At 43.7% G+C, this 72,089-nt stretch overlaps 1 long non-coding RNA gene across 1 annotated transcript; it reads left to right on the forward strand.

Moving 5' to 3' along the window:
• Positions 1-1,340: 1,340 nt before the first annotated feature.
• LOC110308610 (uncharacterized) lies at positions 1,341-43,781 on the forward strand. The gene is made up of 6 exons (XR_002379578.2): positions 1,341-1,571; positions 2,674-2,748; positions 24,292-24,552; positions 25,170-25,276; positions 25,366-25,509; positions 43,603-43,781. It is a non-coding gene; the product is annotated as an uncharacterized LOC110308610 (long non-coding RNA).
• Positions 43,782-72,089: the final 28,308 nt, after the last annotated feature.

A 72,089-nucleotide genomic window follows, 5' to 3' on the forward strand; every position in this document is an offset into this window, starting at 1 on the left:
TCTTAGGCAAATGGATAGATCTGGAGGAAATCATCCTGAGTGAGGTAACCCAATCACAAAAGAACACACATGATATGCACTCACTGATAAGTGGATATCAGCCCAGAAGGTCTGAAGACCCAAGAATACAATTCATAAATCACATGAAACTCAAGAAGAAGGAAGACCAATGTGTGGATATTTCCATCCTTTTTAGAAGGGGGAACAAAATATCCATGGAAGGAGTTACAAAGTATGGAGCAGAGACTGAAGAAATGACCATCTAGAGATTCTATCTGAGGATCCATCCCATATATAATCACCAAACCCAGACACTATTGTGGATGCCAATAAGTGCTTACTGACAGGAGCCTGATATAGCTATCTCCTGAGAGGCTCTGCCAGTGCCTGACAAATACAGAAGTGGATGCTCACAGCCATCCATGGGACTGAGCACAGGGTCCCCAATGAAGGAGATAGAGAAAGGACACAAGGAGTTGAGTGGGCTTGCAGCCCCATAGGAGGAACAACAATATGAACTAACCAGTACCCCCAGAGTTCCCAGGGACTAAACAACCAACCAAAGAGTACACATGGTAGGACTCATGACTCCAGGTGCGTATGTACAGAGGATGGTCTAGTCAGACATCAATGGGAGAAGAGGCCCTTGGTCCTGTGAAGGCTCGATGCCCTAGTGTAGGGGAATGCCAGGGCCAGGAAGCAGAAGTTGGTGGATTGGTGAGCTGGGGGTGGGGGTGGGAGTACGGGGGTGGGGAAGGGGGAGGGGATTTCAGAGGGGAAACCAGGAAAGGGGATAACAATTGAAATGTATATAATGAAAATATCCAATAAAGTCAGAGAGAGAGAGAGAGAGAGAGAGAGAGAGAATAAGGGAAGTAATTCCAAATGTCTAGTGGTAGCAGGAGTTACTAGACAGTGATAGGAGCAGATGCCAGGAGGTCCCTACACAGAGTCAAGAAAAAAAAACAATTAATCCCACAGTGCATTCAAAACTCTTCCATTATCTGAATCAGCAGCTGTGGGGGAATTGCAGGCTGGTATTCAGTTCCAGTTGAGCTGAGGTCTGAACCTTGATGGTCATAATTCACCTATATGACATGGTAGGCATTCCCTCATGCTCCTGGAACTCTAGCCCCTTCCTAAGTTACACCCCTCCCCCACAGCCCCCACAAGAGAAGCATGGTCAGTAGTCATGTAGACAATCACCCAAGCTTCTGACCTTCAGGCTAAACTCCTCCCCAGTTACCTAGCAACAGTAAAGATCATAAAAGGGGCTGTTAGGCTCCCCACCTCGCTCCCTCACTCACTCCTTTGTTCTCTTACCTCTCACTTCTCTCACTTCTCTCTCCTCCCTTTCTCTTTGTCTTCTCCTCTTTCCTTTCTCTTTGTCCTCTCCTCTCCTCTCTCCCTCTTACTCTCTTTCTCTCTAGCCCTCTCTCTCTCTCTCTCTCTCTCTCTCTCTCTCTCTCTCCCTCTCTCTCTATCCCTTCCCTCTTTCTCCCTGCATTTCTATAATAAAGCTCTTAAACCATAGAGAGTCTCTGCTCCATCAAGATCCGCTGGGCATTCTGGTCAGTTTTGGGAACCTCTTCCCTCCTCCCTCTCTCCTATAACCCTGGGGCTAAAGGGTGTGGCCCTGGGGACCCCAGGTCTGGGACTGCCCCTTGTCCACCCCCACTGAGTGGGTCAGAGGCTTGGATGCCCACCCGGGACTGAGTGGAAAGTGTCCGACAGCCCTCCCACGCCTGTGTCTGCCTGCCCAGAGCACAGGAACTCTGGCGGGACATGGGCCATATCCTCCCCTTCCCCCACTTCCCCAGGGCCCCCTCTATTTTGTTCCCAACAAGCAGCCTGCTGTGGTATGGATATGGTTCACTCCTTTAAGCTCTGGTGCTTCTAAGCAGCTTGGTCCCCTGCATGATAGTAAGGGAGATGGGGGATCTTTAAGAGGGGAGGCCTAATGGAAGGCAACTAGGTCTCAGAACATGCCTTTTCCAGAAGAGACTGATGTTCTCTTCTGAGAGTGAATCAAGTCTCTTGGTCCTGGATCAGTTCTCTGAAGAACAAGTTGTGGAGTGGTTTACCTATCTTAGCTATCTGTCACACATCTGTGATCCTCCCACACACTCTTAATCAGCTCCCATGTAATGGTGCATCAAGGGGAACCTATTGAGATGTTCTGACCACACTGGCTGGATTTTTCAACCACTATAATTTTGAGCCACATAATTATTTTCTTTATGAAATACCCAGCCTCACATTTTGTTGTTGCTATAACAAGACAAAATGTACTAATATGGGAACCTTATCCTTAACCATATGTGGCATATTTACAATGTCACTTCATAAGCCTGGAAGTACATGTTTGCCTAAAGACCAACATCAGAGAAAGAATTTGGAACACCGCAAGGTTAGACAAAAAGATAAATTAGTGACTTGTAGTCTCGAGGGCTAGCTGTCCAGACCATCTTTTCATGGGCCCTGGCTGGCAACTTGGTCTACAGACTTGATGTTAGCACATCCCAAATTAAGTCAGCACACTTATTAGAGTCGGGAAAATTGCTGAGACTATATATAGAGAATACTATCACATTAGCAATTTGAGGAAGACACAGGCACCAGGTGACTGTCCTCTTATATCCAAGCCTTCAAGTGCTCTGCCTTCTGTCTTAGGTTTGCTTCCGAAAGTCTTCACCCAGGTGAGGAGGCGGAGCATGCACTTGCATGGCAACACACATCAAAAAGCAGGTACCTGTCCAAATCTTCACACTCTAGAATCCCTATGTCGCTTTCTCTCCCCTTTACATGTGGAGCTAGTCAGTTCTTTTCTGACCCTAGCCTTTCTTGTAGGATTGTGTCAAGAAGGAAAATGGCAGTATGCTGTCATCACTACAGATGGCCTGGCTCCCTTATTGTCCAGAAACATTCTCTATTCCTTTGGGCAATTTCCTGCCTTGAGACTTTGTGTGATAACAAGGTCAACACATGTTTGCCACCATATAACACGGAAAAGCACTGGTCTAGACTCTTTCTTGTATTAATTATCTTATTGCTTGTCATCTGGCCCAGCAGCTAGAGCTGTGTAATTTTTGTATTTTCTTGGGCATTAAAGTTTTCTGTCATAACAATACACACACAAAAAATTATCCAATTTCTCTATTGCTCTGTGACCTGCTGGGAACATTTTTCTCTATGGCTAACAATGGATTCAGGTCAGGTGCTTATCCCTGTGGCTGAGCTATAAGCAATTTTCCTTGGCTTACTCTGTTTCAAGTATTTAATACCATGTTTCTTTAGATTTTTCAGTGTCATGTACATCCTTGTAGCAGACGAAACTGCTAGTTTTGCAGGAGCCCGTAAGCACATGTCAGACCTGATCTGCTGAGTCTTGTTGCCTCAAGTATAGGCTTGGAACCAAAGATGGCATAGGGGTTTTCTCTCATCTTAATTATAGTAATTTCTATTAAAAGTCAGGGGTTTTGCCTCCTAAGAATTTTGACGTGTATCGTCTCACTGTACCTCAAGATGTAACAAAGGAGAAAGCTTGGCCACTTGGAAGACAGGATAATGAGCACTGTGGTCTCATGGGAACCCAAGCTGTGGTCACAAGGATGCAAGGTCAGACAGAATGAATATGGAAAAGGCAAGCCTGCCCTGTGCTGTGTTCTCTCTATGGACCCGCTTTTCCTGGACAGCAAACTGTACAGGGCTCTCCATCACTACATTGACAGTGGAAGGGGAGGAAGGAAGCTTCGCTAATTTAAATTAGATAATTTACCTACCTTTAAGCATCTAGATCTGAATCAATACCTTCCTAGCTACTCAGTGACCGAGTCTGTGGGGACAGCTGAGCATTTCACCTTCGCAGACTTAGGGTCAAATTATTTCCAGATATGGTGAGGAGACTCCCATTCACACAAGCTTGTGTAGATGTGAGCTATTGGAAAAATCAGAAGGAAAAATTGGCTTTTCATGAGTAAAATTATGTTAGGAATAAACTCATAAACTTTGGTTTCCAAGTTAAGTAATTCCAGCCACGCTTATGCAGAGTCCTAAGCAGGAAGCTGGCTACAGGGGCAATTGTTGCTGCAGTGTGGTGATCATCCCAGCACAAAGATAGCCACAGTTTAATTCACGTTATTCACAGAAACCAGTCTCAGCAGAAAGTCTTTCTTGTGCGATAGTTTGTCACACTGAGGAAGGCTGACCTCCTAGAACTTTGTAATCCACAGGGCAACTCAAGCTGCAATACTTAAACTCAGCATATTTTTTGAGATCCAACTTTATTGATTCACTAAGATCTAGATTTCTTATTTCAATGGTTATAATGGTTTTGCCATGTAATTAGATTGAACTTGTAAGTTCTTTTCTCTAAGGAGTGAAATTATGCTGATGACATTTTAAAAAAAATGTTATGATGGTTACAGATTCTCTTAGAAGAGTTTAATGAAAATCTTTTGCCTAAAACTCCCTCCTCTTACCTAGTACTTCCTCCTTAGACTCAGTACTTCCTCCTTAGACCCAGCACTTCCTTATCATACCCAGCATTTCCTCCTTAGACCCAGCACTTTCTCACCATACCCAGTACTTCCTGATCATACCTAACATTTCCTCCTATTACTTAGTACTTCCTTTTTACACACACAGTACTTCCTCCTTAGACCCAGCACTTCCTCCTTAGACCCAGCATTTCATTATTTTTCAATAGCTACATTATAATGGGTGCCCTTTTCACACAGTTATATACAGTGGTATGGGAAGACATTGCAGCCAGCCTGATCTCAAGATCAGGTCTGCTACCTGGGCTCAGCTTGAAAGAACACCATGCTGCAAGCTCACAGGAAGCCTAAATGAATGAGTTCATCAGTATTTGTTAAATGAAAAGGAGTGTGTTGAACTTGAGGTACCAGTCCAGGTGGGTCATCAGAGAGTTCAAAGGTGGAGGTCAATAGAGACCTTGAAGTTTTCCCAAGTTGCAACTATTATGGCCACAGTGTCATGAGAACACACATCAGGGTACCACCAGGAACTTTAAGATCAGGACTCTCATACTGGACCAGTTTTCAAACAGGACAAAACCTTGGGTGTGGTTCCTGGTACTGATAAAAAAAAAGAAACCCAGCTAAGATAACAAGGATTTAACCCAAAATGAATTCTGCAGCATGGGGAGGGGTGTGTGATTTAAGGAGAATGCTCTGATGGCCAAGGTCTTTGGCACAATGTACAGGAATAGAGAGGGCAGATTGAGAGTGTTGGAGTGTGATGGTATAGGGTGCAATACAGCCGGTCGTTCCTGGTGGATCACTGCACTGGCACCATTGAACAATGAAAAGAGTCTTCCTCCTGGAGTAGGTTAGACAATGAGCTCAAACTTGGTTTTGCCATTTCTCTCCTTTTCCTCTCTGTCTGTTATGAGCAACTGAGTTGTCTGTCCCTGCTGCCTGTTCACAACAAAACCCCTTGCTCCATGTTTGTTGAATGACACTGAAAACAAGGTGTGGGAAAGGAGGGAGAGACAACTTTCACAGAAACCTTTAACAGTTTTACAAGGGAAGAAGTTGCATTGCTGACTCCCAACTGATCCAGAACATCAATATGACTCTTTGCGGTTAAGAAAAAAATAACATGTGTGCCACTCAGTTGCACAGGTAAGTCCTCACTGGGCCACTGAGTATGAACTTGCTTTGGTTTTGCAGATGTAGAAGCCATGATCATTTGGGGAACTTTCACTTTGAATCTGGCTGTAGATATTGGGGCTCCAGCCACTCTCAGCCACCGGACCATAGGGGAATAAGTGTCTATTCCATGGTTTGTGTTGCCAACCTGGGAGGGCTCACAGACCTGTGCATTCAGAGATTTCTCAACTTACTGTGTGGCAATAGTCCATGCCAGGAAACTTGGTAGGGTTCAGTGGATTCAGAAACCCCCAAACCCTCAGGCCTGAAGATGGTAGGCATTTCACCTACTCGGGAGTAGGTCCCTGTCACATAATCATGGCCCCACATGGAGAAGAGCATGGCGATCAGTCACATAGGGGCAGCACCTGAAGCCCCTTCACATACAGAGAAGGCATCATCCCTAGTATCTCAGACCAAGCTAATAGAAAGCATCTGTTCTTAGACTCCAACCCATCCCAAAATGTATATAAGATTCTGTCCCCAAGGAATAAAGGTGTGGAAATTGGTTCACCAAAGCTCTTCTGGGAGCATCTAGCATATAAGAGCTGTAACACTCTTGGGAAGAGAGTTCTCTCCCAAAAAATTTGTGGCTGGAAGCTGCCTGGGCCTACACCTTGGCAACTAACTGAGTTCTCCTCTAACCTCCAATGGCACTTCCCTCCCTTCTCGAGCTGGCCTGCCAGCTGGGTAGGAGCATCTTGGTGTTCTGGAGCAGCAGCTGTGGAAAAGAGAGTGCAACTCCCTGGATGGTCCAGCCAGGCCAGAGCCCCGCAGATCTCCAGATAATGTCCTCAGTATACAGACTGGTGGCAACTTACAACATTGCTAACCTTCAGCAGGATTTCAGGACACAGCTCCATCAAAAGTTATGTCAATATGTATAATGAATTTGGGATGCACTCCGGAAAGGAGAGGGAGAGGGAGAGAGAGAGAGAGAGAGAGAGAGAGAGAGAGAGAGAGAGAGAGAGAGAGAGAGAGAGAGAGAGAAACATGGCTGTCGGGGAGGGAGTGGGAGACTGGTTTAATGAAAACAAATTGTGTCACATCTGAATTCTCAAAGAATTCATAAAATGTATGTTTAAGAAGAAGAGGAGCAATGAACAGGAAGTGGCTTGTGACTGAAAAGTTTCTTGGGTGGGGCTTACAGTAGGAGCCTTCAGAGGTGCCGGGTCAGAGCATCACAGTAAGAGAAAGGCAGGACAGTCGCCCTTGGAAGCACAGACGGCAGATGGACATTGTGACTTCCAATGACTCGGAACTGTCTGGGATCACGCTGTTCAGATGGGAGCCTTCTATTTATGCAGCAAATAATCATATTATCAGCATGAATTTAATCCTCTAATTTGTGTATTTAATCCCTTAATGGATTCTTTTGAGTTAATTTTTAATACTCGGTGTGCAGATTACCAGTCTTTTGGGGTTTGCCATTTTTTAACTTGCTAGAAGCTTTAACACACTTTTTTTTTAACCTCCAATGCCCTTTGCTTTTGTTTTGATGAAATCAGATGCAGATCTAGGCCCATGTGCAGAAAATATGTGTGAAACATATCCAAGCCCTTACCATCCCCCTTGCCTGTTCACAGAATGTTCTGTGTAAGTCTGTCCCAGATGTGCAGTGGAGCTTGTCCACCAGTCCTTTATCTCTGTCAGGATGATTTCTTCCTCTGTTCCCTCTGAGTCCAGCACGCTGGACCCACCAGCTCAGCTTTTTAGTTCTCTGGTTCTTTCTAATGTATGTAATCTGTTATTATTTTTTCCTCTTTTCTACTAGGCTTTCTTTTCAAACTGCTTGCTTGATGGTTTAATTACTGATCGTGGTTCTGGGGCCTTCTTACTCTGGATGTATCCTCCATGGAACACATGATCTATGAAGTGAACTTGTCCTTCAGCAAACTTCAGACTTTCATGGTCAATGACACCTTTTCTAGTGCACTTTGGAATTTCAGATCTCATGTTTGCCACAAGCAGGCAAACAGTGTGTATATATATACACACACACTGCATGTATGGTCTGTTGTTCCTCTGTGTGTGTGTGTATGTGTGTGTGAGAAAGAGAGAGAGAGAGAGAGAGAGAGAGAGAGAGAGAGAGAGAAAGAGGAGGGAGAGGGAGGAGGGAGAGGGAGGAGAAGGAGAGGGAGAGGAAAAGGGAGAGGGGGAGAGGGGGAGAGGAAGAGGGAAAGGGGGGAGAGGGAGAGAGGGGGGAGAGAGGGGGAGAGAGAGGGAGAGAGAGGGGGGAGAGAGGGGGAGAGAGAGGGAGAGAGAGGGGGAGAGAGAGGGAGGAGAGAGAGAGGAAGAGGGAAAGGGGGGAGAGGGAGAGAGGGGGGAGAGAGGGGGAGAGAGAGGGAGAGAGAGAGGGAGAGAGAGGGGGGAGAGAGAGAGGGAGAGAGAGAGGGAGAGAGAGAGAGGGAGAGAGAGAGGGGAAGGGGGGACAGGGGGAGGGGGGAGTGAGAGGGAGAGAGGGAGAGATGGAGAGAGAGGGGGAGAGAGAGAGGGAGAGAGAGAGGGAGAGAGAGGGGGGAGAGAGAGAGGGAGGGGGAGAGGGGAAGGGGGGACAGGGGGAGGGGGGAGTGAGAGGGAGAGAGGGAGAGGTGGAGAGAGAGGGGGAGAGAGAGAGGGAGAGAGAGGGAGAGAGAGGGGGGAGAGAGAGAGGGAGTGAGGAAAGAGGGAGGGAGGGAGGGAGGGAGGGAGAGAGGGGGGACAGGGGGACAGGGGGACAGAGGGAGAGGGAGGTGGTATATGTATGCCCTATGTATATGTGTGGTGTGTATGTATATATATTCTATGAGTGTATGTGGTGTTTATGTATATGTACTGTGAATGGTATAGTATGGCTGTGTTGTAGTATATCATGTGGTGTGTGTATGTGTGTGTGTGTGTGATATCTCTGGTATGTGGTACAGTGTTTGTTCATATGTGGTGGAGTGTTTATATGTGGTATATGTGTGCCTGTGTCAGTATGTGCATGTGCGTTGTGTGTGTGTGTTAATCCTCTCCCTAATTGCACACTGATGCTGCCGCTCTGGTAAACACTGCCTTTTTCTCCTTCTGAGAATTAAGTCCCTGTTAGCAGCTCAGCTCTTGATGCAGCGGGGACAGTAGTGGTGACTGAGTATCCCACTGGTCCGTGCATAGGAAGGACTCTTGAGTCTGCTGCTCAGTAGGTCCGTGCCTTGTCTCTACGGAACAGTTCATCTCTGTGGAATAGTTCATCTGGTCCCTCTTCTGCCTCAGCTCCGTTGCACAGGAATGCTAAATTCATTTTGCATGAGGTTATGATCTTTGGATGATTTCTTTTCTGACCTTACTGTTATTATTCTCTGGAAGCAGTTGACATAGAGTGTGGTAAGGAAAGATACTGAAGCCCTGTGTCTGTCCCTTTCTGCTCAGGCACCTCAGCTCTTTGGTGATGATAATGTGTGTCCTGAACACTCTTCCCTTAGCATTAAGCTACTGGAGGCCATGACTGGAAAAACTAACTTTCCTCTTAGAAGGAGCATTTTAGAGAGAGGGCAAGAGGCATCACAAACTCCGGAAAAGCCTGCCATCTCTGCCTTAAAGCTGGTTCACCGGAGAGTAGTAAGCATAGCGAATTAAAGGACCCTGGGATAGTTACAGAGGTTTGCATTCACCAGAGACATCGAAATTGTGAAATAGATATACTTTCTGCTCACTTTATAGACCACACTTCCTTGCTGAGCTAGTCTCTGCTGTTGCACACTCCTTTGTTCTTTTCAAGCTGTCATTGGACCCATTAGAAACGGTATTTAGATGAAATCACAGGGCTCTGTGCTGACTGCCGCAACTTCAATCACTTCAGACCAATCAGCCTGCCCACCTGTCACTTCTGTCATCATGGTTTTCCTTTTGCTTTGTTAGCAGCCAACTGTTTGATTAGAGGACACGTTATCTTCAGTCATTATGGAGAAGGCCTTGGGCACATGAGGAGGATTCTGCCTGTATAAGTGTGGGCTCTGTCCAGGTGAGGCAGGGTCTGTGTTTGTGATTGGGGGATCTGTGGATTTGAGGGTGGGCTGTGCACATGTGAGCACTGGTTCTGGTCTGAGTTCTTGGCTTGTCTTGGTCAGCCTTCTCAGCTTTCCTCAAAAGCTCTATAGTGAAAAGTGTGACCTGGCTTCAAACCAGGAGGAGTGCTACTTCCTGGTTTGCTGTCTGCAGCTTGTTCAGCCTATCTATGCTCTTATACCACCCAGGGCCACCTGTAGAAGGGTGGCATTTGCAGTGCAGGCTGGGCCCTCCCTCTCACATCCTCACTGATCAAGAAAATGCCCCCACAGACTTGCCTACAGACCAATCTGATGGGGACGTTTTCTTAACCTTCACTTCCTCTTCCCTGATGACCACAGTTTGTGTCAAGATGACAAAAACCAACCAGCACAGTGAGGTTAGATGAGATGTTGATGTCATTAGTTTGTCATTTCTGAGACTTGGAATTTGGGACCTAATGGCTAGTTACAGAAATGTATGTATGTTAATGCAGCATTAAATGGCACACAGCTAGAAGTACTATAGACATTCTGCCATTTTCCTTATTGCCATGCCCATGACTGTCATGATGAGTCTGGACACAGTTACTTTGACGGTGACTTCTTGAGGTTTTATTCTTCCATCATCTGCATGACTTTACCCTTTATCTTTCACAAAAATAAATTGTACTTCTTTCCTCTGCACATTTGCCAAGTCTGCTGTTTTTCAGCAATTTTACTATAACTGGGAAGCAAACTTCCTAGGGTGAGGCTTCCTAAGATTTCAACCTAATGTGTTCTTTTTATGACAGCAACTACAGATGAATGTAATACTTACATGAGTATATTGGCAAATTATGTTTATTGGTAAGTGAGGTCTCTGCCTGTGTTTTAGGTCTATGACAATAAAACAGATGTGTTCAGATCTGTGCATGGCTCGTTTGTGCCTTTGCCTCTCTTGTCTGGTAATTCTCATTCAGAAGCATTGAGTCTTGAGTCAGTATTGAGATTTGGTCTGTGTGCACTTCCCCTTAGAAATAGGAAACCGATCCCATTTGCTGCCTGTTTTAAACTTGTTTCTTTCTTTCTTTCTTTTTTTTTATTTAAAGACGGCACAATTTTAAGCTAATTTAAATGGAATTCAAATTTGTGTTTTAATATTACAACTGCTTGCAACATTTGTAATGTCCTCTTGCAACATTTTGTATTGTGTATTGTATTTTGTATTGTGTGTATGTGTGTGTGTGTGTGTGTGTGTGTGTGTGAGAGAGAGAGAGAGAGAGAGAGAGAGAGAGAGAGAGAGAGAGAGAGGTGGACAGACTTTTCACAGCATCTTTAATTAGCCAGTTCCTATTAAATGGCTTCTATAACACAAACCTGTCTTCAGAAACTATGTGTAAATAAGCTACGGGAAGCAGGAAGGATTAGAATACCTCATGAAGCACAACCCCGTGGTTACTGTGGGATTTCAAGAAGCCAGAGTTTTAAAGCTGCCCTCACAGTATGTCACCAGGCAGTGGCAGCCTTGAATATGAGCCTTTTGTGTGAACTTCCTGAGAAACATTAAAGTCATATCTGCCTCTGAATCAGACCGTACTGACAAGCCAAAGCCTCATGCAAATAAGCCTAGTTCCGTGAGTAAATAAATTATTGGGGAATATATAAGTAGCATTGGATGGCCTAAGGGCAGCTTTATCTACTGAAGCTGTAATTCCCTCAGCCTTTGCAGTGCCTACTAAGCTCCTGTTTTATAATGATCTAAGTTTGTGTGCTCCTGAGCAGAGGATGAAGTCACCCAGACATGGAAGTGAGCTATGTATTCAGATATACTCTATTCAAATTCTTATCAGAAGCTTCACTAATATCCTGCCGGAAGCATGACTTGGTTTGGTGCAGTTTGGCTCCTCATTTAAGCACACAGAACTAAATGGTGGCCTGTGCACCGTGGACTTGGTTTGGCTAGAATTTGGAGGACCATTTTCACTCTAGATTGTGAAATGTGAGTTTACTCTTTTCGACTGGATGTGGTGAAGGTGACGGGATATATGTAAGGAATGTCTTATGACAGCTGCTGGAGAGATGCTGTGATATGCTGGCTGAGCTGAGAGGAGCCTTCAACAGCTTGACAACAGGAAGCCAGGGCCTTCCATCCTAAATCTACAAGGAGATCAATTCTGCTAAGAACCAGAGAACTGGAGAAAACTAAAAAAGATGTACATTGAGCATTTCACTGTTGCTTACTCTTTTTCCCACTCCCCAAGGTCAGAGGAACCCTCTGACGTCAGAGCTGTCATGTGCAAGGCTGTCCCAGCGTCCTCTTGTGTGTCTGAAACAGCTGAAGGCAAGGGTGAGTTAGGTGTCTTTGGGACAGCTTTGGGAAGGGACAACTCTGGTTTTGTTGCTTACTTGGGCACTTTTTTACACCTGATGAAGAGATCTGTGAGAGCCATGTCTCCCTGTGTCCCGCATAGGATGAAGGAGGATAAGTGTTCTGATTGTAGCATGGTTGGAGTGGTAAAGCTCTTTTAACACCAGACCTCATAAAGGCTCAAAAAATTGCAGGCTGTTTTATTTGGCTCTTAAATTCTTACTCCCAACCCATAAATTAAAAATAAAATTCTTTCTGTTAAGTTCACCATATTTTTTTTTATATTTTCAGTGATCTTGCCGGTTTTTAACCTGTGACGCTCCTTGTGTGCCTGCACTCTCAGACCCTGCTTTCTGATGTCAGGGTTTGAATACCCTGACTTCCATTACAGTCCATCTAGTGGTGACCACAGGTGCATGAGACCAGAAGGGAGCGGGGTTAGAGTCTCATATAGACACTTGACTCTTCCCCTGCACAAAAGGAAGAGGAAAAAGGAGAAGGGGAAGAGAGGAAGAGAGAGAGAGAGACAGAGTGACAGACAGAGAGAGAGACAGACAAACAGAGACACCAGAGAGACACAGAGACACACAGAGAGAAACAGGGAGAGACACACAGAGAGAATGACAGCTTACAATTTACTGCTGAAGATACCATACTCTGTCAGGTATCCCTCTCCACTTTGCTCTTTCTTCTGGGTCTCTGATTTCTTTATGTCCTCCTCCCTGTAGAACAAAGTTCTACCCAGTCGCCATCCCTTCACCCTGCTCACACTGCTGACACCAATCAGATTCCTTTCACATGTCACTCTTCTGGCCATCCCAAATCCTGTGGCCCCTGTGACTCACAATCCTGAGAAACTACTCAGTGTTTTCCACGAGGCAGATAGAAAAAAATCAAGGGGAAGAGCTTTGGGCCAGACTGGCTGGGATTACAAAGCTAGTAGCTGAATCAGGCTGTGAGTAATGGTGTCTCTTAACTTACTCCACTGTCATAGGACTCTAAAACAATAAAAACTTATGTCAAAATTAACATGGGACAGAAACTGGTTTGCAAAGGAAAACCAAGGTCCCTTATCACCTTAGTGTCATCTAGGGAACAGAGCAGGCATGAGACCAAGCTCATGAAATACAAATGAGAAGGGGTGAGGCTGGAGAAGATGCTACCTCCAAGTCTGGACACTTGGGGGCTCTTTTCTCAGCTAGCTGCAGAGACTTCCAACTTCTGTCTTCTGACTTCCATTCTTGAGAGCTCTTTGTCCTCTCATGATAAGCTGTTGATCTCTGTTCCAGGCCTAACTTGAAAGGCTTGACTTTGTTTTTAACATCTTCTCGCGGAAGCTGCTGGGATTTTTACCTAACCTGTACTATATTTTCTCTTAGGCACTAATGAAACTGTCTTGGGCTTCCTTTTGAGTCCGTTTCTGAATTCTTTTATTAAGGAGAGTAAGGACCACCAAAACAAACCTCGGTTTCCTCAGCAACACCACCACTTCATTTTTTTAACACCTTTCTCTTCTCAGAAACCTAGTTCCACAGTTAAGACAGAAGCAGGCTTGATCTCTCATTCACTTAGGGAACATGCAGGATGTCGCGAGTGCTTCTCCATTATGTACTTATGTTCATTCTCTTATCACCAAGCACCCTGAGCTCACTGACAAAGGGCAGAGCATTAATTTAGAATTAATAGATAACAGCATGGAAATTGGAAGTCTGTGGAGCAGCTGGTGTGATTCATTGCTCTAATCATGACTAGACTAAAAGTGTGGACTAATCAGGCCAGCTGTGCACACCCCCAGCCTCACTCTTACTAGGGACAGGGTGAATGACACTTTAGTAGCTCAGTAGCGGGCAGTAGATGGGGGTTCTGGGATGCCAGAGCTACTGTAGAGGTCAGGTGGCAGGTGGGACAGTTGCCTTTGGAGCATCATGCCCACCTCTTCTCACAGGTGAGTTTCTCTAGGAGGTGAAAACGGCCTCTCACCCTACATTCCAAGTTCACTTTCCATAGAGTGAAGGAGAATCACCAGATAGGAATGGCACTTTCCCCTGAACCTTCTACCTGGCTGGTTAACTGGTTGGAATATGAATGGCTTCGGGGAGGTTGGAATGTTGCAGGTACAGATCCTAATCATAATTTATCTTGGACATTCTTTAACTTCCTCTTTGGCCATCCTCTGTGTCTGACCAAATATGCTTGTGACTATCAGACAAAGAACCTCTGGACCAGTAGCTTCCATAACACCAAGGATAAGTGCATCTTTAAGCAACATCTCAGGCCCATGGGAGTGTTCCTTGTTTTGCTTCAACCTACCTCTCTGATGTTTCCCATGATGTTTTTGAAAAGTAGCTAGATTTTTATGATTTATGATTTATTCCTATAAAAATGTAGTCAAACTGTTACCAAATTTGAACAACACACTTGGGGTGACTTAAATCTGTGCTCCCAGACCATGGTCATTCATATTGACTTTAGAACAAACTCTTTCATCTGCCCTTTGAGGTCAGAATTATTTTGCAGTGACAAACCTAAGCCCGGAGTAAACCAACAGCCCAAACATACTAGGAAATATTCGTGGGTTTACTACATAAATCCATTAATCACAGGGCATCATAACAGAGGGGTCAATCAAACAGCTATTAATCATGGACTGAGAGCCAGGTCTTATGCTTTTAAAATACACAGAGAAGAGAACTTGTCTCCAAGTGCAGTCCACAGCTAGAGGCCAATGTGCAACCAACAGCAACTTCCTAGGGTTTAGGTCTCAAAGTAACAGCTAAGTATAAGCTAAAAACCCTGGTGTGTGGAGTGTCTTTAAACAAAACTAAAGGTAAATCTCCACAGATGGTCAGTCTTCTCCTTCACAGGCTTCCTGGGGCCTGAGATGCTTGAACCAGCCTTCCCACAAGTCTCCTAGGGCCCGACATGGTTCTTGTGACCAAGGATTTGCTGGGTATGGAGAATATAAGGGACAGAAAGAGGGGGTTCTCAGTCAGGCAAGTGTAAACTCGAAGGATTAGGGATACATTTTCTTTTCATAAAAGAGATATGTCATTGGTTCCAAAAAGTTTGGCTTCCATAGCAACTTTCTGATCCATTTCTCTGGTCCAGATCAACAATAGATGCACAAGAAATACTCCCGGCCATATGCCTCTGTAAGGCCAGGGTTTCCTGGGTTATCAAAGTAGACCTCAAATGGCTGGTTCATCTTCTCCTTCATGAGGTATGTAGGGAGAGCTAAATTCAAGCACAAACTGTCACTGAGTCTGGACACTGGTCCTAAACAAACAGCGGGTGACAACACCAGCCCAGACCTGTGTCGTTAGACATCCAAATTTTCCCTGCTGCTTGATAATCTAAACTGTTTCCCAACCTGCCAGCAATGGAGGCTAAAACTGGCCCACATCAGCAGTTCTGTCTTTGTGATTCTCATTCTAAGTAATAATGCAAAAAAATAGGGAAAATACATCTTTAATAAAAAGCAAAGGAGAGGGTGATTAAGAGGAGGTAGAGAGAGATGGGAGTGGGGGAGGGAGGGGGAAAGAGAAAGAGACTGAGAGAGACTGCCAAGTCATTTGAGCTGGTTTTTCCTCAAAGACATAAATTCTGCCTTTTTCTTTTAGCTCATGTTTCTTGCTTAGCCAGTATTTTTATTAATGGGCAAAAATCCAGAATTCAACAATAACGTGATTATGGTTTCCTGCCAAACTGCACCTCACACTCGGCTTAGCACTCAGCATCCTCGTGGATGAGCAAGGAGCCCTGGAGCGGAAGAGGGGCAGGACTTTCCATGTTCTAATACGGGTGGCAACTGTCTCACACAGCTCATTATTTGCTCAAGAGTATGTTTAAGGTTGAGTTTAAAAAGGAAGAAGCAAAAATATTAAGTGTATGCAAAATTGCATGGATGAGGGGGTTCTAAACTGTAGCAGCTAGCAGTAAATCCCCTGGATGAGAGACTCTCTAGGGAGCAGGCTCAGTCCACCTTCTTAGAGAGGGGCCAGTGAGGAAGCCTCAAGCCTAGCACAGAGCTGTGGGTATGGATGGACACAGATGACACTAGCATCTCCCTGGGACAGTGGTCTGACCCAGGAGAGAGTGGTGCTCTTGGAACTCAAGGATCAGGCAACCCAGAATATGAAGGGATTTCCTCAGGCAATGGCAGCAAGCAGCCTCAGGCATGGAGTGGGCCTGTCACCTGAGAGAAGAACCCCTGGCCCAATATACAAGACAGAGATCAGAAATCTCATCCTAGTGAAGCCATCAGGGCTGCCGGGGGCAAGGCCTATAGGCAGAGAATGTTTCCGCCTATGCCTGGAGAAATGGGATTGTGTTGTTTTATTTAATTTTAAGTTAACTTTGCAGGCTAACACAAGAAGGATTGGGGGTTTGTTTTGGCATTCCCATATATATGCCATTTCATTTGGACCCCTACCCCTACCCCTATTGTCCTCTGGAGTCCCTCTCTGGCAGGTTCACTTCCTTCACCAGATCTGTTTTCTGACCAGGTGTGTTCCAGTGTCTACTCACTCCCTGTGATGTGTTGTATATGTTTGGCCAGGGAGTGGTAGGTACTGTATGTGTAGCTATGTTGGAATAGGTGTGGCCTTGTTGGAGTAGGTGTGTCACTATGGGTGTGGACTTTAAGACTCTTGCTGTAGTTGCCTAGAATCCACTATTCTGCTAGCAGCCTTCAGATGAATATATAGAACTCTCAGTTCCTCCTCCAATATGCCTGCCTGGATGCTGCCATGTTCCCCACCTTGATGATACTGGACCGAATCTCTGAACCTGTAAGCCAACCTCAATTAAATGTTGCCCTTATAGGACTTGCCTTAGTCATGGTATCTGTTCACAGCAGTAAAACCCTAACTAAGTCCCCCCCCCCCATTTCTATCTGCCCTCTCATGATCCCTTTCCAAATTCATGACTTCAATAGCTATTCTGCAGGGCAACATAGCCAGATACGCAAGAAACAGAAAACCAGCTGGGCGTAAGAAAACAAGACAGGAACTTTAGGGAATGGGGAAGATGGGATGACATAAGGAACATGTTCAGACAGGGTTGACCCAGTCCACCAGTCCAGGCATCTGTGTGGATGCCTCCAGGGGCCTTTTGGATGAGGTCCCTCACAACCCCTTTGGTCTTAAGGGATTTCTTTCAGTGTGGAGCTAAAAATGCCTGTACCTTGACCATATCGGCCAAGCGAGTCATTGCTAGGCAAGGCATTGCTAGGTAGGAACTTGGTGGAACAGGGTCCCTGCTAGAGCTGACGGTGAGCAACTTCTGATCCTCTCTGCACTCCACACTGCCAGGGCCTGCTTACTACAGACTGAGCTTATGAAATGCTCCACATCTATTCTGTGCTGGACACATCCTGCGCTCTGGTGAGGACCATCAGTGAGTGACAAAAGGCAGCTGATGTGAGATGGAGATTTGTTGTGAAGGCTTCTGCTGAGGAAAGCATGCTGGAAGACAGACTAGACCATCCCATCCCATCCCATCCCATCCCATCCCATCCCATCCCATCCCAGCACAGCACAGCACAGCACAGCACAGCACAGCACAGCACAGCACAGCAAGACCCCCAGGCATCCCCTTGCACCCTGCACCTTCCAGGGAGGATCTCTCATGTATCAGAAGATCACTGGCTATCCTTCCCTCTGACCCTGCCCTCCTCCACCCCTGCTCATGCTATATGTGTCCTTTGTCCCCTTTGTCTCATGAGCACTGAAAGGTGCCTGGTATGCTCAGAGAAACAGACCCAGCCTCCCACTGTCCTGGCAGGTGGACACAGGAATCAGCTGTGAAGGGGTCCTTGCTGGACGTCCACCACAGACTGTGGAACAGCTGGCCACAGGCAGTGAAAAAGAATTGCTGGTAGCTGGTGTCTCTGGGGATGTTGACAGCACCAGGAAGCCAGGGCCATGTGTGGCTTGCTACTGCAGAGTTGCTTTTCACTGAAATCAGTTTCTGATATGAGTATAGAGACACATCGGATACCATAGCTTAGATAACAGGGATACTTAAAATGAAGGCTGGTCTAGACCAGGAAATGGTTATGCCAGGGAGCTGACACTGGAAGGCTCAGGCTCCTTGTTTTTCTGTCTTAGGTTTCAATAAGGAAATAAGGTTCAATATTATCATGGCAAAGGCCCTCGCATGCTTCAGAGTTGAGCCCCAGGCGACTGGGGCAAACACAGTTTGGAAGTTCTATAGTGGAGGCAGTGGTGCAGGCAGGCGCTGTTCATATCTGGCTCCTAATCCCAAGGAATTGAATTTCCGGAGAAAGCTGTAAAGAGCAAGAGCCGAGGGTGTGAATACAGAGGCAGACACGGGCCGGCCAGAAAACACTGCCTGAGAGTGGCAGGCAGCTGCTGGCAATCATTCCTTCTTCCGCTTGCAAAAGGCCATCGAGATAATTAAATAACACCGTGTCAATAAATCCCCGCTGTCTCTGTATCTCCCTGGCATCACCACGGTGAGGAGAGGGAGAGGGTGGCACAAGGTTCTGCTGCTGTGGCTGCCATGATAATGAACGTGGGTATGGATCTAAACTCCACTGCAGCACCTCTGGAGAAAAGCAGCCAGCCGCAAAAGCAATAAACAAACAAAAGTCAAGCAGGGAAAGTGAGAGCCACCAACACGGTCCCTTGATGGCACAGAGATAATATGACAAATGCGGGCAAAGTAATACCACCCACCTTGCCCAGCCTCAGAGTCACTCAAGATTTTGCAGTGTGTGTGTATGACTATGCATATATGAATGTGTGACGTGTGTATATGTGTTTGCGTGTGTGTGTGGGAATTTTTCTCCTGAGTATCTTTAGTCTGCATAGCTATCAATGCTTGCATTAATTTATACAACCAGTGTTCTCATATTAGCTGCTATTGGGGGCATGCCTAATTGCAGACAAGGTGGAATACACCTTGTGCAGTGTAGGGTTAAATTCACCTAAGGAGGGAAGATCAAATGTCTGAGGCAGAAGTCTTGTATGTGGGAGGTAGCTACTGGGCTTCATGCTGTAAAGCTAACATGGTGTTGTTCTCCTGCAGAAAGCACTGTGATGGCCATGGTAACTGGTATTTCTACTGGTATGACTAAGTTCCAAGAAAGCAACACCTGAGGGAGCAGGGAGAGATTGATTCTAGCTCATGGCTTTAGAGATTTCTACCCATGGCCGTTGGCCCTTACATTTCTGGCCCCTAAGAGGACACAGAGGGTCATGGCAGAGAGGGAGTTGTCCACTTCATAGCATCCTGGAAGCAGAAAGATGGGGCGCATAAAAGTTGCTAGTTAAAAAGAAAACTGCCCTTCAGAAAACATCCACTGTGGGCCACGTCCTTCACCCCGCCCACCTCCTAGGACACACTCAGCTATGGACTCATCAGTGGGTTATAACATTGATAGTCATCTCCCAAGCCAGTCTCTTCCCAAATCCCATCAGCTAGTAACCAGTTACTCAGTACACAAGCAGGACAATGGCTCACTGTCCTGGCTTTCTGGAGTGATCATAACAGAGCATCACAGCCTGGCAGGGCTGACGGGACATCAGTGAATCCTCACAGAGTTCTGAAGGCTGGAAGTGCAAGGTAAAGGCGGTTGGTTCTCTTCCTGAGTGGAAACAGTAGCTGATCCCTACAGCCCTTGTAGTCTTCACTCTGCGTGTCTGCTCGGTTGTCTCTGTGTAGAGACAGCAGCCATGTTAAGGCTCACATCCTCTCTGTTAACAATACACTCCACCAACGGTCATGTGCTGAAGGATGTGGGGTTACTGATTCAACATGAGAACCCAGGAGACAGAATTCATCTCCAATACTCAGAACACATCCTGCCAGCCAAATCTCTGTGCTCCAGGACACCCCCAGCCCCAGACAGGAGGCTCCCTGTAGGAACACTATACACTGATCTTCCCTTGGGGAGTAAAAGTGTCCCATATAGTGTTCCACAGAGTGGTTGACTTTTCACCCCAAGGGCCAGATGAGCTGATACTCTGAATGAGGAGCCAAGGAAGCCTCCTTTAGTTCCCACTTTCCCACTTAACAGTGTCGCCAGGGGTGACTTAATTAACTTCTCTGAGTATCCCTGGTGATCTTTGAGAGTGCTGAAGCAATAGTCTGCTTCCAAGGTTGTCAGAGGGTGGGACGGTCTATTATTGGAATTAATTACATCAGCATATTAAAATAGCTAATGTATGTACATATGATTATCTCAGACACCCATAAAGAGCACATTCTATAATCCACCATGACCCTTCAGAAGGGACTTAGGAAAGCAGGAACACGTTAGGGAAGTTCTTCACTGGGCCTGGACTGAGTACCAGAGCCCACAGAAACTATTTGGAGGTAGTCCCACTGAAGTCATATGGAAGCCAGGACTTCTGCTCTTTCCAATAATGATCAGCACTGACCCGGATGCTCCCCACATTGCTGACCTGTAGTCTCCTCTCTGAGATGAGAATAATAGTATAGAAATGAGTGAGAGGAAGCTGGCATCTTCCAACCATGTAATTAGCTATGTAGACGATCCAGGAGGATGAATGGAAAGCCCTTTGCAAGCTGTATGAAGCGGTCATAGGAATGGTAAACAACTGGAAGGAGCAATTAAAATGTGCCAGAAGGAAACCTCACGCTGGAGATGCCAATTAAAACTAGAGGCAAGATTCAAAACATGATCCCCCAAATATAGGTGAAACGCATATGAAATTTATAACAATTTCCAGAACATAAAAGGCAAATGAACCAAAGGGTTGGCTCATTTGGGGTCTAGGGATGAAGCTTGTGGGCTGAGAACAAGCTAGTCATTCTGGAAGCATCTACAGATTAATTCTGTACCTGGGATCTCGTCGTGGGCAACTGACCAACCCCGTTATAGAATTTATGGGAAAAAAACCCCAAAACCTATGACCAGCACTGGAACGATTTTATAAAGAGAGGTCTTATCCATGTTGATACTAAAGGGTGAAAGCAGATCTGTAAGTACACAGGATTCATATCTCATGGAAAACTATAAGGGAATATCAGGTTCAATATCCTTAAAAGACCAAGAGGCTAAAATCAGTCGTCCAAAACCTCCCCATAAACACAATCAAGACAAACAACCATCTAGAAGATGTTTGCAAGCTACAGTCAACAAGAAGGAATTTTATCCAAGGCAGAGCTGGCAAAGTTCCAGCAAAACACCCCTGGAACCTCACACACAGAGTAGGCTGAGACCTGAAAGAGAGGAAGAGACCCTAAGGGGGTAGGGTATGTTTTAAACATTAAATTACACAGACACCTTGCAACCTTAACAAATTAAGCAAATATCAATTAAATTCCAATGAAAAGAAATAATGATAGAACTCCTAGAGGAGCTGAGATGTTCCGAGAGTCTCCCTCTAGGTACACAAGCACAAGAACCAGAGGAGTTCTGACCCTGGCACCCACTCAAAAGCTGCTGGGGGGGGGGGGTGCCAGTCCCTGTGTATTCCCAGTCCACAGGGAGCAGAGACAAGTCATCCTGAGCAAACTGGTTTATCCAAAGCAGCCAAAATGCCAACCCCTTGTCTCAGTGACAAGCTCTGCCTTAATAGTGAAATGGAGAGAGGCCCACCTCAGGCTGCCACACACATGCACAAACATCTGCACATACAGTCACCCAGGTGAACATGCAACATGCACACATCATATACAACACTACAACCATATGCACACAACCACCATATGCACACACATGTACACCATACAGACACACGTACTCACTATAAACAACACTCCCACCATACACACAAACACACACACACACAAGCATACATATGAATGTTTTTTACATCTACAATAAAATGCCTGCAAACCAGCATAAAAGAGATTCTAAATGAAGAAGGCTAATTTAGAAAGTCTAAATTTAGTAAGTCTAATTCAGGCTGAAGTGATGACTTTTACCTACATCAAAACCACAATCTAAGGAAAAAGGAATTAGACCTCTCTGACAGTACTCACCTCCCGACTGGCCTTCCTGACCATAAACCAGTACACTCAGCTGCTGTGTGGGAAAGAGAGGAAGGCATGTCATAGGGACCAGTGTATGGTATGGCAGAAGCCAACAGGGACACAGTTCTCTTCCCAGGCTGCCAACCTATCTTGCTACCTCAGTGACTGCCATCCTCCCTGCAGCGTAGCTCTGAACCCAGAGATGGTGTCCTCAAAGGGACAGTATTTTCAGAAGAGGGGAGGAAAGCGGCAAGTGAGCAAACATCAACTTAGTAGGTGAGCTCTGTTTTCAGGTGTGTGTGTGTGTGTGCGCATGTGTGTACATTGTGTGTGTACATTGTGTATGTATATTGTGTGTATGTACATTGTGTGTATGTGTGTATAAATCCTGTATGTATATCATCTGTGTGTATGTGTATACATCCTGTGTGGGTTATGTGTATACATAGCGTGTGTACATCCTGTATGTACATTGTGTGTGTGTGTGTGTGTGTGTGTGTGTGTGTGTGTGTGTGTGGTATGCCTGTATTTGCACAGACAGGCAACTGTAATGAGCCCATCACAGGAACATATCCTCATCAACCATTATATCAGGCTATTGAGATACTGGTGTGTGTATCTTTCTCTCAGTTCTCTTTGATGAGAATTAGAGTTACATATAGTAACTCTATTACTAGAAAACAACGGCTTTTCCCTGTAATATTCTGACTCCCATAGCAGACAAATGCCAGCTAAGGTGATCTGATGCACCATGGAGGGTGGAGCGACTTAATTCAACCTGCTTGGTCCCAGGGTACTCTGGGGGGCTCTGTGTCAACAGTATTTGTAAACAAATGACGTCTCTTTAAACAGGGATGTGCAGTGTGACAGGCACAGGGTCTGTCTTATGTCCATCCTCCACAGTATCCTTCACAGTTGACACATCTCACAGAAGAGACAGACAGACAGACAGACAGACAGACACACACACACACACACACACACACACCCTGTTTTTCCCCAGAAAACTGATGAAATAATTGATCTTAAATGAGGTCACCCAGACTCGGAGGCATAAGCCGTGTCCACGTAGATGCAGATGTCAGCTACTTTTTGTACGTGTGCAGCTATGTAGATGGACAGGAGGAACTTATGCCAGGAAGCTAGAAATGAACCCAAGAGAGGGGAACAATCGCTTTTACTGAGAAATTAACCTATACAGAAAGCTCAGTATGGCCAAAATCTGCAAAGTCATAACTGATTGTATCAGCACCTGGCCATGTCTGAGAAATTCTCAATTCCTAATCATATTCCACTAGGAATTGCTGCTCAAATTCACTTTCAGTGTAGTTCCTCTTCTGATGAGCCGAGGGGATTCCTGAAGGTATCCGGGTAGGGAAGAGAATCCTGAGAAGAGATAAGAATGAAAACCCAGTGCAGATTGACTTACCAACATGGATCAGACTTCAGAGAGTCTTAAACTAGGCAGTTTCTTGTAGGCATGTTTAAACACTAGAATTTGGAAAGGGCCTCCAGGTAACAATAATTCCCATAATGATTCCAATTTCTAGTGCACAATAAAGCTTAAGGTGTGGCTACGTGGAAACTCCTTTACAATGTACATGTGACTATGAGGGAAGGTTCTCTAGTTAAAAGGTCTAGAATCAAGTGTGCTCTCTAACCAATAGCATAGGGGTTAGCAGGCCATTAAAATGCATGTGGTATCTTTTCTAAAGAAGGATAATAGTCTAGGGAGGGAAGAGTCTGGGATAATCATTTTGGGACATTTGGGTGAGGTCTGCCTCCAAAGGTAGCAAAGAGGTCACAAGGACATTAATAAAATCCACTTCCAGCCTTCTACTCGATGCCTGATCCTATCTGACTTGGGGGTTGGAGGTGAGGTGACACAGAGTCAATGACACAGACTCCGGGAGCAGGTGAGAAACACTGTAACAAGCTCATCTAAGCACTGATGTAAGCACCTTTAATACCCTTCAACTGCACCCTATTAGCACCAAGAAAGCATCGCTTCTAAACAGCAGTTTCTAAATGGCTGGTATTGTCTGTGTCAGCAATCCTTGGCCTCTCAGGCAGTCCTCAATTAGGTCCTCCTGCAGGAGATGCTTTTATGGCTGTTCGGCCCCCTGGTGTTTACACAGAGGTGGCCCCATTGTTTCTGCCACATATGGGTATGTTAGCTAGGTTTTCATTGCTGTGAAGAGACACAATGACCAAGGGAACTCTTACAAAGGAAAACATTTGACTGGGGCTAGCTTAACAGTTTCAGAGGTTTAGTCCATCATTTTCATGGCAGGAAACATAATACCATCCAGACAGAAACTGTGCTGGAGAAAGAGCTGAGATCTTGATCCAAAGACAGCCACGAGTGGATTTTTCTGCAGGCAGCCAGGAGGAGGGTCTCTTCTGCACTGGGTGGAACTTGAGCACTAGGAGCTCAAAGCCCACCCCCACAGTGACATACTTCCTCCAACAAGGCCACATCTACTCCAACAAGGCTACATCTACTCCAACAAGGCCACACCTACGTGCCAAGCACATTTAAACCACTACAGAGGTATGTGATTTTTATCTCCTCCACTGAGGAGACCCCCCTGGGTGATAAACATTCCTGGTTCTCTTGAGTGCTTCTCTGTGAGTACAGGGACCTCTGAGATCTCACCAATCAGTGATGATGTTGAAAAAAGTGGCACCCTGGCTTTGAACATCTCTATGTATCTCACTACTTGTACTGAGTTTATTTCATTTTGGCATCTTTCTCTCGGCTTCCGTTAGTTTTTATTATGATGAGTGAGACAAGTAAAAAATTTAAATACTCAGAAAAAGAAAACACCCCAAATAATCTTACCAGGTAGACAGACATCATAAAAGTACTTACTATATCAGTATCCTACTGTCAGATACGCACATAGAATGAAGAGCCCAAGGGATGTCTCAACAGCTAAGGGTGCATCCAAGCCTGTCACCAAGTGGGAAGGATGACCAGAGTATGAACCCCAGGTCCATGGGTGAAATGGGAGAACTGAGTCAGGAGGTTATCCTCTGACTGTTATGTTCACTATAATACATGTGCAACAACCTCCACATCCATAAATATACATACATACATACATATGTTCATACATAAAAACATTCTTGATAGACTTGCATATCACCATGAGTTGTCTTTTGCAGCTGCCACCAGGTCCTGATCTTCCACTGCTTCCTTAGCCTATTGGAATCTGTATCCACCCCGACCTTGCTATCTGTGAGGACAGGGTCCCTGGAACATGCCTCTTCAGGTGGGCTAGCCAAGACTACTTGGATCTCAGATGGCTGATGGAGTGACATCAGACTCCTCTGACATCACCCTTTTCATCCCATCTTTCAGCCTGCAGAGGGCATGGTGTCCAGTGACAGTTGCCATGACGAGAACCATGAAGACGCATGGAAGGAGTGAGGAGGCTTGGTGCCCAGAAATGAAATGCATATCCATCCCTCCACAACACCTCTCTAGGTTGAGAGTCATTTCCAGGTCTGTTCCCCATTTTTTCCCAGTTGGGGTCAATAACAAAAGTTTTCTTCACTTGACAACCATTGCTCAGTCTTGTCATTGTTCCTAAAATCCAAGGAGGTAAGAAGATAACACAGGTTAGTATCCAAAGTTGATAATAAGACTAGTGAGATGGCTCAGTGGATAAAGCCCTGTCTTGAAAGCATGGGGACCTGAGTTTAAGTCACTAAATCCCCAGAACTGATGTAAAAAAACCAAACAAACAAAGTAGCTGCAATCCCTGCAGAGAGAAGGGAGATGCACAGGGGCATGCCCTTGCATTCACAGGCAATGAGCATCAAATACACAGCTGCAAACAAGGGGAAGGTTAGGATGAACTATCAAAATTGTCTTCTGTATAATGCTCATAGGTTGTGTGGTGGTTTGAATGATAATGACTCCCATAGCCTCATAGATTTGAATGCTTAGTCATCAAGTGGCACTACTTGAGAAGGAGTAGGAGGAGGGTCCTTGTTGAAGGAAGTGTGCTGTGCCACTGGGGGTGGCTTTGAGGTTTCAAAAGCCCAAGCTAGGCCTAGTGATTCTCTTTACCTGCTGTCTACAGAACACTAAGCTACTATTCTATCGTCACGTCTGCCTGTGTGTTGCATGTTCTCTGCCCGTGACAGTAGTAGATGAAACCTCTGAAGCTGTAAGCAAGGACCAATTAAATACTTTCTTTATAAGAGTTGCCTTGGAGCTGGGTGTGGTGGCATATGCCTTTAATCCCAGCACTCAGGAGGCAGAGGCAGGCAGATTTCTGAGTTTGAGGCCAGCCTGGTCTACAAAGTGAGTTCCAGGACAGCCAGGGCTATACAGAGAAACCCTGTCTCGAAAAACCAAAAGCCAAAAAACCAAAAACCAAAACCAAAAAAAAAAAAAAAAAAGTTGCCTTGGTCATGAGGTCTATAAAGGTTTGCATATGCTTGGCCCAGGGAGTGACACTACTAGGTAGGAAGTGTGGCCTTGTTGGGATTGGTGTGTCACTGTGGGCATGGGCTTAAGACCATCACTGCCTGGAAGTCAGTCTTCCACTAGCAACCTTCAGATGAAGATGCAGACCTCTCAGTTATGTCTGCACCATGCCTGCCTGGATTCTGCTATGCTCCTGCCTTGATGATAATGGATTGAACCTCTGAACCTGTAAGCCAGCCACACTCAAATGTTCTTATACAAGTTGCCTTGGTCATGATGTCTGTTCACAGCAGTAAAACCCTAACTAAGACACAGCTTCTTCATATCAATAGTACCGTGACTAAGACATATGCTGAAAGACTCTGAGAGGAGCCCCTCACTCAGGCCTCAGGACAATAGTGGACACCCAAGAACTCATGATAGACCGAGCTTGTTGCAAACCACATGAGGCTTTATTCGGGGAAAGCCAGTCGCTCTGGGGACGACTCATATCCCACGCAGGGGTAGAGGAGGAGTCGACCTCGAGAGGAAAGAGGTCCCAGTTTTTATAGGCCCTCAGGGGAGAAAAGAGAAGGGGGGAGTAGGGGAATTCCAGATCTAAACAATGGTTATTCTCAAGAAATGGGTATGGGAGGGGTACAAGGAAAGAGTCTGGTGCAGGTGTAGCAACTCAGGATTGGCCGGGCTGTGGTTGCTGGGGAGATTTTTCGACTCTTTCCCAGCAACCAATATCACAAACACCTGGCAGTGAGGTGTAGCAGTGGGCACACACCTGGGTTCAAGGAACGGTCAAAACATTGGCAGACACACAGGTTCAAGGAGTGGCCAGAGGATTGTGCACCTCTATTTTTCTAAATCAGTGAAGCTAGTTCTGCTAACACTGACGTCTATCTTGCCAATTTCAGGGCTTCTGTGTCCTTTTACATTCTGTCAGGATCTTTCAATGCCCTCCCTGAATCCTCACAAAGATAGAGCAATAAACTTAAAAAGTGGTAACAGATTCATAAAACATTAAAATGACAAGGGATTTTTGGAGCATGTCTAAGCGCTCAGACACAATTTTCTTGGGTTCCCTCAAATCACAAACCAAATGTCCCTATACATTGCCCAGGTTCTGGGTGGCGGGTAACAGCACACATGCGTAGTTGATGTTGTCCTGACATGTCAGCCTTGAGACGCAGTGACACTAATCTTCCTCCCAGCACATGTCCTGTGACATCATCGCCAATGCAAGGCCTCAGGCCCTGACTTCCAAATGGGACAGCTTGGGAAAAGCAGGCCTTCTAGAGAATCAATCTGCTTCATGGGACACCACAGTGTCACATGATGCTTTTCCGCAAACAGATGAAAGGAATTAAGGAGGCACCATTTCTTCTTCGGAATACAAGGTTTATTTGAAGCCAAGTTTCCCTGTCTCTGGAGTGTGTTCCCCTCTGGTGTGAAGGCTGACAACCTGCTAGGCTAGATTTGTTTCTTTCCCTCCTTTAATATATTTTTCAGTTTCATCTTTTCAGAGAAGGAAGAGGCACACACTAACCATGGAAGTTTCTGAGCATGCAGGAACCCCTAGGGAGTGTTTATCAAAGGACCTGGAAGGTTTGGGGGGCAGAACTGACTAAGCCTCAGGCTAGAAGGCAGAGATGCAAGAGGAGGGGGGAGAGCTTGAACACAGACACTCATATTCTGTGTGGGTGACAAAAGGGAAAACTTTTATAAAAGGGGTTATTAAAATTCAGAGATGCCAGATGCCTCCAGCAAGCTTCCTAGGGGAATTGAGTGTGAGGCCTTTCATTTCAGAGCTCTAAACAACAGGGACTTCCATTTTCAATTTTAGTAGAAAAATGTAGGCTTTCTACAGTTCTCCATACAAAAGGGGGTGTTTATGAAGACGTGTTGCTATATGTATATGTGCAACTTCCAATATATTTTCCAATATATTTGCCAATAGAAAATACATATATTTATTAAATCAGCATCCAGTTTCCAAAGTTTTAAACTTCTCCATAACATCCGTGTATAAATGGCAAAAGCAGAGATCTCTCTTATTTTTATAATCTGTCAAACCTCAAAAACATGAGTAGTATTTTCGACTGTAGCAATACAACATAGTGAACATGGTCTGTAGTGTTGACATGCTTCATTAAGGAGTTCCCTGAGGGAGAGCTGTGTTGCTACAGGAAGAATAGATACGTAACTATTCAGATCTGGTAGAAGTGGCTTCAGGGAGGTGATGCTTTTGCCTTGATACATACAGTGAGACAATGATTTAGGAGTGTTTGTGTGTGTGTGTGTGTGAGAGAGAGAGAGAGAGAGAGAGAGAGAGAGAGAGAGAGAGAGATTCTCACGGCATCATTCACTGAAAAGGGCACTCAGAAAAAGCACCTTAATCCACAGAGATAACCCAACACAGAAGGCACCAAACACTCTCCTTCAGAGTGTGTTTGGACTACCCTGGACGCAAGACAGCCAAAAATTCATATGCAGGCATCACTATAGCAAAGGATCCATCAATCCAATCAAGTGACAGTCACATCAACCATTGTTAGAAGACCTTCATTGCTAAACTAACTGAACTAAAGTTACCTACAATAATGTCATCTCAAAATGCTTAAGAGTCACTTCTTCAAAGTCTGTAAGCTATTTCATTCTCTGTATCTTACAGGTCAATCCATGATTAACATGCCATTACTACTACTACATCTTTACGGGTAACTTCATGACTAATATCCCATCACTGCTAGGACATCATCCCTTCAGACAAACTTTGGCGTTTAACTCTATGCACTTCAAAAAACTGATCATCCTTTCCAATTCAGCACAACATTGCCAGATCACTTACTTTGGCAACAGCCAACAGCTCTCTACCTGGACGTAAGACCTGTTCAACAAGAGGGAAATCACACATGGTACTGGAAACCTAGCCAACTACTCAATATTGAAGTCATGGTTATCAGGGGAGAATCTATAGCCATCTAAACATTTAATCTTACACTACAGATGGCTGTAGCCTTCCATCCTCATCAAGGATATTTCCCTTTGCAACAGATAAGTACTACAAAAGAAAACCACAACCAATGGAAATGTAGATAGAGCTGTGGAGCCCAATCCAAATGGATACATCTACAAATTACTCCCAACACAGAGAACACTGAGGAAGCGTGAGGGGTATTGTAAGAGCCAGAGGATGAGGGAATTATGCTATGAGATTGTGTCTCCTGGTAATGTCAAAAGCTCACCCATAAAGTTTCACTAGCATGACTATCTAAATATGAACTGAACGGGGATGACACCTGTGGACAATGCAAAGTCGATGAGGGCAATGTCAAGAGCCCTCAACACCATACAAAGGACTACAGGCAACAGAGAAAAGCTGAGAGCAGGAGAGGTGGCCTTCTCCTGGGAAGAGAGCACCAATTGGCTGTCTAGTGCAGCCAGGGCACTGAAACAGCCCTGAAAATATACATACAAGTAACATTATATGGCTGAGCAAATTGTATTTAAAAAGATATGTTTGTATATGCATATGTGGATGCAATAACAATAGGTGAAAAAGAGGTCATGAATTTGAAAGAGAGTAGAGAGTGATATGTGGGAGGGTTCAGAGGGAATGAAAAAAATATTGTAATTAAATTATAATATCGGGAAGTCAAACAAACAAACTTTACAGCCTTCTGTGATCTTAAGCACCTCCTAATGACATTAGCTCCAAATATTCAGGTGGAGGAAAGACTGAGTAGTATAGGTTGCATGCAGGCAGAAATTAGTCCATAGTATAAAGAAATAAAATGAGAAATAGTGTCAGCTTTTGGTTTTCTTATAGAGAGTTAGAATAAAAGCAAACAAAGAGGAGAAACGTAATGGGCCTACAGAAGATTCTCAATGTTCTTAAACTCATTATTCAATAATGAGAGCAAAGCAAACAAGTTATCTGAACCTAAGCAAACCATAACAATTTTAATACAAATATAAACCACCACAATCATAAACAATAGGAGTTCTGTCGACATTCCCTGCTGAGACGTTTCAAAAGATGATGAACTATGAAATGAGGCAGAGCTGATTAAGATCGACCCTTGGTTATGTGACCTTTTTATCTGGAAACCAGGGAGCATATTATAACCAAGTTTGCCTGCTCAGAACTTTCTACAGCCTCTGAAGGAGCCAAGCTAATTAGACGTGAAATATCAACTGGAGAGCAATTACAGCCTGACAGGAAAGTACCCCAGCAGTGCCGCATATTTTAGAAATTTATACTTTTAAGCAAATCTCCAGTTTGTCTCTGTACTGTAAGTTTAGAAGCAGCAGTATAACCTGGTGGTAACTTTCAGTGTGGAGCCCTGCCATACACTCCTGTATTTATTTGCATGTCTCGTTTGCATCCTTTCCCATATGCCTGTCCAGTTTTGTTTTGTTTTTTTCCTGCTAACTCTCCTCCTTAACTTGGACAAGGAAAAGCATGTCTTGGTTGATTGTAGCAGAGTCTTATTTTCAAGCACAGAAAAATTCAAGTGAATTAATTAATCCGCAAACTCCAGTTGTTACCTGGTGCCCATCTCTACGAATAGCTAGGGCTTTTTAAAAAAAAACATATTTTTTTTTATTTTTAAATTTATGTGTGATTGTGTGTTTCTCTGTGTGTTGTGTGTGTTATGTGAATGTGATAGCAGGCATCTCAGAGCCTAGAGAAGTGCGACTTCCCCAGAGATGGAGATACAGTTAGTTTTGAACTGTCTGATATGGGTGCTAGGAACAGAACTCAGATCCTCTGCAAGAATAATCAATACTCTTAACTACTGAGCCATCTCTCCAACCTCAGTTGAGGTATTCTAAAATCATCTTTTGTTTGGAGCCTAGCTTAGAACAGGGACTGAGGTTAGGACTCAGGTACAGTCATTGTATGTGAGAATGGAGAGCATTCACACTGGGAGGTCGTGCAGGCCTCACTGAGAATGCTGCAGTTCCCACTCTTACATTCTGTTGGTCATGTAAGAAAGTCACACTAGCTTTGCAAAAACCAAATAAGCAAGGGAAGCCAGCAACCATGTAGAACAATTCACCAGCGAGAAGGTGGCTGGTCCCTGTCTTGATCCCTGGACTTTACCTGGAAGCATTAATATTTTCAGGTCCTGTGTGCTCACTGAATCAAGAATATAATGCACCAGTCAGCAAAGCAAGCTGTCACTTCCTTGTGATCTATACTGCTTTTATTTTATTGAAAATGAAGAGAGAAGACGCTTGAAGTCTTTAACTCTGGCTGTCTTCAGGATTTGTCTCTCTTGCTTAACTGAAATTTATCACTGCTGCAGGGTGTAAATATGGCCGGAAAAAATGTCAAAACACTATTTTACTATTTTTACAGTTTCACATTTCTGTAGCTCATTAAGCTTGGGGAGTAGGCCTAATTACAATAGAGCTCGTGTGAATGTGGATGTCTCATTCATCAATTATATGCTCAGAGACCAAGCGACCATAACACAAACAATGGAAGCTACAAAAATAAGGCCTGGACAGGGTTGGTCTGTGCTGTTCAGTCTTGCAGAAGCAGCTTTCAGAGTCTGAATCGTTTTCACGGGTCTGACTCGAGGAATAGTGTTTGCTTGACTCATTTCGGAGTTCACACACTCACAATGACAATTTCTTTCATTTGTTTCTATAAAAGCTATTATTATTATTACAAATGTGAGTAGCAGTGAGGACTGAGCGAATGGCCTCACTCATGCTAGACTAGTATTCTCCCAAAAAGCTATAGCCTCATCTTATTAAAAGTCAACTTAGACAGAACCATTCACTCTATCCTTGAACTGCAGCTTATTCAATCGTTGAATTTGCCATCCTCCTGTCTCAGCCTCCATGGAAGCTGGAGTTATGGCCTAGACAGACCTGGAGTTGTATAGAATCTTTGACCAGAACTTTCCATCCGATACTTTCACTTCTTTTCAGAATTCAAACTTGCTGAAAATAATCTCTGGAGCAGACTTCAAACATCTGAGGTATACATTAGTAATATATGTTATGCGTGCGTGTGCACACACACACACACACACACACACACACACACACACGTACAGACTTTCCCAAGTTTGTGCTATCTGTGAGCTCTAGAGTCAAAGTCATCTAATTTTTAAGTGTCTCCAAATAACAAGAAGCTGGATCAAAACCTGGGAATCTTAACTGTATGCCAATAGAAACAGAACATGGCCTGTTCAGACCGTGGCTGGCCCAGATGGACATTGATTTTCAGAGCAGAGCTATTGCTGCTGATAGCAATGCACTCCCTCCTCACCCCTCTACATTTCTGTTGGAGTCTCCATCACATCTCTGGAGTCCTTTCTGACTTCACATTAGCTTCTCCTGGATACCCAAGCACCTCTCCATCCATCTGCACCTCTGATATTAGCCAAAGGTATCCATCTTATTTTCTTAGGTCTTGTTCAAACCAGAACCTTCCAGATGGACACATTGGGTCTAATCTTGTTTGTATGATATTTGGCTGTTACAAAGCTTATGATGTTCCAGGACCTCCAACAGAGCCTAGTGTCTAGTTCTGGCATGGGTCCTGTATGCATGAACTGTAGCAAGATGCAGCATCATGGTTCCCAAGTTTGAATCTGTAATCAGACCTCAAGGAAAACATTCTATATGCAGAGTATGGATGAGGGGTAGCGTAAGAAACTCATAGGGTTAAATGACTAGGGAGTAATGGGTGTTCTGCAGCAAGCATGGAGGCAGAATTCTTGCATCTTACAAAGAACTTCTGTAGCTGCTGCTATTAGGTAGCTCCAGTTCAGAGCCTGACTTGCTCACTGTGCTCACACATGGAGGGCACTGAGACTTCATATGAACTCACCCCTCCCTTCACATAGGCTCACCCCTCCCTTCACATGAACTCACCCCTCCCTTCACATGAGCTTACCCTCCCTTCACATGGGCTCACCTTCCCCTCATATGTAGCCATTCCTTTGTTCATATAAGGCCATCCCTTCTTCTCGCTCTGCCCTAGAAGTGGGACAATTATCCTCTTCCCAGGCCTCCTACTCCCTCCGTTTCCTTACCTCCCGTGTCGTGCCTCCAGTGCAGGTTCTTTGTGGGATGCAGTGGTCCTCTGATGCTGCTGAACATGGCTCTTTCCAGCAAGAGCTCAGAGGGATCATTGTGCCATGTTCTTTACCATGTAATTCATCTCCAAGCTGAGTTGTTAAAAAGATGATTCCCTTCTCAACCTTTGTCTTCATAGCAGGGAGCCATCCATCACCTCTGGGTAATTGTGGAAGAGCCCATATGGTCTACCGAAGTGAAACTGTTTACCCTCAAGCTTTCGGAGGGGAAAACATATGGATTCCTGTGATATTGATCAGTGGGTGCCATAGGCTAGCATTTCACAGAGGTATTACCAGAGTGATCTGGAAGCACACTCTAAGAATGCCACAAAGCACCCAGCAGAGATCCTGCTTAGTACCACAGAGCATGAGAGACATTTCCGGAGTAGAAAGTCTTAGTGCTTAATTTCAACTAACAATCTGCCAGAGCCTTAGATCTCAAATTTAACATTTTCAGCCAACGAAAACATCATCCAAGGCCAACACCGGTGTGCCAAGTATGATCATTAGGGCTTTAATTAAGATATCAGAATATGAATCCCAGCATCTTCTCCGTCTACTGGGGGGGAGGGGGCGGTGCTGAACTAGTTGACTAAACTCCCTGATGTGATGTTCAACCTTTGTAGGCTGAGAAAATGAAAGATGCATGCACTGGCATTCATTTTGAATCAATCAGCTCATTAATTTTTTAAAACTTAGGTGCACATTTGAGTAAATGTGTCTGAGTACCTGTGGAGGGGAGAAGAGAGTGTCAGGTCCCCCAGAATTGGAGTCATAGGTAATTGTGTGCCACCTGATGTGGTGCCGGGAACTCAGTTCAGAGCCTCTGAAAGAGCACTGAGCCATCTCTCTAGCCCTTTATCCCAGTGGTCTGAGGAGAAAACTGTGTGTGCACCCGCCCTCCCAATGCCACATTCTTTGAAAAGTCACTCAGAGGGGAACGTCTGAAAGTCAGCTGACTCCAGATAAAAGGTGTCTGTGAAGATCCATGCAGCGATCAGAGTCTAAGGCACTGTGAAAAACACAAGGTGAGTGCCTGGCCCACCTTGTCGCATGACCAGTGAATACTCTTGCACCAGTGAGTGCACTCTTCAGTAATGGCTCTCTACTCTGAAGGATTGATGCCTCAGGTCTACCCAGGGGGCTTGGTGATAAGAAGACAAGGAGTCCATGTGTCCTTGTGCTTCTGGCTTAGTAAAAGGATACGCAGGAAGGAGTGAGGTAGAGTGCACACTTGAGAACTTTTTAATCTGCCCAACTGACCATGGCTCCCATTCATTTCTTTGAGAAGGCAAAATAGCGCAGCCACTTTGGAAATGGTCAGGTAGCTCCCCAAAACACACATGTGCCCTGGAGCCAAAAGCTCGGGATTTTTTTATATGCTTCCCCAACTTGAAAAAAAAACCTTATTTATACAGGCAGGAATCTGTGTCCTGATGTTTATAACAGCATTGGTTAAAATACCCAAGATCTCTCTATATAACCAGAGCCTACATCAGTTGATGAACACATGAAGAAGTGCCATGCACCTGTGCAGCAAGATATTATTTGGCCTCTAAAGAAATGAAGCCCAGTTATATGCTATAACATCCATGACCCCTGTAAACAACACATTCAATGACAGCAGCTGCCCAGAAAGGCACATGTGCTATATGACCACAGACATGTGAAAGTCCACAGTAGAAAAGTCTACAGTGACAAGACATTGGTGAATATCAAAGAGAGGGGTGTGTGCGTGATGACTAGTATTGACTCTCAACTTGACAGGTCTGGGAAGCCTTTAGGAGGCATGCCTCACAGGTGTGAGGAATTATTTAGATTAGGTTAACCTCTGGGCGTGCTTGGGAGGGATTATCTTGCTCAGGTTCATTGCAGACCCAATCTACAGGAGAGCTTATGTCTCTGCCTGCATACAAGGGAGCTATGCACCAGCAATGATCACTTTTTACTCCCAGGACAGTGTGACCAGCTGCCTCAATAGTTTCCCAGATGATGGATACACCCTTATGTTAGCCAAGAGAATCTGTTCTCACGTTGCTTGTATCCCTGTGTTTTGTCACAGCAAACTATACAAATAACTAAGGTGGGAAGAGAGGAAGTTGAGACAGAGGGGTAACAGGAAAGGTAACCAGATTTCTTTTGAGGTGCTAGGAATGTTCTAGAACCAACTGCTGATTCTCACACATACCCATGAATATACAAAAGCACTAAGCTGCATGCTTTGAACTGTGGCTTGGGTGGTGTGGGGGGGGGGGAGGGGGGTTGAAACCCAATCAAACAGTTTAAACTCTCATGGTCCTATCTGTGGCTTTCTCTCTTCACCATTCTGAGCAAAGTGCTGCAGGCTTCTGGATTTTAATGTGGGAACACCTTTGAGGATCTAGAGAAACTGTGAGGTAGCCTACTTCCTCCTCAATGTCAGGTAATGGCTAACCTGAGAACAGCAGTATGACACACCTGTGCTCCCTTTTAACAAGCATTTGTCATCACAATGTGGGGAACATTAAGAACAGTCAAGGGAGAACAGGAGAACTAAAGCCATGGGTTTCATTTCCCAGCCCCACCTCTGCTGCTAGGCAACTGGTCAATTATGGCTGGGCTCAAGTTTAAGAGCTGCTCACCTGACTTACTCTGTCCCAGGTTCCCTGCCTGCAGAAAATCTGCACAAGGAGTCTCTTTCTAGGTCTCCTTGCCTGCAGTGGAGTGTCCTGTAAATAATTGCACATAAAAGATCTGGCAACAATGGAGCAGTCATATTCCAGGAAAGAGCTGGTTAACTGAATTTGGTCTCTCTGACTGCTAAACCCCCAGAGTTTGCTGTGTGCAATAGAGGGAAGCAGGCTGAATTCTTGTCTCATGCAATGTTTATATCTTTTTGTTTTCTGAGAGCAGCCTCAGCTCATGGTGATGTGAGCATAAACCCAGCTTTCTACTTCTACATTAGAAGTAGAAGTCACTGGAGCCTTAGGGGTCTTTATACAGTTACATTTTAAGGGGATCACAGGACGAAGGCAGTTAAAGTCAAAATTAAAACATGGATATAGTTGACACAGAGGGTGCCAATGGGGTAACCCTTCTAGGGTAATCAGTCAGTGCTCATAAAAAGTCATGAATCCTTGTGGCTTCCACTATAGAACTCAGTGGACAGAGTCTAGGACATCAGTGCTCCACAGTCCCTCTGGTCTTGGCCCTAACTATCTTGTCTTTCAGTCAGAAAATGCAGGCTGCTTCTGTCATCCTCTGGGCTTGTCTGAAGTTCCATAGGCTCAAACTTTGGATCTTGCTGGTCTCTGAAGGCAAAGCTTGATTTCATTTCCTACAATTAAATGTCTGTTCCTCCTTTACCATCCCAGAATCATCTAACAGACATGCTTCCAGGAAGATCTGCCAACTTGCCAAAAGGCAGACAAGGCCCATTGTGTCAGATAGATAGAGATATATTATATATGGTGATTTAAATTTGAAATTTTCCTTTAAATCTCAGCCAAAAAAGCAGACAGAAAGCGTACCTGTCTATAAGTGACACTGACAATGGCCACTCTCCCTGGAGTACCCTGCCCATTGAAATGAGGAGGGAAGTGACAGGTCTCTCTGAGATCCAATGTCACATTTTGAGGAATGGAAATTCTACATTCTGACTTACTGATGTATAAGAGGAAAGTTCTACTGGTATTTCTGAGATACAAGTACACACATATAAATATACCTCACTCATCCCCACACACACAGAGGGGAAGGAGAGGAAAAGGGAGAAGAGAGAGAGTGAGAAAGGGGGTGAGAGGAGAAACAATTTGGCGGACTTTATAGTTCTCAATGTGTCTTCCTGATATTGTCCTTCAAACTATCGAGTACCTCAGGAGAGTAATGTCAGCCTTACCCCAAGGAGGATCCCTAAATGTGCCTCAGTGCCCCCACAGGAAAGACAAGGCAAGAATTAATGCAAGTCTTTAGGCTTCTGTCCATATCTCCCATGGTCTACGTCGTCATCCCTTGGAATCTGAACAAATGCACAGACCACCAGAGGGAGATCTATTTTTGTTTAGTAAAGTGGCAAAGTCATGTCATGGATAACCTAGAAAATGGGGCCGCAGCCAGGGAAGCCTGAAGTGAGCCTGACAGCCTGAGCTAACCAAGTTTGGGCCAATCATAGGGACTCTGGCTCTTGTTTGGTTGATTGATTGATTAGTTGATTGATTGAGTTTTGTTTGTGTAGTGTTCTTGGAGACTACCTCACAGTCCCAGTGAAGTGCTGCTAATTGGCACTGCCCTTGGTACAAGTCTCATTCTGGAATCATTCTCCCCCAACAAAAGCAGCAGTCCAGAAAGATTTACAGTATTGGGTTGCCCCAAGAGCTGAAGTTCAAACAAAGTCATTGCCTTCTTCCATGGAAGACGTACATGGGATAAAGCGCTGAGACAGATGGCACTGCCCACGGTGACACGGGCTGAATTGTGTTTCGGCAGCTGGAAGTATTGCCCATTATTTATCTCATTCTTTTTCTGCACAATAAAACAAACCAGACCGTTAATCTACCATGGATGAATATTATTATATGCCTTAGAAGGTTTGCAGAGGAAAACTGGGTTCACTGTGGAGAATGTCTTGCTCCTGTTTCATATTGAAATGCCTAGAAGTCTCCCAAGAGACCATGTCAAGGATAAAATGTATCCATTGCGATGCATTTGCTAATTTCATGAGCGTTCTGAACTCATCTGCACGGCTTAATATAGAAATTCTTTGAACCTGAACAGACATACAAAAATGTGGAATTTATTCAATGCCATTTTCTGTAAAAATATAGCCATACAACTGCCAGTTTCCTGTGTGTGTGTGTGTGTGTGTGTGTGTTACACAAATACATATTCAGTTCAGATCTACTGAAACAAAAATCTACTTGGCTCTTCCTTATAGTCTAAGATCTCCTCATTTTTCTCCTGATTTATTTCCCCTTATTTTGGACAGAGAAAGGCTGTCCTTAAAATGTCAGCATTTTGTGCAGAAAAAGCATTAATTGATTCCCCATCAAAAAATTTCAAATTTCCAAGCAAATAGTAAAGATAAATGAGTGTTTTTGAATTGGGGGTTGGGTGGGAAAAGACCCATCACCAGTGGCTTTGACATGGTGGTAAATAAGCCCTTATGCTTTCTTGACTTCCTCCACAGAGCTCAGTTCTGTGAATTCTCAGGCAAGGTCTGAAAGGCAGCTGTTTGGGTAGGGCAAGGGTTGTACTGGAGACTATGCCCTTCCTCTGGTCCTTAGGTCTCCACATTCCTTCTTCACAGAATGCTTTGTTCTCCAGTTCTTCCATGCCCTGGTTGAGCTATGATTGGAGGAGAGCCTGGGAAGGGGGAGGGGAACAGCAGGCATCACCACAACATTATTCACAAGTACTTTCTGTACCCAGCCAATCACAACACAGGAGCAATTGCAAAGATGTAACACTGAGATATTCCTGCTTTGTATATGAAGTCAGGAAGACAGCCATACCATTGCCTGAACATTTCAGATATCCCAAGAAGGGAGGATGGGAAGAAGAAAGGGGGAGGGAGGAGGGAAGGAGGAGGGAGAAAATAAGTCAGTTCATCTAATTTACCATGACTTGAGTAAATCAGAAAAGCTACCCCCCCTCTCTCTCTTGTGGACATTGGCCAAAGCCTGGGGATGTTTTCCATGATGGCTCCCTCTCACTGGCTCTCTGAAGCTCATCTCTCCACTTCTACCATGGGGCTGTTGGTCCACTATGCACCTGCTTGCTGACTTCCATTGCAGAACCTACATACTTCCTTAGACTCAACGCAAAAGTACAGCCACGTCTGCACCTCTTTTCCATCTCTTTCATCCTGGCAGCTGACAACGTTTATAGTTTGCCTGCCCTGGTGTTTTCCTTCAAATTCAAATAAAATAGAGTTTCCTTATGCATCAATTTTAAAATTATTTTATTAATGAGATTATGAAGCCAAACAAGGAAAAAACGTTACCTTGGTGACCAAGATAGCAACACATATGAGCAAAAGTGCTGGGGCACGGATGTTCAGTGAGCAGCAAGAAGGCTAACATGGAGCTTTCTTGACTTCTCTTGGCTAAGAAGGAGCACAAAGTCTCCCTGAGTCCCTGAAGGCAGTCTCTAAAGATGGCTCTGTTTGTCTCAGTTATTTCCCATTGAGCAAGACAGGGGACTGGAGAGAAGACAAAGTGGTTAAGAGTACTTCCTGTTCTTCCAGAGGACACAGGTTCAAATCCTAGCACCCACATGGCAGCTCACAATCATCTACATTCTGAGGAATTAGACATCTTCCTCTGCCCACCCCTGGGAATCAGGTACACATATTATGCATAGACATATGTATAGGAAAAACACCCTCAACGTAAAATGTTTTAAAAAGGAAAGACATAAAATAATTCCATACAATCTGTCACTAGCTGAGTAACTTTGAGTCTAAATATAGCAATACAGAAGCAGGGCATGCTACCTTGAAGCTAGAATACCACCAGACCATCCTTGTACCTTAGCTTGACCTGCGTAGCAGAAGCCATCAAGTACTCTGACCTGTGGCCCAGGTGAATCTGTCCTCTACCCAGGAAGGGTTTAAGAGTTATTGGGATTGATAAAGTGCACCCATTGGAATCTAGAAATGTCTTTCAGGCATTATTTCTACAAATCCAATAGGTACCTTGCCAATATGGTGATATTATTTTAAACTCTAGACTCTACAATCTTACTGGATTATCTATAATATAAAATTGAAAGAAAGACATCTGTGTAATTAAATCAAATGTCCCCTGTGATGCTTCCAAAGTGGTTCTGTTCCCTTCTGGGATTCTAGTTTAAAAACACAGAAATAATCTCCCATGACGAGGAAACCCTCTGCAGCTGCTTGTGATTGGGTACAAGGAAGGCTGGAGGAGCAGACTGGGCTTCCATGTGGGGCTTCGGCCCTTTGGTTTGCTATAGCAGCTTTCCAGGCTTGCCATGGCCTTTGCTCTGACTCCTGCACGCTGGGCAGGAGTAACAGGTTTTTTTTTTTTTTTAAATGGGCAGTCTGATATGTCTCTGGCGATATGGAAGACAACCCAACAGAAGAGACTGTATAGTGACTGAGTGGGGAGGAGGAGGAAAGAAAGAGGGGGGAAGTGGGATAGGGAGAGGAGGAGGAAGGGGAAGAGGAAGAGGAGGATGTCAAGGAGACAGGAGATGGAAAAGAGGGAAGGGGAGAGGGGGAGAGGGGAAAGGAAAGGGGGCTTTGTTTGGTCTTTCTGATCACACCACTACAAATCATCCCCAGTGCTTCTTAGTCTACATGCAAGTTCAGTCACCAGACCCTGGAACACGCTAGCTACGTCATTTTGCACACTGGCTGCCTGTGCTGCATTTTAAAAGACCTCATTCTAAGTGGACAAGAGTACTTGATGTCACATAAATACTCTCAAGAGATTCAAGGCAGGAAGAACTTTCTCAGCTAGACCACCCACCCTCTAGAGTGTTAAGAGAGAGATGAGGAAGGGATTCAGAGGCCTCAAGTAGAAGGCATTGCCTAAGGGGCCAACAGCAGGCACCTTATCTGCATTTCAGGTATGGTACCTGTGGGCAGCTGGTAGTACAGTTCCTTCTTCTCTAGAGTTATAATGTGGGGATGGGCAGCCATGTGCTGGTCTCCTTCATGTGTCCTCTGGACTCCTAAGTCAGGAAACCTTAAGCGGTAGGTGTGTCTCTTTCCAATACATCAAGGCTAGGGGAGAGGATAATGGGCTAGCCAGGTTCTTCCTAGTGGGACTCAAGAAGGACCATAAAGAATCTGAGCCCTCTGAGATATTTGTCCAGAAACCTGTGCCACTGCTGGTATCTAGAGTACATTCACCACGTCTATCCTGTCCCTTTCTGATGGCCTGGCTAGTCAATCCATGGCCCTAGACAGAAGGCGATGCTGACGGGTGTGTTACGTCCAGGGATGGGTTCCTCATGTATCCTGTCTCTTAGGGGTTGTGTGTATAACTGTAGATATATCAATGGTCTATATGGAGGCTCGCCTTGCATGGGCCAGGTCTCTTCTTCGATTCTTCTCATTTAGTGCACATGAACAGTCAATAGCTTGTGTCCTTGTGTGTGGTTTTGCTGAGAAAAACTGGGAAAGACAAAGAGTTACCTTCATCACCAAAAGTAGGAGACTGCACAGGGGCAGGACTTCATGGTCATACTCTTATAACAAGGAAGCATTTCCTGAGCATTGCATTCTCAGCCAGCAGAGCCCCAGGACAGATGTCTGGTGGCACCAGAACTACAAAGAGCTCAGCACCTCAGAGCTCTGTCCCATGTATCTTGTTCTTTTGTTACTTTCCTGCAGTTGCTATGAGAAACCATGTCAACCTCAGCACTCTAAGATAGTTCACATCTCCTGTCTTGCAGAGCTGATTTACACTGTTGAACAAGGCTAACCCCCTCCAGAAAGTCGATAGAGAGAATTCATTTTCTGCATTATCAGCCTGTGGTGGCCATTGGCAACCTTTGGCTTGTTGGCTATACCAATTCATCTGACTCTGTAGTCACATTTCTATATCCTCTTGGGTCTTGCTGTGCCTGTCTCAGACAAGGACACTTGTATTTGTAGCTTACCAGAGTCAGTCACACTGCAAAGGTCAACATGACCTTAAGATGTTCTAGGGTGTCTGTCATTAGCTGTAATAACATAACTGGCTAGTTTGAAGAGCAAGCTTTCATTTTCCATAGTTCTACAGGATGAGTGTTGAGGGCAAAGATGCAATACTGGTGAGGACCTTTCCTAGTCCATGGGCACATATTCCTATGTTCATTCATGGCCATTAAAGAACCTGGAAATTCAGCCTCTTTATTAAGACGGTGATTGTACTCATGGGGGCTCCCTTTACAATGTAGCTCCTGTCATAGATTCTGTTAGGGCTTGGTCTGGTGCTGCTATGTATTCATTAGCCATGATAGACCAAGAGCATGTGCCCAGGTGAAATGCTACCCCAGGACAGACTACTGGGGCAGAAATATCCAGGGAAAATTCAAACAGCTAAGACTTGGCTAGACAGCTGGGAAGTAGACAATCTAGCGAATAGAAATATTAATTAAGGGTAATCCCTCAGTAATTGCACAAAGCTAACTAAGTAAAGCATAGTCTGTGTCTCATTCATTTGGAAGCTTGAAGGGGATAGGAGTGCCATATTAATTTACAAATTCTGCTTCCAAAGGCTATATTATGTTGAGGATTGGGGGCCACTTGTGAACATTCAGGGTGCACAAACACCACAGTGCATGGATAGATCCCATCACAGGGAACCTATGGTTGCAAAGGGTAGACTGGTGCTGCTAGGATCCACAAGCACTTCAACACAGCCATGTCACTCTGTCTTGTGCTGTTGGAGAAGCCAAATTACAAACCAGACCACAATTGGGAGGGAGATGGAAATTCCACCCCATCTACAGAGGACACAGGGATTGTGTCTATCTGTGCATTGGGATCATTTACTCTGGTTTCCTCACCTGAGTTGGGGATCTTTGGTCACTCTTACCTCTAAATGGTCACTCATCCTTTCTTTGGAAATCTCAAAGACTCTCCTCTAGTCTCAGAACCAGCCCTGAGTCAGTCCAGAATCGCTTGAAGAAGGGAGCGTGTAGGTGTGGCTCCTTTCCACATAGAAATTATAGCCTCCATCATGCTACAGTATACCCATCAGGAAGTTGACAGCTGCAGTACACGTTTGCAGAGGGGAGGTGCAGACATCCATCCTGACTTGGCCAAAGTGATTGTGAATCATAGCTGGGGTCTCAGGACCCACTTCCTTAAAGTGGGTACTTCCTGCTGGGGACCTGTACTGACTGGCCTTTAGACCCAAGTCCTATTGATGTTACCCAAGGCTCAGCACTCTAGTCTTTGGTTCTTAGCTCTTCCCTTTGGCTCCATCTAGGAAACATCTTCACAGCAGCATATAGATTCCTATGTCTTAGGAACCTGAATGCCATGGACACAGAAAAACTGAGGGAAGATGAAGGTCATGCATGCCTCAGACGAAGTTTCTTAGTCCATGCTATTATTCTCTCACAGCTTGTCAAGCTACAGAATATTACACTACGACAGCCAAGATGGCTTGAGAATGAGAAGAAATAATGATAAATGAAGAATGTTTGAAATTCTGTGTACGCCTTGGATCACTGATTGTCAAAGTGAGCCTGAAGAGCACTCTGAATGCCCAGATACGCCAGAGATATCAATACTAATTTAAGTGTTTTCAGCCTCTCCTCTCAATCTCTCTCTCTCGCCCCTCTTTGTGTGTGTCTGTGTGTCTGTAAGTGTTGGCATTTCTTCCATTCCAGTCTTTTAATTTATAATTCGCTGGTACAGACAAACATCCAATAAACTATAGCACATACTTGCTGGGCTCCAGGGGTAGTAAATTCCCTACAGACATGGCCCAGCCTGCTGTATGTGTGTATTAGACAGCTTCTCTAGTAGAACTCCATACAGTTGAGAATCTCAGTTGTTACCAAGAAAAAAAAATCAGGAAGCCAGTGCACCTGAAGCTGTTGGCAGCAAAGCACAGAGAAGAGAGTGAGCATGCCAGAGTAAGTGTCACTTAGCTTGCTGTGCTGCCATGGCTTGTGACCTACAAATGGAAACGCTAAAGCTCCAACCCCCTCATTTGAAAGTAGGGTTATCAAATATTTAGTCAAGTTGAAGTTATACTGGATTGGGGTATGTCATTAATCCCGTGTACATGATTTCCTTATAAGTAGTTTGCCTGCCCAATACCATTCGGTTGGTGGCACTGTATGATGGCAATCCTAGGACATGGATTTATTTGGCTTGAGAAAAGCCCTCCCTGAATGGTGGGCCAGAATGGCACATGAAAGATGGAGTACAGTTGTGTTTCATGTTTCATTGTCTCTAAGGGAAAAGACTTGCTCTAGAATAGGTCATCACTTGGACCAATTTTCTTGAATTAATTTAAAATGTTCAAACAGTGTTCACCCCATCCTTCCCCCTCTTCTCATGATGTACACTTCACCTTAGCATCCAAGCTTACTTGTCTTTCATCTCTGGCTATTTCTTGTGTTACCTAAATTTGATGTGGTCATTTCCTCAGCATTAAAGGCTTTGATGGGAAGAGTGAGGTGGGGGTGATGTCAGTGCAGTGTATTCATGTGTGAAATTCCAAAATAAAATAAATTACTTTTAAAAACTCATATAATAGGCTGTAAATCACTCCAAGGCATTTGTAAAACCTTCATTTCTTCCTAGCTAGACCTAAAATCTATTAAATACTTCATTTAATGATGTGGGTAGAAATAAAAAAAACTGCTTTAGATAAAGTCATTTTCCCTCCACACAGCATCCCTGAGACTTCTTTTTCCTTTTCTGTTTTCAAAATCTGCCTTAGCATCCTCTGAAATCTCTCCTGCATGAACAGGTACATCCTTGGTAAGAAGGGCAAGCTGAACCTGCCCACAGCTTTGCTTACTTCATTGTAAGGATGCAGCATGTTGTGATGGAGAATGTCCATGCTTTGTAGAAGGCTGCAGCACTGCCTGTCACCAGCACTAATGCTTCAGTAGCATCAAGAGGCTCCTTGCATGAGTCTGCAGGTGTGAGTTCAGCAAATCGCCACATCTGGCATTTAAGGCAAAGTCCTCATGGTCCTAGGTTGATTGGAAGCAGGTGCAGTATCCTCTATTCCTCTATGCATGATGCATGGTGTGTGTGTGTGTGTGTGTGTGTGTGTGTGTGTGTGTGTGTGTGTGTGTTTAGAGTAATGCCAATGGGCATTCTGATGAAGCAGTAAGCCTCCTGCTGAGAAATAGCCCTGCCAATTTTCTTTATACCACCCTTGCTTCTTAAAAGCATTGTGGAATGTCTGACCTTGAGCACACCAGAGCTGTTTAATTTGTTATGCATCAGTTAGCTGCAAAGGCTAGATGAGACCATTGAATGGCTTGTTGAGATCATCCCCAGCAGTTAATGATCTGCACACATTCAGTGGCACATTTAATCAGGTAAACATCTACATGCATATTTTAAGATGAGAGCTAAACCCAGCAACCTTGGGCGTTTAAGTTATCTGGGTTCCCACTTTCTCATCTGTGGGAGGAAGAAGCAAGGTCAGTTAGGTGGCCTCCAGGGTCTTCTCATGCACTCCACGCTTCAGGACATAACAATCTTTAACATCAAGGAACACTTACCTTGGAAACGTGAATACAAATAAATGCTGGAAATTGATATCTCAAGTAGAGTTTTCTTCTTGCTAAGATTTCCAAGAAAGCTTTATAGATACAATTTTAATACACAATAACTTAATAACTATACAAAACTTTATCATGTATGCCCAAGGAAAAGTGGTCTTCCTGCAACAAGATGTGCATCCCCAGATCTCAGAACATGGCCAGGTAACATCATTCTTTGAGAGTGATGGTAAAAATAGTTATAAAATAATTGACTTAATTACTTGTGAAATTAGTCCTCGACTTGAAGCACTTGCAAGTACCTTTCTGATAAGACCCTTTGACTTCTCAGTTAGGTCAAAGAGATTCAAGCATTGCTTTCAATTTGAAAGAATCTTCAGGGAGGTCTAAAAGGGCATGCAAGAGTAGCTTTAATGCCCACACTGGGGAGTTGCTTCTGTTTCTGAAGTTGCAATGTGATTTCATACAAAACCATTATAGCGTTGAACTTGGACACAAGACAGCAGTGAACCAAAAACTAACCTTGTATGTAGCATCTGTTCCCTTGCAAAGTCCTATAGCTGGAGGACTTTCCTACATAAACCCAGGCAAGGAGAGCTTCTTCGCTGAGCTGTACAAACTCCTGCTAGCAGCATCAGTCACTAACACTTTCGTGTGATGTCCAGGGTCCTCCTTGACAGACAGCCCTGGAAGCATGCAAAGTGGTGAATGGAGAATGGCCAGCACTGTGAATTCACTCTATATGCCACAGCATCTTGCCCAATCCTCAAACAAACACAGGCAGCACCCACTACCCAGCCCTACACACAGGGAGAAGGATCAGTACAGAGAGTTAAATAACTTGTTCAACCCACCTATGCACTATGAAGTGGAGAACCCTGGGAGCCTTGTGAAACCATAGAGCATTGTGGGAGTTTTTGAGGGCTTCAGCTGACTACTGTCACATGGTTCTAGGTGATTTGTACATTATCTTTTAAGACATGGGAACCAAAGAACAATGTGAAGTAGTTTAGGAAACAACATTTTTGTTTGTTTGTTTGTTTTGTTTTTGGTTTTTGTTTTGCAATTCAGTTATAGAGATTAGAATTATGGTGGTAAGAATTATAGTGATTGTATAAAATCAAATAAGGAGTGTCTAAAACAGTTTTCTTGTTTTTAGTTAAAATGGCAGGGGTTCTCTCCTGAATTGGGTGGCAAACATTCTAGCAGAGAGTTAACAGCTATCTTAGTTAGGGTTTTACTGCTGTGAACAGAAAACATGGCCAAGGCAACTCTTATAAGGAGATATAATTGTGGCTGGCTTACTGGTTCAGAGATTCAGTCCATTATCATCAAGGTGGGAACATGCCAGCATCCAGGCATGATGCAGGAGGAGCTGAGAGTTCTACATCTTCACTTGAAGGCTGCTAGCATAATACTGGCTTCCAGGCAGTTAGGATGAGGGTCTTAAAGCCCACACCCACAGTGACACACATACTCTAACAAGACCACACCTACTTCAACAGCTTAGCCTGTTACAATTCACTCTTTCTGGTCTCACTGTTGATAGGAAGCTGGATGCCTGAAGCTCCCTCCCACCCAAATTCTGTAGACTTTTATCATATTTGACCCTACTATAGTTCTCTGGACACCTGCTTGCTACTGTCCTATTTCCTTGAGCTTTAACATTTCTTGTGACCTTTGCTTTTGTCTCCTAGAAGGTGCCCTGTGAGACTCAGATGCACCAGTACCACAGACTTTCAGCATCCTCCCAACCTAGAAACCACAAAGCAGGGGATGGTGAGATGTCTCAGTGGTTAAGAGCACTGAACGCTCTTCCAGAGGTCCTGAGTTCAAGTCCCATCAACCACATGATGGCTCACAACCATTTGTAATGAGTTCCAATGCCCTCTTTTGGTGTGTCTGAAGACAGCAACCCTATACTCACATAAAATAAATAAATAAATCTTTAAAAAGAAAGAAAGGAAAGGAAAGAAGAGAAGAGAAGAGAAGAGAAGAGAAGAGAAGAGAAGAGAAGAGAAGAGAAGAGAAGAGAAGAGAAAGAGAAAGCACACAGCAGGGCAGCTCTAGGTTTCCTTGTAAACACTGAGTCTCTCAATGAGGTCAAGGGTACTTAAGGCTTTCAGCACTCCTTCACTTGCTCTCTGTTCATCATTATGACCAAATGGAAACAACCTAACAGGGTTTGCCTATCATTCCAGATCCATTGTTCTTGTGTTAGGGATAAGGCACAGTACCATGGCAGGAGTCCACATGACAGCTCTGGAGTCACTCTTGGACAGAAAGCAGCAGAAAGAGACAGATGTGGGCCAAAGACAACATACTCTGAAGAGTACTTCCTGTGGGTTCCTTCCTCCAACTAGGTACTATGTCTAAAAGTTCCAGAACCTCCCTCAAATATTATGATCAGCCAGTGACCAAAAACATTCAAAGAATAAGCATAAGCAGGATCTCTTCCTCTTCTTTCTCTTCTTTCTCTTCCTCTTCCTCTTTTTCTCTTTCTCCCCCCCCTCTCTCTCTCTCTTTCTCCTCTCTCTCTCTCTCTCTTTCTCCTCTCTCTCTCTCTCTCTCTCTCTCTCTCTCTCTCTCTCTCTCTCTCTCTCTCTCTCTCTCTCGTTCCTGTCATCCTGAGGTATTTTCAGGCTATAGATACTCTGGTCACTTAACTCAGTATTAGAGCCATACCTGTGTCCTGAGCCTTCCCCACAGTGACCTTAGTGAATACACTGGAGGCTGCCTTGATAGGAGGAGGCTCCACAAGCAAGGAAAGTCAGCATGAGGTTGAGGCTGGCCACAGAATGAGGCTGAGTCACACTGAAAGCTGTACACTTGCTAGTTTCTTTTCATTGAATTTTATTAATTTATTTAACACTTTTATATTAATGTGTAACTGCTGGAATTCTCCACTGTGGATGTCATCTTGTCTGGGCTCTAGACATATCCTGGGGAAGCTGTGGTTCACCTAGTGTGCAGAAACACCTTGCTTGCAAATGCATCTTAGATTCTAGCCCTTCTGCAGCATCTAGTGTCTGCTGGGATGCAGGCTCAGCCATGTTCTTAGTTTCCCAAGGAGTGCCTTTAGCATCCATCAAGTGCATGGACAATGCCAAGATTAACATTATTAATACAGAGGATTTGCAGTATCAAGAATGGATTCTCAAAGCTTTGTAATGTAATGAGCCAAGTGGGGCTTCTTAATGACACAGGCATGTTAAGGAAAAAGAGTGTGACATTATTCTGCTTGACACAAGGGAGGATTCCAGTGTGCAAAGGGAATCATCTACATAGGCACCCGATGGCCACTATTATGTCTATACCCCAGATCCTTGGACTTTGGCACAAAAAAACTCAATAGAATTCATTGATATAAACACACAGTGCTGCCATGGAAGCCAAGTGGTCATCCCCTGTGGGACCGTGAAAGGCAGTGAAAGGCAACCTGTTTTGGTTGAATGAGGCTTGCTCCGAAGACCCAGTATTAAACTCTACACGGGATGGAACAGTGAGCCACATTCCCAGAGACAGATGCCTGATACCACAGAGCCTCCAACTCTATAATTCTGTGACTATAGGTCACTCAGACAAAGCCCCACGCTCCTGGCATTCTGGTTAGACTCCACCTCCACAGTTACCTGGCAACAAGAAGATAGCCCAGCCCACTATAAAAGGAGCTGCTCGGCCCCTCCTCTCTCTCTTAGGTTCTCACCTTTCTTACAGGTCTAGCTCTCCTTTTCCCTCATCCCTTCCCCCCATTCTTTCCACGTGGCCATGGCCGTCCTCTCTCTTTTACCTTCTCTCTTTCTCTCTGCCTTTCTGCAATAAAGCTCTAAAACCATAGACTGTCTCTTCTTATCAAGGCCCGCAGTGCTTGAATGATAGGATAGGCTTTCCCTAAAGAGCAGCGTCTAACCTACCACCGGAAGGCCTTCCTGAGCCCCAGCCATGGAGGGAACCAAATACTCTTGCCAGTGTGGGAATCTCCCAGCACTCCCTCTCTCCCTGCCTACTTCTCCCTTTGGCCCCAGGGATGACCGAGTTGCCCTCCCCACCTAGGGCCCCCATTTTGTCCTCAGCTCTTCCTCGGTGTCCAGTGGCCTCTGGGATGCCCGAGACTGAGAACCTGTTATCTCTGGCCTCCGTGAGACCCAGAGACCTCAGACTGCCCCTTGTCCATCCTCTGCAGGCTGGGTTCCATGGCTTCCCATAGCCAGACACCCACCCAGGGCCGCATGAAAGAAAAGAATGCAGTCCTGCATCTGCCCTCCCAGAGCACCGGAACTCTGGCGGGACATGGGTTTTCTCCCACTCCCTTTATCCCCCAAGGCCTGCTGCCCTACAACCCCACATGCCTGGACACCAAGGTGCTCCATCCCATTAGGCTCTTCTACATTGGAAGTGGCAGGATTATACATAAAATATGATGGACAGTTGCAATGTCTTGGTGGCTTCTGGAAGCAATAATGCATTTATATACTGAGATACTTTATGCATCTTGTCGACTGCAATCTTGCTTCCAAGTTATAAATGGCAGATTTCTTTTGAAGTGGAAGGGACAGGCAATGTCTCCTGAGATCCACAAGGACACACTGATGATGGACTGGGTTGAAGTCATCCAGGGTTAGATTTGTAATAAGGTTACCAACTTTGTTGGGAAGTACTATTTCTAGGCTAGTTTGCATAAAATATGCAAATCAGTCTTAAGACTTCACTAGATACCAATGTTGTAAAGAGCTTACACATTCTTTCACTTACAAATTGCAGGAAATCCCCTTTATTGAGGACAAAGGATACATTCTAAATCAAGACTATGCAACTTAAATTTAAATACTAACTCTATTTTCCCACCGAAGATATCAATTTCATTAAAGAATAAATTAATTAAACTTTACTTTCTCTTTTCTTTGTTCTGAGTACATACTGCTTTCAAAATTAACCAATTAACCTCAGATTTAGGTAGATTCTGTGTTTGTTACACAAAGTGGAGGTATTTTAAATGATTTAACTAATCTGAAAATATCTGAAGATATTAAAATTTTAAAAACGTAAAAAGCCACTCACCCAGAAGTCAAACATTAATATGAGGGCTGAGTAGTATGATGGAGAGGTGTAGAATATAAATGGGAGCAGTATAGCTGTGAACTCAACAGCATGTCTAATTGTAAAGAACATTGGTAAACAGAACCTTCTGATGGAAACCACTACACTAGTGCTTTAAGAGAATACAACCCATTAATTATTCTAACCTTTCCTGTCCCAGTGAGGCACAGAGTTCCTCATAGACACGAGTGTGTGTCTGTGTTTCTGGTGATCCAAACCCAGTCAAGATCCAGTGATCAGCCATCACACACCCACAAAACAAAATCCAAAGTGTTCTACTGCCTGGGATAGACATGTGTGGAAGGTTTTCCCCTAGTCCCACCAAGGGTAAGCATAACCATGGGCACCTCCCCATTTCATCCACGCCTCTGAGGCAAACTCTGCATTCCAGACCTGACACAGTGATGACAGAGGTGTGCTGAGATCTTTGTGGGTGTGATCACTGAGAGAAAAAATGGCCGCTTCCTCAGTGCAATTGTCTGGAGATATGGAGACTTGATGCTTTGAAGAATGTCAGCTCAGAGCCCTTGGAAGATTTCATCAAATCCCTCCACTCCTAGAAGAGACAGGACAGAGAGCAAGTAGGCTAAAAGGAAGAGGCTAATTAATCCCCTACTACCTCATTCCCAAAAGACCAATCAGTTTAAAGGGCACACTGTTCCACCAATTATATTGTGCCTAGTTGCTGATGCTCTATTCAGCCCCTGGTAACCATATAGAAACTTGCTGAACAGGTCTCCCGGTGTCACCCCCTCTCCTTAGGGTGTAGGATGATGACCCCAGCATGCTGGAACAATAAATTCCTCTTGCTTTTGCATCGATCCCCAGCTCCACATTGTTCACTCGAGGGGGGTCCTGGGTAAGCCAAATCTCATCGGACTCTTACAGTTTACATGTGGATAGGTTTGCATACCAGCCAGACATTCATTGTTATTAAGTGACAAATATATTGTGTGTCCTATTTCGAAAACATTTGTGTTGTTTGTCTTCTGGAATTTCTTGATTCCTTATTTCCCACAGAAAATCTACACAAATTTATTTACAAGGAGGCTTGTCCCAGGAAATGCACTGCCTAACACTGACATGGGCAGATAGACATGACTAGACTCCAGCAAGGACAGCATGCTCTTGTGTCTCTTTTCCGTTGTCTCTTTTGTCCCTTCTTGGTGTCAATTCTGATCTATTTCTAATTAAGTCTCACTCTCGGCCAAGCTGTCCAGTCTCTAACTTAGGCAGACTTACCTACACTTATCCATGAATTCCAAAGAGAGTCTTACTTCTGCTTATCTGATTGTTTTGCTAAGTGGCCCTTGACTCAGTATTTCCTGGTGGTGGTGGTAGTAGTGATGTGTATATGTGTGCTGTGTGTATCTGTGTGTGAGTGTATGAGTGTGTGGATGTGCATGTATATGGTGCATATGTGTGAGTATGTGTATAGTGTGTGATATGTATGTGTGGTATGTATGTACTGTGTGTGTATACCAATGTGTGTGTGACTATTTGTGCTTGTTTAGAGGTGTGTACATGTATATACCTGTGTGTGAGTATGTGTGTGGTGTGTGTACATGTATGTACGTGTCTGTGTATTGTATACATGTGTGTACATGTATGTGTATGGTGTGTGTACATGTGTGTATGTGTGTGTACATCTTTGTGTATGTGTGTGTGTGGGTAGATGTCTGTGTGCCTTTGATGTTTTGTCTCATTTTCCTGAGGAGATTTCTGTCTCCTGGCATCTGCTACAATTAGGTAATTCCAAGGGAGCCTGTAAGGGGTAAAGCACAAAGATCCTTGCTATCTTTAGAGGATTAAAGTCTCCATCAAGCAGACTTTACAAAAAGTTCTGCACAGTTTGCTCTTCTGCCTCCAGCCATGGCAGAAATGAATCTGCTGGTGCCTTTCCAGCCTTGGAACTATGAAAAGTTCATTTGTATTATTTGTTGATGACTATGTTGATGGTCATTACTTTGCAAGCCTGAACAATGGGGATATCAAACTGTATTTAAATCTTGTGCTTACAGCTGTTGGCCATTCTGTCCTTCCAGCCTGTGAAGCACATGATCTAGTGATAGGGAATATAGATATCAAAATTTGTCTTCTAGTATTTTCAGACTTCCTTTCACTCTCAAATACCTTTCTCTGCACTTTTCCCATTTAGGCACATAAGAATATTTTGCTTTAAGTTCAATCTATACTGATTTCTGATCATTGATAGGACTGTTTTATTGGCAATATGTGAAGAATGGACTTAGTAAAACCATCACAGGAACATATCCAGATTGTCCAAGATTGTTTTATGGATTCACAGACCTCTAGAGTTATTAAATGCCTTGTAAGTTACTATTTCAACATGTTGATTGGGAGAGGAGACATATTCAGATGATGGTGTAAAGAGATTCTCTTTCAATGTGCACAGGCAAAGCATCTGAGATAAACTGGTCACAAGAATTTTCATTTTTGTGCACACTCTTAAGAGTACACACTTCAGATAGGAGGAAATGGGTAACTTAAAGGAAAAGACTCAGTAGCTTGTTTTGGTGTTGCTTAGAGCAAAGAGTGTGCATTTGTGAAGGTTAACTCGGTGGAAACTGGACTGCAGGGCTGCTACCTGGGTTGTCTGGAGCTTCGTGGTTCTCTGTGGTCTCTGGAGGACTAGGAAGAAGGCCAGATGTCTCCTTCTTAAACAAACAAACAAACAAACAAATAAACAAACAACAAAACCTTGGGAAACTCCACGAATATTCACCCACAATGAAGTCAGTGCACAGAGAACTGGAGAAAGACTGGGTAGGAAGGACTCCAATATACTCTAAATCTGTATCTTTCACTTTAGCTACCGTCTAGCTAGAAAAGTATTTTAAAATAGCGTGTGATGATACATCTATCTATAAATACTTCATCAGCTCCCTGATCCGCCTGAGATGTCCCTGGTTTCCAGAAAACAGTGTTACCATTTTTACCTCTGGGGAAAGCATGAACAGATTCTGAATTTCTTACATTCGTTGCTGGTTCTGTTTTGATTGGCTTGGCATTTAGATGAATTTCAATCACCTCTAGAACCTGGAGCTTAAAAGAAAAAAAAAAACCCAAGATGAACCTTAATGTTTTAAACATACCATTTTAGAATATCTCCTGAAATAAAAAGATACATTTGTTCAACCATGACTTAAGTTAACTAAATAAGTTGCAAGGTGAGAAAAATTTTAAGATGCAAATTAACAGCATAGAAAAATATAAGTAGAAATTATTGAGCTCTCAGAATAGGTTAGCAAAATTTGAAGAAGTTTTAAATACTCTTGTTATGAGACTAAAGAAGCTTCAGGAAATATTTCTTTCTTTAAAAGTTCTTGCGATGCTGAGGACTGAGCCTGCGTTGTCACACAGTCTGGGCAAGCGCTGTACCACGGAGCCATTTCCACAATCTTCCTTCTACTACATATTTTGGGAAAAGATCTCTAAAAACTCCCTTGGCTGGTTTGGAATTAAGTCCCTATGCTTCCCCAGATGGCCTTGAACCTGTGCTACTGCCTCCCTCCCGAGTACTGTGATAACTGACCATGAAACATTTTGAATCAAGACAACCAACCCTTAGAAAAATTAGATTGATTTGACCAGTTGGAGTAAAAGCCCAACTTTAAATCCATTCTCTTATTTATCAGAAGATGAAACACTCTTTCAGATGTTCTAGCTTGTGCTGGCTAGTTTTATGTCAACTTGACACGCGTTATCTAAGAGGGAGAAACCTCAATTAAGAAAATGCCTTCATAAGATTAGGCTATAGACAAGTTTTTAGGGTCTTGTCTTCAGTGATTGATGTGGGAAAGCCAAGCCCATTGTGGGCCATGCTGTCTCCAGACAGGTGGTCCTGGGTTCTCTTTTTCAAGAAGCAGACTGAACAAGCAAAGATGAACAGGCAGTAAGCAGCAGCATGCCTCTGTGGCCTCTGCATCAACTTCTGCCTCCAGGTTCCTGACCTGCTTGAGTTCCTGCCCTCGCTGCTTTTTGATGATGAGTTGTTATCCTCCTCAGATTGCTTTTGGTCATGTTGTTCATCACAGCAATGATGAGATATAGTTTTTGCAAGATGTAATTATTTCTATTAAAATCCCAGCTAATTTATAGTCCTGAATTTCTTAAACCCCTTTAATAGATGAACCATATTTTCAAATTATATTTAAATATTTTGTTAAAACATATCAGATAATAATTATTATAATAATTGATGCCCTTTATAGCTGCAATTTTAATAATTGATACCTTGTGAGGAACATATCTCATGAACTTTTGAAATGCTTATAAAGAACATATCCCATGAGCTGTGTGGAATGCTTACTGGCAACCATGGCACAGGACTGCCAGGAGGATTAGACAGAGCACATTGAGACATTTTTTTATTTTACGTACTCTTCAAGAGATAGTGAAAGAGAGTGAAATATGTCAAACTTTCATCCAGGTTTGTTCAGTGCCAATAAGTCTAACTATAAAGTGAGGAGCTGCAGATTGTTGGTAGAGTTCTTGTGCATAATGTGACACCTAGCTTCAAGCCCAGAAACATGCCAACCAACCAACCAACCAACCAAATAGCACCAAAATAGAGAATTAAAAAATAGAACAGAACAAAACTCTTACAATTACCATATGCATTAGGAATAAGAAAAGAAACCTAAAATTTGTGTTTCCTGTTAACTCAGGTATATGAATATATGCTCTGATCTGCAATGCCCCTGGGCAGGAGGCAGAGAGAGGGAGTCATCACACCCTAGGAATCCAGGTAAACTAAAACAGTGAGCTCTGAATTCACCAGGAGACCCTGACACCGTATATAAGGTAGAGAAGAGTCAAGAAGGATGCCAGACACCAACCTCAGGCCTTCACATTATGTATACAGGCATGCACATGTACCCACATGTGTATATACACACATACATGCACATGTCCACATGCAGCATACAAACAAACATGTTTTAAAAATCTCAGTTATCAAATCTAATAGTGATTGCAATTTGATTCTATTGCTACTACTATTGCTGCTCATGATGGTGGTAATGGTGTGTGTGTGTGTGTGTGTATGTGTGTGTGATGTATTGTTTGTCTATGTGGTCTATATTTGTGTGTATGTGACATATATATGTGTGGTGTTTGTATGTGGTGTGTATATGGTCTATGTGTATGTATATGTGACATATATGTGCGTGGTGTGTATATGTATGTGTGCATATGTGTGTGCATGTATGTGGGCATATGTGTCTGTGTATGTAGTGTGGCATGCTACACTGTTGCGATTTGCAATTTGGATTAGTGCATAGATGTGACCTTTGTTGGCAACCAGGCTGCTGGGTGGATGAGATTAAAATCAAGGGAGGCATGGCAATGTCTTCCCTGCTTTAGTGGTCTCATTCTGTTGATGTGGCTTAAACTTCCTCACTATCCCACAGTGTACACCTCTCATGTGAAGACCCAACCCCCACCCCACCCCCCCATCAGAGCCACAGGGCAGGACCATCTTGTCAGAGCTCCAGCCTTGCTCTCACCTGGAGTTTGCAAACACTGTTGTTGCCTAACAGCCTTGGCCACACAGAGTCTTCTGAAGCAGTTGCGAGAGATCCACTGTACACTGATGAGGCTGCACTGGACACCATGCTCTCCTGCACAACGGGAGGTAAGCTCTGCTCCAACAAGCATTGTCGTGCTGTATCCAGAGACCAAAGGAGAAGTCTCAGGGATCATCCCAGAAGCAGAAAAGTTGATCTGTCTAACATGATATTGTCAATAAAATGACACAGGATGAAGCCTGATAAGAGAAGGGATTTAATTCGGATTCTAATCCTGATCTGCACAAACATGGGAGGATTTTTCCCCCTTTCTCTTAATCTTTCTTTAACTCCAGACCGAGCACACAACAGCAGTAGCAGATTGAAAGGGAGCATCATTCAAAAGGAATGAGGAAAAACATGCAAAACCTTAATATAGATTATAACCCAAGAAATTGTCCAGAATTTAAGCAGTGGCACTAAGAGATAATAAATATATACTGTTGGCTTCATCTCAAAACTTTTTCCAGGAAATGCTTGCTGGTGGTTAAATAACTTTGCAGACAATTTTTACAAAACCCTTTGTTTTTCATGATTATTTACTCTTTGTCAAGGGCTTGTAGAAATTGTCCCATCTATCTCACCTCCACAGATGGTATAGCTCCCTGTGAGTGATTGGTTAGATACCAAAACAACACAATCTGTTGCCATCACTCATTGTTTCCTGCTATAGCTAGATGGTAAGACCCTATTGTTAAGGAAATTTCCCTGTTAAAAATACGGTTCCAGAACATTCCAAAATCAAGCCGGAGCTGACCTAAAATCTTTGCTCCTGATGACTATCTTTCATAATGCTTAGAGGTACTATGCAGGCTGCTGGGACAGAAAAGTAAAGATTAGTATTCTTCGCCACTAAGACGTGCATGCTACAATAGCAACCTGTCAGGCAAGATGCTTCAACTGGTATAATAACTGTATACAACTTGTGGAGATAACCAACTACTTTTGGATGGATTTGAGGTCTGTTTTACAGAAGAAACTTCATGCCTGATATTGTAAACATTGTTGAAAGTTGACGGCTCCAGAGATTGTAGGCCCTCCGTGCAAATGTACTACTGTTGTTTTTGCTAAGTGGACAGGTTATCAAACTCTATTCTAAACTTCTGGCTTTAAACTCAGAGATCTGTGTTGCTGTCATCCTTGGCCAGAGAAACACCTCTCTGTAGTGGGCCCCAAACAGTGTCAAAACTCCTAACTGGTACAAGTGTTGAGAAGAAGTGATTGTTCAGTGAGCAGCCTCAAGTGAGACACGTATAGCACCTTCTGCCACACACACAAGGCTCAGAGAGCTTTGTGGAAAATAACAGAAAAGATAAGAGAACAGGGAGATGCTGAGGAGGGCTAAGAAATCTCGTTTGCGCATGACACGAATACTGCATTAATTATCTCACTGTATCTAGGGTCACCTGTATGAGCTCAAACCAACAAGACACAGCTCCAAATAAAGGGAGAAGGATGTGAAGGTGGCAGGGGAACATGTTGGAGTGTGTGTATACAGGGAAAGAGAGAGGAAGAAGCTGGGGTCAATGATCAAGATACTGTGTACAGATGCATGAAGTGTCAAACAATAAACAGAAGATATTGCTAAAACCAACAACTATGTTGATGAGAGTGAGAGCCACATTACTTTTGGATGTAATGGTAAATATAGAGAATATTTACAGTTAGAAATACAGTGAGAAGCTATATTGATAAAGGAAAGTGGCAATACTGGGTTGTCTTTGCAGGTCTATGGCTTCTCTAATTGCAGGTAGCTGGAGAGGTTTATAGTACCAGACATGGGTCCTTTTTCATTGTCCTAAGTCCAATTAGACAGCTGTTGATTACCACCGAGATATAAGAGCCACTATTGCACCATTGGGGTTGTCTTGTTGGACTGGCCCTAGCTGTTATCTCTCAGGCTTTACAACATTTAATGATGTCTCTCTCTCCCTTGGCAGTTTGCATAGCACCTTCTGATATTACAAGAAGCAGTTCTCAGAGAGGAGGTCTCCAGGTTGGTCCCAGCTTGATTCCTTCAAGTCCTGTGTCTGAAGCATGTGGTGCCTTCCGCAAAAATGTCGAATAGGCAGCTAAGCGCAAGGTCAATCAGTAGCTCATATTATTTTGAGGATCTCCTAGAGTCCCTTGACCGAGAACTACAAGGGTGATTTCCCAAGCTTGGCATGGGGCCTTCTGTTAGCCTATGGATCCTTGGGGAAAAGAATATCATCCTATGTAGTATAACTCAATTTAAATATAGATGTATGTACACATATATCATGTATAAGTTAAGTAAGTGTATAGAATAGTTTCCTTGTGGCTTTCTTCAACATTACCAGGGTTGTTTATATCCGCTCTCTCCTGAGTTGTCTACATCGCTTTGCCTCCAGGCCTGTGTCCAACTGTCTCCCTCTCCAGAGTTCATCTCCCCATGACACATGGTCCTCTTTTAATTTCCTGGCTTCTGCAGTTACTCCAGGTTATATAGCACATAAAAAGACTCAGCTAGGATGCACAAATATGAGATAATTTGTGTTTCTGGGTCTAGTTACCCCATTCAGTATAATACTCCTCTGTTCCATGCATTTATCTGAATACTTCATGATTTCCCTGTTTTCAACTTGAATAGAATTTCACTGTGTATACGCATATGCACGTTTTATTATTATGATAACCTACCATTACAGAACCAAAGCCTTGTTCCCACATGGAAATGTCAAAAGTGACCTCCTCCAAAATCCACAGAACCTTAGCTTTACTCTAACAAACAACCTTGCTTCTCAGGAACACTAGGGCATTGAGACATTTTGTGTTCTTAGAAAAAGAAGACACCATTAATTCTAAAAGAATAATAATTAAAAAAAAAACGGTGGCAGGGAATTTGACAGTTCTCATTGTGTACTGACAACATTAACTGATAAATATAATAAAATTACCCTGGTGATACGATCGTAGAGTTCTCAGGTCTTTGAGAAAGTTGACTTGAGTGTTTGCTGCACATGGCTGCTTGCATTAAATAATAAAAGAGAGTATCTGAATATTAATAAACTCTTATAACTCACAAGGAAACAAAAATAGTAAATACGGTTAACCATAAAGCTAACTACACTGTCATAAGAGAAGACCTTATAGCCAGATTTGTAATTCCAAGGCTGTGCTAGTTGCCAGATGACACCTGAACACTTATCCTTAAGCACCATGTTCACCATGGCCTCACAGTACACACTTCATTTCCTGGATATTGACTTAGCACTTGGTTGATGGCATTTTAGCAGCAGAGGTGAGAGCGTAATAAGTCCCACCCTTCTGATGCCTCACATCTACATTACCACTATGGAAAGTATATCTATGGTGGCTTTAGGCTCTCAAGCTTTGCTTAGGATAGAACATGTTGAGCATATCTAGGCTATACATCAGCAGTGTGCAGCAGAGCCATCTCCAGTGGGCTCAACAGAACAAATACATGGGCTTAGTGATAACTGTTGCTCTAATGTCTTAAGAGTGGGAGATGCGTACTGTGCAGCAGCTGCTGATAGAGACTCAGAGAGCTGGGGGACATGCCTCATTTCTCATTAACATCCAAAATATATCCCACATTCAACCAACTCTGCGTAGCGATGATGAACACAACAAAGCAACTCAGTATGGTGCCCGTCTACCAAATAGACAATTCTTTGAGCCTTTCTTATGAATTGCTATCTCCTTTATGAAGATAATTTCAACCCTAACTATTGAAACATTGATATTTAAGATATACCATGATCATAAGTACATGATAGTTATGTACATAATCATAAGAATATGAAATATGATAAATAAAATTGTTATCTACCCACAATGATAAAACCAACAACAAAATCAATGAATTTAGAAATTTTGATCTTTTGATATAATAATTTTTTGATGAAGAAGTACTAAAGCCTTAATATCCTTTACCTATTTATACAAGTTACTTTCTCCCTAATAGACCTTTTACCATGTTCCCTGTGGGTGATAGCTTGCCTGTATCTCTCTACTGCATCCCCACATGGTATACTCTAGCGACTCCTTGCTTCTCCACCCTCCCCAGCCTTATGGTGCTCTCTGCCTATCTGTTGATATACATTATTTCTGTCTTTTAGCTACTAGTCTTTTGAAATTTGTACTCTTTAACCCTTCTGTGAAAGTCTGGCCACACAACAGATGCCTAGTGAGGTTTTCTGACTATTATCACAGTTGAACCACAGACTCACCTTCTTATCAATTCCCGCCAAGTTTGCAAGTAGAGAAATCCCTCAGAGATCACTGCCTCATGCTCAAAGGTAAGAGAAGATGAGACTTAGCTGAAACCTTGGACTCTGTCTCAGATCCCCAAGGGATCAAGTCTAATCATAACAGGCACCTTTCCGGGAGAGCTAAAGCATGAATGACCTTCAGTGGCAATATTACAGTTTTGCAAAAAAAGGCTTATCAAAATGGTTCTACACATGTGTTCTTGTAAAGGTCAAATGAAGCATGTGTGTAAGGTACTCAGCACTTGTTGGTTGTTTAAAAACAGTATGCTAAGACCATCTTTTCATGATGTACATCCTTCTATGATGCAGATCTGCCCACAATGCACATCTGCCCATGTTGCACATCAGTTGATGATACAGATCTGCCCACAATGCACATCTGCCCATGATACACATCATTCTGTGATGCACATCTGCCCATGATGCACTGATTTCCAAACGGTTCCCTCTGGCCATAGACCAGGGTACAGCTGCCATCCTGTGAATCATGGCTGTTCACAGTGATAGCCAGGTAACATTGTTGCAGGACCTGAGTGGGAATCCAGAAATTCTGTTTGAGGAATGAATCAGCGTGGGTTTTTTTTCCTTTTCATGAAGAGAACATCTCACTTTCAAAACAAGAAATTTGTGTGTTTTGGTTTTCTTTTTAAATCTAAATGTAATACAACTTCCAGAAATGATGATGAATGAATGAGTGAGTGAATGAATGAAATAACGACCTTAAATTGACATTGTAGGAATTAATCAAAGGGAACTCAATACATCTCAGTATTCAGTATTAAGCTGGCAGAATATTCTATTTTTAAAACTCTGCTGTTCGTAGACTATTAGATCTGGATTTCATAGAAATTAGCATGAAATACTCAGAGAGGAATTGGACTTTATCACATTATTTATTATTGGAAATGACAGACCAGAGTTCTTGAAAAGCCTCCTTCATTTTGTGAAGATTATTGCAGGCCACGTCTCTATCTAGTGGATTAACCTGCTTTTACAATATTAGGCCTGTGAGAATTTAATATAAGCCCCTTAGCTCACTGTCATTTTCTGATGACTTACGGTGACTGGCTTGTCAAGCCAAACTCCTGAGAGTCAGCACTATTGCCTGATGAGTCTTATTCATAATTTCAAGGACACTATGAGTGACTGAGCAGCAAGAGACCTGTGACCTTGACCTGGGTCCCAGGTCCTTCATTATTATGGTACAAATCACTATAGCCCAAATTAACATATGAAGTATTCAGATAATACATAGATTGTTCAATTGATCTATTATCTTTCTATCATCTATTATCTATCTATCATTTATCATCTATCTATATGAATCATCTATCATTTATGTGTCTATCATCTCTCTATCTATCACCTATCTTTCTACCTATCTATCCTTTGACCATGAAAAATAACATTATATACCCAAGGAACCATGCCCCAGAAAGCAGCAACAGCATACCTGAACTTGGCAGCTCCAGTGCAGGCTAGGAAGGAGAGCAGAAAAGCCAAGAAGGTTCCTCTGCACATATCCTTTTATATGGACCACTACTGAAAGCTACTTCCTGTATTCAGGGTGGGTCTTCTCACATCATTTAAGGCCAACATGATGAAGAAAACTCCCTACTGATACTCTCTTTCCATGTGATTCTACACTGGGAAGTAGACTTGAGAGCTGGCTGTCACAATGACTCAAGGAGTAAAGCTGTCTGGGGAGAAGATACCCTCTAGTCTACTGAGCTGCCTGAGTGTGCAGGGCTCTCTAGGGAAGCAGTGTCCATGAGTCTTCACCACCACTGGGGTGGGCGTTGCAGTTCAGCAGCTGCCTCTAAGTCACCCAGATCCTGTAAATAAGTCCCCATCTGCACTTCAGTAAGCAACTCAATAAACCTGCTGACTCATCGAGGTGAATTGGGTAAAGTCATTTGCTCAGTCTGTCATTGATGCCCCCTGTGAATTGAAAAAGGCCTCTGAGTACTCATGGGTAGGGCACATAGATTGGGTGACTGCCGTCTGAGTCCTAGGCATGAAGGTTTTTGATGTTGCTTCTCCTGGACTTAATGTCTTTTCTGTAGGCTGAAGAATTTTGCTACTTTTGCAGGGTCTCCCCCTATCCCCGCAATTTTACAATATTTACTTTACTGGTTGGGCAAAGCCAACGCAAAATAAATCAAAGCAAAAGAGTGGTGATACAGCATCTGTTTCTTACTGGGCTCCGGTGCCCAAGAGAGGCCAAAAGGCAAAGCATAGTGGTGGTAATCCGTGAAGTGGTAATCCTATTGGCTTAAAGTTTTATCCTCTGAGTTCCCTTTCTTCCTCATTCCACACGCCATGGATAATCCTAACTTCTTCTTCTTCTTCTTTTTTTTTTTTTTTTTTTGGTAAGGCTGTAGAAAAATGTTCCCCGTGGAGAAGAATTTTTCCCTCTGGGGAATCCCAGCAACTTGCTGAGATCACAGAATCCCTCTTCCTCCAGGTCTGCTGATCCAGCTCATCGCATGCGCAGCTTATTCAGCACCTCCTCGCTCACCTTTGAGAAGATGGAGCCTTGTCTATCATGAAGAACACCTCCTCTTGTGTCTCCCGGCATGTGATTTTTTTTTTTTATTGAGTCAGTTGTATCTGCCCACTGTGTTTGCTTCCATGTCCCTTCTCAAGACTTTATTTTCTCAAAGAGCTCCTCATTTGCTTTGCTCTTGATACAACACACGTGGTTGCCCACCTTAGTCATTATGGGATGCACTGCGAGGGTTGGAGCACGTTAAACCACCAGCCATGCACCATGTCCCCTGCCCACATCTCTGTGGTGAACTCCGTGGGAGCAGTGTGTCTGGCTGATCCTTGAAGTGTTGTGATCCTCTGGTTCACAACAGACTAGTCTATAGTCAAAGTAAACAGCCTCCAGAGCCCAGAAATAGTCCTTCTGCTACCTGCCTCCTTATTCCTAGACAGCATCACAACACTCCGTGTGGCACCCTTCCTGATTTACAGGCCAAACCTCCAGAGCTCTCCTGGGCCCCACCTGCTTCTGTGCCCAGTGCCAGAGCTGCTAGACCAGGCACCTTTTGTTATTACCTGCTGGTTAGAGTCCTCCTGAGACTTTGGGTGTTTACATTTGCTGTTATAGAGCCTTCCACATCCCTTGATGTTTATATCTGCTTCTGAGGGTCGCCCGTAGCACCCTGTTTCTAAACCTGCCAATAAAGCAGTCTCAGTGGTCCTCTTGAGACTCCATGTTTGGCAAGGTGCTGCGGGTTCCTCAAAAGAACACTTATCTCAGCCCAGAAACCATCTGCAGAAACCCTTGTTGGTTCTGTGCGAGCTCTTCCTTCTTTTATCCCTTTGCCCCAGAATTACAAAGTTGTCAGGGACTTTTGATCTCCTGGTTTTATGACATCATTTTGTAAATGGAACTGGCCTCAGAGAACTTAGATGTCTGCTGAGTCCCCTACCACAGTGGTGTAAATTGTGTTCCCTAATCCCCCCACCCCCACCCCAGGGAGTTTAGCATGGTAAGGAAATGGGGTCAGAGCACAAACCTGCCTGAAGAGGCTTATGTGATTATGTGATGGAGAGGAACAATGGCTCACAGGAAGCAGCCACAGAATTGTTAAACCAGTCAGGCCCGTTGCCTCATAGATGACTTAAGTGAAGGGGGAAGGCAATCGTGTGAGAAGTTTATTATTTGAACGTTTGCTTCAAATAATACTTAATAGTTCATATGTGTCATAGCAACTATATGTACCTTACCCTATGGCTGGAGAGTCCACCATTGTTTTGTTTGTTTGGTTTGGTTTTCTGATTTGATACTTTGTTTGTTGGCAAGGTCTCCATATACAGTTCCAGGCTAGTCTAGAATTCAAAATCATCCTTTCTCAGACTCCCAAGTTCTGGGATCACATGTGTGAATTATCATATCTGACTCCATTTTATTTATTTACATTTATCTGTTTATTTATGGGCATGAGTGGTCATGTGGCAGTCAGAAGACAGAGGGTTAGTTCTCTCCTTTTACCATGTGGGTTTTTAGGACACAGAACACAAGTTGTCAGGCTTAGGAGCAGGCATCCTCACCTGCTGAGCCAGTTCCTCATTCTCTCCAGCCTAGGCTTACTAGGCACATTCTTCTTATTCATTCATCACCAGAAGTTTAGTTTTTTACCATTGTGACTGTTTTGAACAGCACTGATGAATACAGACCCATGAGGTTCTATGGTTTCCCAGGAACAAAGATGTGCTATGTAATTGAGAACATAGAAAGTTGCAAAAGCAACACCAGTTCCATTCTTAGCAAATGCCCATTGCAAGCAGATCTTAGATGCAAGCAAACTTTGTTGTTGCGGCAGCCTGGGTGGGGATGTAGGGATGCTGGACTGATGTTTAGAGTGACGTAAGAGCTCTCGGGCTCGATGGAGATGGTTTCACATAGTTGCTAAGTCCAGTAACCTGAACACTCAAAAGCAGTAATAAAAATGTTATTTTTCTTTTCATAATTTTTCAATTAGTATTTTTTAAATTTTTTTGAGAAGTTCATGCATGAGTATTACACTGATTTAATTTCCACTAATTCTTCTCTCCCTATTTCTTCCTGTGTCCCCTTACCCCTACTCCCTGTAGAATTCATTACCTGTCCTTTTATACTTTTAACTTTATATATGAATGTGTGTGTGTGTGTGTGTGTTGTATTGGGGGTGTGGGGGGGTTAACTTTATGTTATTTGTCTTTCACCAAAATAAAAATATTCTTCTTAATAAAAGTTATTCTTCTTAATAAAAGACAATAAATGTAGAGAAAAGACAAGTTTGCCTCATTTAGATTATTAACATAACATTAATAACTATTAACATATAAACAAATAGACAAAACAGATACTAATTTAAAAACCAATTGTTCCTACTCAGCAGGATGCATGGTTAAGGCAAGGACATCATCTCCCATGATGCAGCTGGGCTCTGCCTTACTGCACCCTGAATCCTTAAGCTAGGCCCCTGGCAATTACTGTAAGTACCTCATTAGTGACACCACAAGCAAAGGTTTACTGCACACTCAAAATCACTCTCGACATTACCTCATATCTTTTCATCTTTGATGTTAGGGTGATCAGGCATAGGCTGAAATGAGCCTGGCTGAATGGAAGAGAAATGGGCCAATTTCAAAAGCAGTGGCCACACTTTTATCATGCTTCCTGTGAAGAAGAAAAAAAACAGATCTTTTGTTTCTTTCTTTGTTACCACAGGCAGGCCTGAAAACAGATGTCATTCCACTGATACCTTCTTGCTATTAGTGGAAACAAAAAGAAAAAAAGAAACAGAAAGAAATACTGTTCTACCCACTGAAGAAAGGCCTTTAGACCACTTTACAGCTGTGTGCACAGCATATAAACATCTCAGTAATGAAAATGGAATCCGTTGTAAAAATAACAGCCATAGATTTTTGGATCCTGGATGTTTGACTGTAACTGTAAAGCTCATTTGCAAACGGGCTGCTCATCTGTGAGCCATATGTATGCATGCACACGGATACAGGCAGGACTCTGGCAACATCAAACAGCATTTGACCTGGCTCACCCCTTCCCAGCCAATAAAAATGCCAGAGACCTAACATCCCCCTGTGATGTTTGATTTCATAGTCTCTAAAACCTAAAGTGATTATTTTCAAAAAAACACAATTAAAATTCTTTGAAAGCATACATAAACCTTGCGGAAAGCTCCTGTTTTTATTGCATTTATCCAACACTGAAGGATACATTAATCTTGAGAGCATTATGGTCTGTGGTTGCCAGCCTTGACACTGAGCTAAAGCTCTTAACACACAAACAGTAGCCTCTACTGCCCACAGCTCATCCCAAACCCCATCCTCCCCTAAGTGAATATTAGGATTCCCTTAAAATACATATTTCTCTGAGGATGTAAGGCATGGGAATGTTCAGGAAGGCTGCAGAAGATAGATCTGAGAGATGATCCACCAGGTGTGTGGCCATGGGTAGCCACTGTCCTTTCCCAAGTTGTCTGCTTTCTGTCCCCTTTTAGGACCCTCAAATATCACTCCTCTTGGAGACACTTCTCCACTTGTCTGTTATTCTGCACAATTCACCCTTGTCTGCAACAGCTACACTCTGCTCTATCTACTGCAAGGTTAGCTTGGCACATTCATTTCTGCACTGCCAGGTCCAACAGCTCGTCAAAACATGGTTGCCTCAGCAAAACGTACAAGAGAACCAATGTGTAAACGTTCTGTGCATTGTGACACTTTATGGCTTTATATCATCACAAAGATTGCCAGTTTGTTGCCTGTTTGGAGGTACGGACCTTTCCTCACAGTATAGAGCATTCTCCAGCAGTGACCACTGACTCTGCCACAGCTCACGTCCGCGATTGCACATCTGTCTGTTCTTCTTTCCATCTCCATGTCTTTCTGTATAGATGATCTACCAACTCATCTATGTGTGTAAGCACATCTATTTACATAAAATAATTCATGTGAACGAATGTGTTTTTTTCTTTTACCCACTCTGATTATAGCGCCAGAGACATTAAGACCAATTGTATAATATTCTATCTGGATGAGTAAGAATGCAGTTTTTGATGGATTTGCAATGGTTGATTTTGATGTCACCTCAAGTTGCTAGAGATCTTTTTAAGTACTCTAATGTGTGTGTAGCCGGTTCTGGAAGGTTAGCATCTGAATCAGTGAAGGAAGATGCACTCACAGTATAGCTGGGCATCACCCAGTTTAGGGCCCAAATAGGGCAGAAAAACAGGAAAGTGGCTCTGTCCATGAGAGCAAATGTCCATTTCCTTCTGAACCTTGGTCTTAGGCAGTCAGCACTGGCTGGATTCCAGATGGAGGAACTGTGGTCTTTCAGCTCAGGGCAGATGCCAGAATTTCTGTGCCTGCTTAATCATGTCAGCCAATTCACATTCTCCCTCCCTCTCCTTTCCTCTCTTCCTCTCTCTGTCTCCCTCTCTGTCTCTCCCTCCCTCCCTCCCAACACATTTTATTTCTTTGGAGAAGCCAATACACATTTGAGAGCAAACGATAGCTCAGAGTCACTTCCTCTGCTGTGGAGGATAAACACCTAGGCTAACTCTCCCTTTTTTCTTAAGTTGAAAAGCCATTTTGCAAGTCTTACATGCCCCACGTGCCTCTGAAGACACAATGGAGCGGAGAGTGTTTGCATTGAGATGGTCTGATGGTTTGTATTTGCTCAGCCCAGGGAGCTGCAACATTTGGAGGTGTGGCCTTATTGGAGTAGGTGTGGCCCTGTTGGAGTAGGTGTGGTCCTGTTGGAGTAGGTGTGGCCTTGTTGGAGGAGGTGTGCCACTGTGAGCATGGACTTTAAGACCCTCATCCTAACTTCCTGGAAATCAGTATTCTGTTAGCAGTCTTAAGATGAAGATGTAGAACTCTCAGCTGCTCCTGAACCATGCCTGCCTGGATGCTGCCATATTCCTGCCTTGATGATAATGGACTGAACCTCTGAACCTGTAAGCCAGTCCCAATTAAATGTTGTCCTTTATAAAACTTGCCTTGGTCATGGTGTCTGTTCACAGCAGTAAAACCCTAACTAACACAGATGGCTTTCTTGGGTGGGTCAGAACAGTTTGCACCTGGTGACAGTGGCTCTAAGTGGAGAAAGCAGATACAGTAATGGGTTAATCAACATGGAATATTATTTATTTGCTATATCTATCCCAATTCAACACATAGATATACAAAAACACAATTATAGCTCATTCCTCTCATATTGCAGGGATGCCCATATTTTAACACAATGGGGATAAAAAAATCAAGCCATGTCTAATTGCAGGATGTACATTATAAAACAGTAGCAAATGAGAGGAAAAAAAATACCCCTTTGAAATTGACTCATATCCTCTTGTAGCCCTATTAATTCTAAAATCAAAACTTAAATGTTAGCATGGGCAATGATCACACTGTCTTCTTATAGTTACTTCTTTCCAGGTCAAATAATATTATATACAAAAAATAAACATAAATAAATTTTATACACATGAAGAAGCTAATCCAGCTTTCAGGTCACAAGTTGAAAAACATCTAAACTATTAGTGAGTTTCTTCAGTGTGAGGCTTTGTGGGCTGCAGCAAACTACAGAGTGATTTCCCTTCAGCCTTCCAGTGCTTCCTTATAGTCTTTAAACGTTCTGACTGACAGCTCTGCCTTGAGGGTCAGCTCTACAGACTGATAGCTCCCTGTAGAGATGGTATACCTAGAGATGCAGGCAGAGGCCAAAAGCCAGTGAACTGCTCTTGGGACTAACCATCTCTCTCTCTCTCTCCCTCCCTCCCTCCATTCAGTAATGTCACATGGAATTAATGAAAATCTCAAATAAGACCAGAAACGATTCTATATGATTGTAAAATCCCAAGTGTTAAAGCATCTAACATACAAAACCAATTACCTAAATGTTTTGGTTTGTTTTGGTTTTGGTTTGTTTGTTTGTTTATGACTTTAGAAACACCAAGTGGTCATTGTGCCTCCAAAAATCCTTAAATTCCTGAAGAACACTGTAGCACACTGTCATCCACACAACCTTCCAAGTAGTCCATAGAGGAGGGGTAAAGAAATTGTCCTTGGTGCAGGGAGTGTGAGTGAGATGCCATCTTAGGTGGAGGAAGCATCCAACAGGACTGACACTAAAGCCCAGCGCTCCATACAGCAATAAGCAGCAACTCCCTGCTAAGAACAAAGGAGTTTTCCACGGAGTCCAGAGCCACAGAGATGGATGCTGTTTACTTGGTCCCATTTAGACTAGGGATAAACATGAGGGATCTGAAAGTAAAGCCATTACCTCCCTAGCCCAGCCAGAGCAAGAGGCAGACGAGGACACAGTGAGTTGCTGTGGATTGGATGAACCCTTGAGAAAATGCAGAAGAGGCTGTGTGCTGCCCTGGCTCTCCCAGACACCTACCAGGCGTCAATCTCATCAGTGCTGTAGAATATATGCAGGAGTGCATGCAGCAAATATGATTTTGTTTGTCCTGGATGGAAAAGGCATCTTCTAAGATATAAGAAAACTGCATCAACCCGGTAGAAAACAAGACAATGGGGACCAAATGAAGCCATCCCACGAGTGGTTCTGTTTAAGTAAAGGAAAGACTTAGCAAATTTGGATTTTATTAACACAGAAACTGTCCTGATTCCCACCCCCCACCCCCCACCCCCACCCCCCGCAAGAAAAGGCAGAGACAGTTGATACTGGAAGTAAAAATAAGATGATCTACACACTTGTATACAGGTAAACACAGATACATACATATACAGTACATAGGTGTGTACACATATACACATGATACACACGTACACATAAATACACACCTTTTGTACACACAGCACATGTACATACACATAAACAGCACCCACGTACACACCGTACACACATTTACACATAAACATTCATACACACAGTACACACAATATACAACAGATACATACACATATAACACACAGCTCACACACAATACATACATTCACACACACACACTCAAGAAGTAAAGTGAAATTCACATTTTATCACCTAGTATTTCAACCTAAGGAGAGGCTCTTCTCATCTTGTTAGCAGTCAGGTGAATGGCAATCTGGTGCTCGTGGCTTCAGGGTTCCTTGTGTAGCTAACCTTTCAGTAACTCTCCTCACAGAAAGGCATGGGCAGTTATTAGCTTTACTCTCCTGTTCTTACCTAACTCTAAGGATAGTCTCACCTATTCCCTTCTGTTGGCTGCATACTTCCATCCTGTTGCAAGAGCCAGACACTGGGAAGTCTGCTTGTCAAACAGCCTTTTCTAGGAATCGCTGTGTAAGGGAAAAATAGCAATATCAATGGACATACAATGCGGGAGGGGAAATTTTCACAGCATCCTCCCTCTAGACAAAGAACTACAGTCACTGCTGACTGCTAGGAGGCACAGCATTAGCCTCTTAAGCTACCAAAAGAGACATATCTGAACTCAAAGTGTCCGAGAAGTGAAACCAGACAGATATTTCTATTCCATTACCAGGGAGAAATATTTTCTGAATAGGACAGGAAGAACAGAATGAATGGTGTCCTCCATGTCAGTTCCCTGATAAAATAAGTAGCAGGCCACACATGTCTGCTGGTTGGTGAGTTTATTAGTCAGAAATCTAGCAGGAAACAGATGGCTTGCCAGAGCTACTCTCTTCATTAATCCTCCGTCTCCCTTGTGCATTATTGCAAGCATGTCAATAGATAGAGCAAGTGGAATTCCAGGTCTGGGGGAAAAAAGAAGATGCCAGCCTACACAAGTCTCCAGGGAGCGGCAGCAAGAAAGAAAATTATATTGAGAGCCGAAGGAAGAGAATTCTAGGGTAACTGTCTAGTAGTGCTTTTAATCAGGGGGAGGAGCACAAATCACCTGGAGAAAATGTATCGTTCGTGTTTCTTCTAAATCACTCGTTATAATAATTGCCCTAATGAAGTCTTGATAGAAACTGCACAGCTAACAATTTGCAACTAAGGTTTCCAGCAAGAAATAAAAGGTTCTGAGCTTCTTGCTGTTGACTGAGGAGGTACTCCCACACAACACATGCCAGGGGGTCCGACCGCCAAGAACATGGCTGCTCGCTGTTGACTGAGGAGAAACTCCCACACAACACATGCCACGGAGTGTGACCGCAGAGAGGATAGATGATTATAAGAAATAAACTGTTTTTTTTTTCTTGGCTGAAGAGCTGTTTTGCTAGGACACCAGAGTTAGCAAATGACAAGAAATAGTTCTCAGTTGTGAATCTTAAATTAACAATGACTCTTTATAATCTAAATTGGTCCCAAATATTCTTAAGGATAGATCTGAATTAAAAGATTCCCTAGGTGTCTGACAGCCACACTTGACTGGACAGTCTGTTTTTAGTCTGGTAACTTCTTCACTCACTGCTACACAGTGTGTGTTTGCAAAGCTGCAGTTTCTAAGAATTCTTTTGTTTTTCCCAAAGGCAAACTCAGAATCTCTTCAAGTGTTTGCATATGAAATGAATCCCCTGTTCTCACAGACTTAGAATCCGGGGCGGAAGAAAAGCCCTACACAGGAACAGAAACCTAATTTGTGGTAGTGACCAAAGGGTTCAGTTAAAAAACAAGGCAAGTGTCTTAGTCGGGACTTGTATTCCTGCACAAAACATGACTAGGAAGCAAGTTGGGGTGAAAAGGGTTTATTCAGTTTACACTTCCACATTGCTGTTTATACCAAAGGAATCAGGAAAGGAACTCACACAGGGCAATAACTTGGAGGCAGGAGATGATTCAGTGTGCGTGTGTGTGTGTGTGTGTGTGTGTGTGTGTGTGTGTGTGTGTGTGCTTACTGGCTTGCTTCCTCTGGCTCACTCAGCTTGCTTTCTTATAGAATCCAGGACTACCAACCCAGGGAAGGCACCACCCACAAGGG

Source organism: Mus caroli, unplaced genomic scaffold (assembly GCF_978045245.1).
Source record: "Mus caroli unplaced genomic scaffold, Mus_caroli_1 scaffold_15, whole genome shotgun sequence".
In the NCBI taxonomy this organism is placed as follows: domain Eukaryota; kingdom Metazoa; phylum Chordata; class Mammalia; order Rodentia; family Muridae; genus Mus; species Mus caroli.